General features: G+C 33.0%; 5 protein-coding genes across 15 annotated transcripts in view; 3 read left to right on the top strand and 2 right to left on the bottom strand.

The window, feature by feature from the left end:
* Nucleotides 1-5,892: 5,892 nt before the first annotated feature.
* Nucleotides 5,893-9,000, bottom strand: LOC140956804 (uncharacterized). The gene is made up of 6 exons (XM_073413675.1): nt 8,805-9,000; nt 8,399-8,663; nt 7,533-7,668; nt 6,814-6,905; nt 6,207-6,330; nt 5,893-6,129 (listed from the first exon to the last, which is right to left on the bottom strand). The coding sequence occupies exons 1-6, from the start codon at nt 8,875-8,877 to the stop codon at nt 6,052-6,054; spliced, it is 768 nt and encodes a 255-aa protein (XP_073269776.1). The 5' UTR covers nt 8,878-9,000; the 3' UTR covers nt 5,893-6,051.
* Nucleotides 9,001-26,318: 17,318 nt separating this feature from the next.
* Nucleotides 26,319-29,111, top strand: LOC140956889 (F-box/kelch-repeat protein At1g22040-like). 2 transcript variants are annotated; one of them, XM_073413800.1, is made up of 2 exons: nt 26,319-26,515; nt 27,254-29,111. In XM_073413800.1, the coding sequence occupies exon 2, from the start codon at nt 27,337-27,339 to the stop codon at nt 28,765-28,767; it is 1,431 nt and encodes a 476-aa protein (XP_073269901.1). In that variant the 5' UTR covers nt 26,319-26,515; nt 27,254-27,336; the 3' UTR covers nt 28,768-29,111. The 2 variants fall into 2 exon arrangements, with proteins under 2 accessions (XP_073269901.1, XP_073269903.1); XM_073413802.1 differs by having other exon boundaries at nt 26,339-26,488.
* A 119-nt stretch (nt 29,112-29,230) lies between these two features.
* Nucleotides 29,231-35,687, bottom strand: LOC140956890 (aminotransferase ALD1, chloroplastic-like). Of its 8 annotated transcripts, none has more exons than XM_073413807.1 (11): nt 35,507-35,687; nt 35,111-35,213; nt 33,373-33,398; nt 33,219-33,292; nt 32,719-32,835; nt 31,263-31,325; nt 30,976-31,080; nt 30,832-30,882; nt 30,223-30,543; nt 29,941-30,147; nt 29,231-29,529 (listed from the first exon to the last, which is right to left on the bottom strand). In XM_073413807.1, the coding sequence occupies exons 2-11, from the start codon at nt 35,140-35,142 to the stop codon at nt 29,236-29,238; spliced, it is 1,290 nt and encodes a 429-aa protein (XP_073269908.1). In that variant the 5' UTR covers nt 35,143-35,213; nt 35,507-35,687; the 3' UTR covers nt 29,231-29,235. The 8 variants fall into 8 exon arrangements, with proteins under 8 accessions (XP_073269908.1, XP_073269910.1, XP_073269911.1 ...); XM_073413809.1 differs by lacking the exon at nt 35,507-35,687 and adding an exon at nt 34,914-34,998 and having other exon boundaries at nt 35,111-35,499; XM_073413810.1 differs by lacking the exon at nt 35,111-35,213 and having other exon boundaries at nt 35,507-35,684.
* An 11,281-nt stretch (nt 35,688-46,968) lies between these two features.
* LOC140956905 (beta-xylosidase/alpha-L-arabinofuranosidase 2-like) lies at nt 46,969-51,271 on the top strand. The gene is made up of 7 exons (XM_073413839.1): nt 46,969-47,526; nt 48,466-48,753; nt 48,844-49,013; nt 49,097-49,194; nt 49,474-49,821; nt 49,910-50,323; nt 50,473-51,271. The coding sequence occupies exons 1-7, from the start codon at nt 47,110-47,112 to the stop codon at nt 51,042-51,044; spliced, it is 2,307 nt and encodes a 768-aa protein (XP_073269940.1). The 5' UTR covers nt 46,969-47,109; the 3' UTR covers nt 51,045-51,271.
* Nucleotides 51,272-54,204: 2,933 nt separating this feature from the next.
* Nucleotides 54,205-61,962, top strand: part of LOC140957428 (phosphatidylserine decarboxylase proenzyme 2-like) — a 15,483-nt gene continuing 7,725 nt past the window's right edge. The window contains exons 1-11 of one of the 3 annotated variants that reach the window (XM_073414665.1): nt 54,205-54,719; nt 55,936-55,960; nt 56,519-56,578; nt 56,738-56,806; nt 58,640-58,732; nt 58,817-58,867; nt 59,715-59,798; nt 60,453-60,544; nt 60,761-60,916; nt 61,321-61,405; nt 61,711-61,822. In XM_073414665.1, the coding sequence (XP_073270766.1) occupies nt 54,367-54,719; nt 55,936-55,960; nt 56,519-56,578; nt 56,738-56,806; nt 58,640-58,732; nt 58,817-58,867; nt 59,715-59,798; nt 60,453-60,544; nt 60,761-60,916; nt 61,321-61,405; nt 61,711-61,822 (1,180 nt within the window). In that variant the 5' untranslated portion in view covers nt 54,205-54,366. Of the gene's footprint in view, nt 54,720-55,727; nt 55,744-55,935; nt 55,992-56,518; nt 56,579-56,737; nt 56,807-58,639; nt 58,733-58,816; nt 58,868-59,714; nt 59,799-60,452; nt 60,545-60,760; nt 60,917-61,320; nt 61,406-61,710; nt 61,823-61,962 lie in introns of those variants that run through there. The other 2 variants (XM_073414667.1, XM_073414666.1) reach the window with 2 other exon arrangements.

The raw sequence follows: 61,962 nt of genomic DNA, 5'->3' as shown, positions 1-61,962 counted from the left end.
CCCCCTTGTGATGATGATCATAATGATTGTATTCATTACGTGTTTTTATAATGTCTCGTTAAAAATCTTACTAGGAAAAACCCATTGGGATAAAAACCATAGTAAGGGAAAAAGAGTGCAGTCACGTAAACTCTCCCTCATGTTGACACGAACAATTCTTCACAAATTTCGTAGATTGCGCATCCCAATATTATATATATGCTTTCTGAATATTGCCGTAGGAAGTGCCTTTGTGAAGAGATCTGATGAGTTTTCACTTGATTGAATGTGAAGAACATCAATATATTTATTCTTCTCAAGCTCCTTGGTGAATGCGAAGAACTTAGGAGGAATATGTTTAGTTCTGTTGCTTTTTATGTATCCTTCTTTCATTTGAGCAACACATGCAGCATTATCTTCATATAGTATCACATGTTTCTCGTCAAATGATAATCCGCATGAGATTTGGATATGTTGAGTCATTGATTTTAACCACACACATTCACGGCTTGCTTCATGTAGTGCAATAATCTCGGCATGATTTGATGAAGTTGTTACAAGTGTTTGTTTCTGTGAACGCCAAGAAATTGCAGTGCCTCCACGAGTAAATACATATCCAGTTTGAGAACGTGCTTTGTGTGGATCAGATAAGTATCCAGCATCGGCATAACCAATTATACTTGGATTAGCATCTTTTGAATACAAAAGTCCCAAGTCTGTCGTTCCTCGTAGATAACGGAATATATGTTTAATTCCGTTCCAATGTCTCTTTGTTGGATATGTGCTAAATCTTGCCAATAAATTTACGGCAAAAGATATATCAGGCCTTGTACAATTTGTAAGATACATAAGGGCACCGATAGCACTTAGATATGGTACTTCTGGACCAAGAATATCTTCATCATCTTCACATGGACGGAATGGATCCTTTTCTATGTTTAATGATCTAACAACCATTGGAGTACTTAAAGGATTTGATTTGTCCATATTAAAACGTTTAAGGATCTTTTCTGTATAATTTGTCTGGTGAACAAATATTCCACATTCTTTTTGTTCAATTTGTAAACCCAGACAATACTTGGTTTTTCCAAGATCCTTCATTTCAAATTCTTCTTTCAAGTATGACACAACTTCTTGAATTTCCTTATTTGTTCCAATGATGTTTAAATCATCAACATATACAGCAATAATTACGCATCCGGATGTTGTTTTCTTAATGAAAACACAAGGGCATATTGAATTATTTACATATCCCTTTTTCATCAAGTGATCACTTAGCCTATTATACCACATTCTGCCGGATTGCTTCAACCCATATAATGATCTTAGTAATTTCACAGAATAACATTCTCTGGGTTTTGAACTTTGTGCTTCAGGCATCTTAAATCCTTCAGGGATTTTCATATATATATTACTATCAAGTGATCCATATAAGTAGGCTGTAACAACATCCATAAGACGCATTTCTAAATTTTCAGATACTGCCAAGCTAATCAAATACCGAAACGTAATTGCATCCATCACAGGAGAATACGTTTCTTCATAATCAATTCCAGGCCTTTGAGAAAAACCTTGTGCAACAAGTCGAGCTTTATATCTTACTATTTCATTTTTCTCATTTCGCTTTCGAATAAAAACCCATTTGTATCCAACAGGTTTTACACCTTCAGGTGTAAGGACTATAGGTCCAAAAACATTACGTTTATTTAGCGAATCCAATTCAACCTGGATGGCATCTTTCCATTTTATCCAATCCTGCCGATTTTTACATTCACCAAAAGATTTTGGTTCATGATCTTCATTATCATTTATGATGTCGATTGCCACATTATAAGAAAATATATCATCAATTTCTTCTATATCTTTTCGGTTCCATATTTTTCCAGTATTAATATAATTGATAGAGATTTCATGATTCTCGTCAGTTTGTGGTTCTGACAAAACATTTTCATCATCATGTGTTTCTTCAGGAACATCATTCTCTATTTTGTGATCATTATGTGTTTCTTCAGGAACATCATTCTCTATTTTGTGATCATTGTGTTTCTCTATGAATTTTCTTTTTCGAGGATTTTTATCCTTGGAACCAACTGGCCTTCCACGCTTCAGGCGTTTAATGACATCATGACTATCTTCAATTTGTTTCTTCGGAATTTCAATTCGAGCAGGGGCATTTGCAGCATGTATATATGATTTAGTTACCCCTTTTGTGTCTGCAAATGCATCTGGTATTTGATTTGCTATTCTTTGCAAGTGCACAATTTGCTGTACATCTTTTTCACATTGTTTTGTTCTTGGATCCAGATGTAACAATGATGATACATACCATGTAATTTCTTTTTCGGTATGTTTCTGTTCTCCCCCTAACATTGGGAAGATTTCCTCATTAAAATGACAATCAGCAAAACGTGCTGTGAACACGTCGCCTGTCTGTGGTTCAAGATATCGAATGATCGATGGACTATCATAACCAATATAAATTCCAATCTTTCTTTGAGGTCCCATTTTCTTTCGTTGAGGTGGTGCAATAGGCACATACACCATACATCCAAAAATTCTCAGATGAGAAATGTCTGGTTCTTTACCAAATGCAAGCTGCAATGGGGAGTATTTATGATATGCACTTGGTCTGATGCGAATTAATGAAGCAGCATGTAAAATTGCATGTCCCCATATAGAAATAGGGAGCTTTGTTTTCATAATCATTGGTCTAGCAATCATTTGCAGACGTTTAATCAATGATTCAGCCAATCCATTTTGAGTATGTACATGAGCAACAGGATGCTCAACAATGATTCCCATAGACATACAATAATCATTGAAAGTCTGGGAAGTAAATTCACCAGCATTATCAAGTCTAATTTTCTTGATTGTATAATCGGGAAATTGATTCCTCAATTTTATTATTTGAGCAAGTAATCTTGCAAATGCAACATTTCGAGTTGACAATAAACATACATGTGACCATCTGCTGGAGGCATCAATCAATACCATAAAGTATCTGAATGGTCCACATGGTGGATGGATTGGTCCACAAATATCACCCTGAATACGTTCAAGAAACATTGGTGATTCAGTTTGGATTTTGGCTGGTGATGGTCTTATAATAAGTTTTCCAAGAGAACATGCTTTACATTGAAACTTATTATTCTGAAAGATCTTCTGGTCTTTCAATGGATGACCATGTGTATTTTCTATAATTCTTCGCATCATTGTTGAACCAGGATGTCCTAATCGATCATGCCAATTGGTTAATATTGAAGAATTATCAATTACCATGTTTGATTCAATGGGACGTATATGTGTATAATGCAATCCAGTAGGGAGCATTGGTAGTTTTTCAATCACATATTTCTTTCCTGATTTATATGTGGTAAGACACATATATTTCTCATTCCCTTCATTCATTGTTTGAGTATCATACCCATGGGAATATATATCATTAAAACTCAACAAATTTTTTTTCGATTGTGGTGAATACAAAGCATCATTGATAAAAAATTTTGTACCATTAGGTAACAAAAATTGTGCTTTACCACATCTTTTAATCAAGTCTACAGGACCTGATATTGTATTCACCATTGTTTTTGTTGGTTTTAGTTCCAAGAAATATCCTTTATCTCGGAGGATAGTGTGCGTTGTACCACTATCAGGTATGCAAACTTCAGCTTAGTTCATAGCATTTTCCATATTTGAACTTCAAAAAAAATATGCAATGAAATAAAATTACTGACAATACATTTATAAAAATAAAATACAATACAATACATATTTAAAAATATAACACACTATAAAACATTATCATACGAGTACATGAAAAAATAAAATATTTTACATATTTATTCCATCAGTAAATTGATCATTGTCTGATAAATCAATCAGAAAATCTCCAGCATCAAAATGAGTTGAATCACTCAAAGGTTCACTGTGTTCAGCGAAGTTGGTCTCTTCCCTTTTATTGATTCTTTATAAAGTTTGCAAAGGTGCTCAGGGGCTCGACAAATACGGGACCAATGTCCTGGAGTACCACATCTAAAACAAGAACTTTCAAATCTTTTTGAGTGATTCTCATTAACACTCATATTCTCATGATGTCTTTTCGGTGGATGGTTTGGGACGCTCTTTTGAGATGAGTTATAGAAATAACTATCTCGATTATTTTCAAAACCACGGCTGCGTCCACGACTACGACCACTTCCACGTCCACGTCCACGACCACGACCTCGATTTTGTCCTCGACCAAAATCTTGTCTATAACTTTGATTTTGGTTTTCAGGTTTAAATTCATTTTTGCTTACGACATTTACTTCAGGAAATGCCGTTGAACCAGTGGGTCGTGCCTGATGATTTCTCATTAACAGCTCATTATTCTTTTCTGCCACGAGAAGACAAGCGATTAGTTCAGAATATCTCGAAAATCCACGCACTCTATATTGTTGTTGTAGAGTTATATTCGATGCGTGAAAAGTGGAAAATGTTTTTTCAAGCATTTCCAATTCAGTAATCTCGTGCCCACAAAATTTCAGTTGCGAGATTATTCGATACATCATCGAGTTGTAATCACTGACTTTCTTAAAATCTTGGAATCTCAACGTATTCCATTCATCTCGGGCGGTCGGAAATATAACTTCCCTTATATGTTCGAATATTTCTTTTAATTCCTTCCACAAAGCCATGTGATCTTTTTCAATCAGATATTCACATTTTAATCCCTCGTCGAGATGTCGACGCAAAAATATCATGGCTCTTGCCTTTTCTTGTGATGTGCATATGCCATTTTCTTTTATGGTTTCATTTAAACCTAATGACTCAAGATGCATTTCTACATCGAGAGTCCATGGCATATAATTTTTTCCCGTAATATCAAGAGCAATGAATTCGAGCTTTGCCAAGTTTGACATGGTGGTACTAAAAAAATTACGATGCATTTTATTAGTTAATGAATATTGCAATACAAAGTAATGGATAAACAACAAGTACAAGCATTCGTAAAAATAAAGTAAACACACGAGGAGGATATTCTCCGATAAATACAAGACTCGTGAGTATGATAACCAAAATAATTAAAAATAACCTTGAGAAAGCCATCTTCTTTTTTTCCGAAAATTTGATGAAGAATAATTGTTTAGAGAAGAAGAGAAAGTTGGAGTGATTGAATGTTTTTGTGAGATCATATTTATATGGCAAAAGCTAGCCGTTTTGTTACCGTTTATGACCGTTGGTGTACAAAAAAATAAATGTATGTATTTATATAATTTTATGGTAATAATATGGTGTATATAATATTAGTCATGTTTTAAATAATTATGTATATCATATCACATTATTATAATGAAGTGTAATAAGATATTTTGTTTAAAAACCTTATAGACTTTTATACTTGTCGTATCCCTTACCGGGAGTGTGGGATGTCGTCTTAACATCCTCCCAGGATTTATAACAAGTTTTTGAAAAATTTATTTTATTATAACATTATATTATATATTAAGTATATACACAATAAATAAATAAACAGTAAAATAAATATTATTACTTTTGTCACCTTTTTCTTCTGTTTTGGAGCTTGGAAAAATATGTAGGACTTTTAGAGCTTCGTGCTGATAACGTGTTATGAAAACGTAAAAATTTATGGTAAAAAGTAAAAATCTCAAACTCTCAAAATTTACCAAACTACACACTTTATAAATTTTTCTTTCTCAACTCAATTGTGATTTTCTTCACAAATGAGATATCTATTTATAGAAAATCTTTACAAATAATCCAAAAATAAATTCATCATTACCTACATCATCACACACTAATTTTCAATATTTACAACTCTTATTTTCAACATTCAAATATTCAATACACGTGTTTTAAATATTAATTTTCAACAATGGAAATATTTTTATTAGGATTTTGCATACCATTTAACCAAACATATATCGCAGATGGAAATATTTTTATTAGGATTTTGTCCAAACAAAAGGACTATAACTAACTAGTTTACATACAAGCTTTGGCAAAATGTGTCTGCCCACAAAAAAATTGAAGAAACACAAGTTGAGAATTATATGAAACATATATGGAAGATCAGAGCAACAAGCCCGCGATGTCACCAAAATATATGGTTATCCCCTTCGATTTTCCCCGCACAAAATTTTCTTCAACCTGAAAGAAGATACAACAGATGCGACCATGATTCATCTGACATATACCTGAAATCAATTGCTTGTTAGTAAATGTACCTCTACGTCCAAAGGAGGAGAAGACAACCACGAAAGCTCAATTGCTTGGGGCATATCAACATTGCGAGGCAAGTACATTATGATGTTAGGCGTAATCGCCTGAGCAACTTGAAATAAGGAATGCCTGCAAATAAACGCAAGGTACCCCGCAACTTAAAATCACAATCTATCTTTTCCATTTAACGAACAGGAATATGAACAGAGAAGAAAGGATCAGATTCACAAGGAGAAAGCATAAACTCCACAAAATAACAATAGAATCGCCGTGGAGTGACGGGAACTTAATCTGTAAATAGATGGCATCTTCATTCACTCAGTGCAACATAGATATTTGAGTTAATATTGACTTCTTTGTTTGAGTCTTTTCAAATAATCCTTTAGACATTTAGTGAATATATCAAAACAAGGGGAAGAAATAGGAATTGCAAGGTGATTCGAAAAAATTGTGCATATCCCAATTCCAACAAATTTCTTCCATCATCTACGGCAGTCAATTCGAGAGCATTGAATGTCTGAATATTACTCACATATTTGGAAAAATTTAATGAAGCAGAAGCATTGTAAATTGGTGGACCATCAAAACTGGTATGAGAAACTTTTGACGTACCCGTCCCTTGGCTTCAATAAATCAAGAGTGAAATTTTCTTTAGCTTTGTACGATGGACCCCCCCAGGGAGGTGAAAGAAACACCACGTCCCCCTAACAAGTAACAAAAGATTTAAAATTAGAAAGCTAGTTAATCTGAACCACTAGCAAGTCAATCATTAGGAAAGTTTATGAAGACGACAGAATGTCAACAAGCCATGTTTTTGGTGTCAAAAAATCAATCGGTTTACTTTGTAGATTAGGCGATCAGACAAAGAATCGAGCTTTCAGCTTCTTTCATCAATCATTTTTACCATGCATGTTTCTTAAGTCCATGATCAAGGTTTTTCCGGCTAATATTCTGCCGCATACCAGTGTCATACAAAGAAGAGCAACATGAACACTAATTAACAATTTTGAAATTGAATGGGAACATGAAGAAAATTAAGGAGAGGAAAAGAATGTCCCAAATAACCCATTAAACTGAAGCAGTGACCATTTGGAGAAGAGCTCCCTAAACCTCACAGTAACAACCATTCTATGCATGTTAAATGTTGTAACAAAGTATTCAGTGCCATGAGTTCTCGACTTGTAAATTTGCCTAGAAACACAAACACTTAGGGGAGCAAAACGAAAAAAATATTGAACATTAAACAATGCAATTTAGCTGTAGCCTTACTTCATTTAAGCTTCAACACATATTTCAGTACAAAAAAGAATGGCCTAAAAGGGAATCTATACCTTCAAGAAAGGAGCAAGTTGGAAAAAGTCTGCTACAATGAAATCAATACGATCTTCTACACCATAGATCTTAGCATTATATAATGCCAACGCCACCTTGTTTGGATCAATTTCGATGGCAACAACATGATGGCACCTAACAGAATGAACACGTGGATTGATCAAAGCCCTCCAAGTCAGCAGCTACTCTTCTCGTAATCCAACAAATTTGTAACGCCTGATCTCTAAAACATAATTGTGAACTCTATCATATGTGAAACTCACTCCATTTGTCTCTCCCTACTCAAATTGCATTACGAACAAATAAAATGAATTCCATATCCTGTGCATGCTCCATCGAGGCTATGGCTTGATGGAACACTTATGAAACTGACCAATTTTGGGTTAGGAATGACTGCTTTCGTAATAATATTATAGTCGTTTAGCGCAGTAATATATAGAATAGCCATGACCATTCTGTGAAATTGTGATGGAACTTGGACGAAGGTAAATGCAACGAGCACCGCGGCCACTCTTGCAAGCTCGTTGCAAAGCATGATCACCATTTGTTGGTCAATCAAGCCAACACAATCTTACTGATGAACAATAACTACAATCACAAATGCATCTTTTTTTTTGTAAGGTACACAACCTAAACTTCAATTATTCACCACTTCTCGCTGGTTTCTGCTCAATATAGAAGCCAAACATGGATTGATAAATAAACTAACACCACACCAGAAGCATTCGTGAGTTGGGGAAAAAAAAAACAAATCAATCAAGTAAACTAAATGAGCGCATTACGTTTGTTCTACACATTATCAATGAATTATACACAGGGAATAGTATAATTGCACTAATTTTACAGAGTTCCCAGTAAAACTCACAGTCGAGCAAATTGAATAGCGTTGCCACCAACACCGGCGAAGGCATCAATAACAACTCCGGCACCGGCGCACCTCTGCGCGTGCCAGGCGGCGATCTCCTCCGGCGTCACGGAGAACCACCCTTCTTCATCCATTTTAATGCCCATATCATATTTGGAGAAAAGATCGTATCTTTGACGCCAGTACTTCCTCACCAGTGGAGTAACATTTTGTTTCTCTTTCAGCTCTTCTGCCTTCTGGGTTCTCCTCTTCACTTTGATTTTCACTGTTAAACACCAAGAAAATGTGAATTAGGCAATGAATCCTGATTAACCCACAAAATTGTGGACAAAACAAAAGAAATTTGTTTCGGGCTTTGTTTTTTTATCAATGTTTCGGAAGATTATAGAGTTGAAAACGATCGAACCTTTTCGTTTGAAATGCTTCCTTTTTCCTTCGGTTTGTCGGAAAATGCTTGAATAATCTTTGGGTGGAAGCATTTTTGTTCCATTTAGCAGATTTGTTTACATGTTCGGTTTTTGGGCTCAATGAGGCTAACCGGAGAAGAAAATCAGGGAACACAGCGGCGAATTCCGAATTTTTTGTCAATAAATTTGGGATTTTTTTTTTGTTAAAAGTAAATTTAGGTAAAAAAAAAAAAAAAATCTCAAACTCACCAAATATATTAAACTATATAGTATATAAAAATTTTCTACTCAATTGTGTGTTTCTTCACAAATTGAGAGATATATTTATAGAATTTTTTTGAAAATAATCTAAAAATAATGATTTATGTGTCATCAAAAATATTGACATTTATTGAAAAATGTTGTGACATCGAAAATTATTAACTCGTCAAATATGTTAGTAATTGGATCAAAATAACCAAAAACTTAATGTATCTAAATCAAACTTTGAAACCTAAATAAATTAACTCAAAATTAAATAAATAATAAACCAAAAACACCATTTTCTCATAAATTTCGAATATAGTATATTTTAAGTTCATTTTGTTTGGATCAAGAACAATTTTGATCTCTAAGATGGACCCAAAGATCAAATTGAAATTATCCCATAATAAATCTTGAGCTATTATGTGGAACCATAAAATTGGGTAAATCTATATTTTTTCCCATTAAATAATTTTACCTAATTTATTAGGATTTTTACTTTATCATACGTGATACATCACGATATATACATTATCAGTTGATGTGGTATGACAATTCAATCTTTTCCCGAACACAACTTGTTCTACTATTTTTGGAGAGCCAATTGATCAAGATAGGAGGGAGACACTGCTCCAGTTTCGCCGAGCGTTCGAGTCTCGACCCGAACCCCAACCCCAACCCCAACCCCAACCCTTCTACCAAAGCAAAGAGTTAGGAGCTTCAACTTTAAAGGAGATCAGCAATGATTTCTCAATCTGATATGAATTTTTAGTTGAGAGTTATAAATATAAAATTGTATTTTTTCAAAAATTACAAACAAAAAATACTAGAAAACTATCAAATCATAACATAGTAACAACTAACCAGTTGAGTAAAAAAATTTCTCGTGATCACTATATATAAATATTGTAGAAGACTGTCGTCTTCGTAGAATCATAGTATATCTCCTTACTTCTCATTACTCAAGTCTCCAAATAAATTCTTCTCTCGATAAAAAGAAGTCATAAAATGTTTATATCGCATGCTACAATCAATGACTCCCTCTTTCTCTAGTTGAATACGTCGTTTCAATATTAGCTACATGTTTGTTCCGAGATTACGCTAAGGAGAGCATGATAATCGGATTTGTAAAAACATGATGATGAGGGTTCGTTCATCTGCTTCTTTGGCGAACATGTTCAGGTTCGAGCCGATATGTGTTATTGAAAGTAACTTACTTTCAATACCATTTAGCATGTATGATTTCGAGTTGGTAATCAAGTTTCTGACTATCATGGAACAAGTGAGGGTTTTTTTTTTTTTTCTTTTTAAAGTACAGGAGGAGGGGTGTGGGGATGAGACTCGAGTCTCTACAAATTTTTTTAAGGGTAAGACCAATGGGCTAGAAGCCCAGTCTCAATGGCAAGGCCCAAATCCAATTCATTACATTTTATAAAATATAAGTTAAGGGCCTTAAAAAATACTAAATAGGTTCAACCGGTTTTCGAAATTAATAAACCAAAACCTAACAAGTTTTTTTCAAGGAAAATATAAAAACTTTTGAAACAACCGAATCGAACTTCCAAATTAATTCAATTCGAATGATTATTTCGATCAAACAAAAATTATGCTCCTCTCACTTGGAGTTACCCATGAGACGAGTATCAACTAGCCAAAAATAAAATGAAAAAGAAAATGAGTATGATTAATTTTGAATTAAAGCAGGGTTTTTGTGAAACAGTCTCACGGATTTTTATATGTTAGACGGATTGAGTCGATTCAAAATTATACAAAAAATAATAATTTTGGTGTAAAAAATTATATTGTTTCATAAGTTGGATTGAATCAGAGATTTGTATCACAAAATTGACATGTGAGTTTGATTTCACAAGATTTTTTATGTGTTGTGTTTGAAAAAGTAGATCTCTCAACAGAAAAACTTCACCACGACTTTTTTTATAAAAAAAAAAAAAGAAAGAAAAAGAAGATTTAGTAACACGAAAAAGCAAAGTTAGATAAATAAAATTTATTTTGAAAACGTGTATGTCAGCACTGTTAAAAGTCAATTTAATCGGATAAAATGAATGAATGATTCATGCTTGGTTGGATGTTCTCGAAGAATGCTTATTGTTCATTACGTGTTGCAATAAATTGTTGCCAAATTTCAATAAGTTGCATTATTTTTATTCATTATTGTTTCAATTCTGTGATATTGCCCTATAAATTAATTAATTAATAAAATCCAAATATTGCTATTTATAAATAAATCACGCCACATGTGGATCGTGGATTTAAGAAAAAAAAAATTTTAAAAAAAGGAACTGGATAATTTTAATTATATATAAATATGTGTAATTAAATCTAAAATACTAAAATAACTTTAAATAGAAAATTAAAAATATTAATTAAGATAATATATAATAAATATTAAGTTATTATTTGTTTCCTTTTTCTAAATAAATAAATAAAGCAACTGCAATCGACATTCACTTCAATTTTCAAATATTCTAAGTCAAAAATAATAATAATAATAATAATAATAATAATAATAATAATAATATTCCAAATTCACCAAATAAGAAATTTTAATTATTATTTTTTCTTATAGATGTGATACTTATTTTCTGGCTCTTGATGTCTGACTACCAAACGTTAATTTTATAAAATCATTTTCCTTTCTCGGATATAATAATCATCTATATTGGGTAGAATAATTGAAACGTAATACTGTGGTTGTTATACGATTTAAAATATTTGAGTTGCATTGTTACCATTAATTATAGCTTTTGTTAAAGTAGCAAACGTTCGTTCCTAATTGGTATCAGAGCCAATATCACGTGTTTGATTCTCATTGATGGTAAGAAGTGCAATTATTGAGAGATAGATTGTTGAGTGGAATAATTAGTCATGTTGGGTAGAGCAATTGAAACGTGGTGCTCGAGCTGTTATACGGTTTCAAATATTTGAGTTGCGATATTACCACCAGCTATAATTTTTGGTAAAACGACAAGTGTTCGGTCCTAAATCTTATATATGTGTGTGTGCGCGCGGGGGATACATTTGGATCAATTCATACGGAATACTAATTCAAAGACTTGAAAGCTGTCTAAATACATATCTTTTTCCATCAATTTATTTATTCTAACCAAAGTCATTTTTAAAATATATTATTTTAAACAAAAATTTAAAACGTCATTATCCAAATATAATTACGTTTTCTCTAAAATTCTCTCCCTTATCTTCTTGTCCTAATTCATGTGCTTGAAAATAGCACCACATTACAACACAACAAAATAATACTTTATCCTATTTCCACTTTCTAGAATGAATGTTTGATCAAAATTTGAACTTGCCTTGATTTGTTTACTATAATTTTAATATTATTTACATAATATAATTTCTAAATCGAAATATATTATATAGAATATTAGAATTACTTATAACCCAAATCATTATTTTATTTCACAAAATAATCAAGATGACTGATTGATCACAATAATATATAATCTCCTAGGGACGTAGAGGATACGGACTAGTTCTAAAATACATGAACTTGTTGTGAAAAAGTAAAAATTTACGGTAAAAAGTAAAAATCTCAAACTCTCAAAATTATCACACTACACACTTTATAATATTTTTCTTTCAACTCAATTGTGATTTTCTTCACAAATGAGAGATCTATTTATAGAAAATCTTTACAAATAATCCAAAAATAAATTACATCATTACCTTCATCATCACACACAAATTTCAATATTCAACACCTAATTTTACCTAATTTTCAACATTCAAATATTCAACATTCAATATTAAAATATTCAACATTAAAATATTAAATTTCAACACTCCTCCTTGTGATGATGATCATAATGATTGTCTTCATTACGTGTTTTTATATTGCCTCGTTAAAAACCTTACTAGGAAAAACCCATTGGGATAAAAACCATAGTAAGGGAAAAAGAGTGCAGTCACGTAAACTCCCCCTCATGTTGACACGAACAATTCTTCACAAATTTCGTAGATTGCGCATCCCAATATTATATATGTGCTTTCTGAATATTGTCGTAGGAAGTGCCTTTGTGAAGAGATCTGATGAGTTTTCACTTGATTGAATGTGACGAACATCAATACATTTATTCTTCTCAAGCTCCTTGGTGAATGCGAAGAACTTAGGAGGAATATGTTTAGTTCTGTCGCTTTTTATGTATCCTTCTTTCATTTGAGCAACACATGCAGCATTATCTTCATATAGTATCACAGGCTTCTCGTCGAATGATAATCCGCATGAGATTTGGATATGTTGAGTCATTGATTTTAACCACACACATTCACGGCTTGCTTCATGTAGTGCAATAATCTCGGCATGATTTGATGAAGTTGTTACAAGTGTTTGTTTCTGTGAACGCCAAGAAATTGCAGTGCCTCCACGAGTAAATACATATCCAGTTTGAGAACGTGCTTTGTGTGGATCAGATAAGTATCCAGCATCGGCATAACCAATTATACTTGGATTAGCATCTTTTGAATACAAAAGTCCCAAGTCTGTCGTTCCTCGTAGATAACGGAATATATGTTTAATTCCGTTCCAATGTCTCTTTGTTGGATATGTGCTAAATCTTGCCAATAAATTTACGGCAAAAGATATATCAGGCCTTGTACAATTTGTAAGATACATAAGGGCACCGATAGCACTTAGATATGGTACTTCTGGACCAAGAATATCTTCATCATCTTCACATGGACGGAATGGATCCTTTTCTATGTTTAATGATCTAACAACCATTGGAGTACTTAAAGGATTTGATTTGTCCATATTAAAACGTTTAAGGATCTTTTCTGTATAATTTTTCTGGTGAACAAATATTCCACATTCTTTTTGTTCAATTTGTAAACCCAGACAATACTTGGTTTTTCCAAGATCCTTCATTTCAAATTCTTCTTTCAAGTATGACACAACTTCTTGAATTTCCTTATTTGTTCCAATGATGTTTAAATCATCAACATATACAGCAATAATTACGCATCCGGATGTTGTTTTCTTAATGAAAACACAAGGGCATATTGAATTATTTACATATCCCTTTTTCATCAAGTGATCACTTAGCCTATTATACCACATTCTGCCGGATTGCTTCAACCCATATAATGATCTTAGTAATTTCACAGAATAACATTCTCTGGGTTTTGAACTTTGTGCTTCAGGCATCTTAAATCCTTCAGGGATTTTCATATATATATTACTATCAAGTGATCCATATAAGTAGGCTGTAACAACATCCATAAGACGCATTTCTAAATTTTCAGATACTGCCAAGCTAATCAAATACCGAAACGTAATTGCATCCATCACAGGAGAATACGTTTCTTCATAATCAATTCCAGGCCTTTGAGAAAAACCTTGTGCAACAAGTCGAGCTTTATATCTTACTATTTCATTTTTCTCATTTCGCTTTCGAATAAAAACCCATTTGTATCCAACAGGTTTTACACCTTCAGGTGTAAGGACTATAGGTCCAAAAACATTACGTTTATTTAGCGAATCCAATTCAACCTGGATGGCATCTTTCCATTTTATCCAATCCTGCCGATTTTTACATTCACCAAAAGATTTTGGTTCATGATCTTCATTATCATTTATGATGTCGATTGCCACATTATAAGAAAATATATCATCAATTTCTTCTATATCTTTTCGGTTCCATATTTTTCCAGTATTAATATAATTGATAGAGATTTCATGATTCTCGTCAGTTTGTGGTTCTGACAAAACATTTTCATCATCATGTGTTTCTTCAGGAACATCATTCTCTATTTTGTGATCATTATGTGTTTCTTCAGGAACATCATTCTCTATTTTGTGATCATTGTGTTTCTCTATGAATTTTCTTTTTCGAGGATTTTTATCCTTGGAACCAACTGGCCTTCCACGCTTCAGGCGTTTAATGACATCATGACTATCTTCAATTTGTTTCTTCGGAATTTCAATTCGAGCAGGGGCATTTGCAGCATGTATATATGATTTAGTTACCCCTTTTGTGTCTGCAAATGCATCTGGTATTTGATTTGCTATTCTTTGCAAGTGCACAATTTGCTGTACATCTTTTTCACATTGTTTTGTTCTTGGATCCAGATGTAACAATGATGATACATACCATGTAATTTCTTTTTCGGTATGTTTCTGTTCTCCCCCTAACATTGGGAAGATTTCCTCATTAAAATGACAATCAGCAAAACGTGCTGTGAACACGTCGCCTGTCTGTGGTTCAAGATATCGAATGATCGATGGACTATCATAACCAATATAAATTCCAATCTTTCTTTGAGGTCCCATTTTCTTTCGTTGAGGTGGTGCAATAGGCACATACACCATACATCCAAAAATTCTCAGATGAGAAATGTCTGGTTCTTTACCAAATGCAAGCTGCAATGGGGAGTATTTATGATATGCACTTGGTCTGATGCGAATTAATGAAGCAGCATGTAAAATTGCATGTCCCCATATAGAAATAGGGAGCTTTGTTTTCATAATCATTGGTCTAGCAATCATTTGCAGACGTTTAATCAATGATTCAGCCAATCCATTTTGAGTATGTACATGAGCAACAGGATGCTCAACAATGATTCCCATAGACATACAATAATCATTGAAAGTCTGGGAAGTAAATTCACCAGCATTATCAAGTCTAATTTTCTTGATTGTATAATCGGGAAATTGATTCCTCAATTTTATTATTTGAGCAAGTAATCTTGCAAATGCAACATTTCGAGTTGACAATAAACATACATGTGACCATCTGCTGGAGGCATCAATCAATACCATAAAGTATCTGAATGGTCCACATGGTGGATGGATTGGTCCACAAATATCACCCTGAATACGTTCAAGAAACATTGGTGATTCAGTTTGGATTTTGGCTGGTGATGGTCTTATAATAAGTTTTCCAAGAGAACATGCTTTACATTGAAACTTATTATTCTGAAAGATCTTCTGGTCTTTCAATGGATGACCATGTGTATTTTCTATAATTCTTCGCATCATTGTTGAACCAGGATGTCCTAATCGATCATGCCAATTGGTTAATATTGAAGAATTATCAATTACCATGTTTGATTCAATGGGACGTATATGTGTATAATGCAATCCAGTAGGGAGCATTGGTAGTTTTTCAATCACATATTTCTTTCCTGATTTATATGTGGTAAGACACATATATTTCTCATTCCCTTCATTCATTGTTTGAGTATCATACCCATGGGAATATATATCATTAAAACTCAACAAATTTCTTTTCGATTGTGGTGAATATAAAGCATCATTGATCAAAAATTTTGTACCATGAGGTAACAAAAATTGTGCTTTACCACATCCTTTAATCAAGTCTACAGGACCTGATATTGTATTCACCATTGTTTTTATTGGTTTTAGTTCCAAAAAATATCTTTTATCTCGGAGGATAGTGTGCGTTGTACCACTATCAGGTATGCAAACTTCAGCTTGGTTCGTAGCATTTTCCATATTTGAACTTCAAAAAAATATGCAATGAAATAAAATTATTGACAATAAAATACAATACAATATAACACACTATAAAACATTATCATACGAATACATGAAAAAATAAAATATTTTACATATTTATTCCACCAGCAAATTGATCATTATCTGAGAAATCAATCGGGAAATCTCCAGCATCAAAATGAGTTGAATTATTCAAAGGTTCATTGTGTTCAGTAAAATTGGTCTCCTTTTCTTTCCCCTTTAATGATTCTTTATAAAGTTTACAAAGGTGCTGAGGGGCTCGACAAATATGGGACCAATGTCCTCGAGTACCACATCTGAAACAAGAACTTTCAAATCTTTTTGAGTGATTCTCATTAACACTCATATTCTCATGATGCCTTTTCGGTGGATGGTTTGGGACGCTCTTTTGAGATGAGTTATAGAAATAACTATCTCGATTATTTTCAAAACCACGGCCGCGTCCACGACCACGACCACTTCCACGTCTATGTCCACGTCCACGACCACGACCTCGATTTTGTCCTCGACCAAAATCTTGTCTATAATTTTGATTTTGGTTTTCAGGTTTGAATTCATTTTTGCTTACAGCATTTACTTCTGGAAATGCTGTTGATCCAGTGGGTCGAGACTGATGATTTCTCATTAATAGCTCGTTGTTCTTTTCTGCCACAAGAAGACAGACGATAAGTTCAGAATATCTCGCAAATCCACGCACTCTATATTGTTGCTGTAGAGTTATATTTGATGCGTGAAATGTGAAAAATGTTTTTTCAAGCATTTCCGATTCCGTAACCTCATGTCCACAAAATTTTAATTGCGAGATTATTCGATACATCGCCGAATTGTAATTACTTACTTTCTTAAAATCTTGGAATCTCAACATATTCCATTCATCACGGGCGGTCGGAAGTATAACTTCCCTTATATGTTCAAATCTTTCTTTTAATCATTTCCACAGAGCCATTGGATCTTTTTCGATGAGATATTCATATTTCAAACCTTCATCAAGATATCGGCGCAAAAATATTATAGCTTTTGCTTTTTCTTGTGATGAAAATATACCATTTTCTTTAATAGTCTCGCTTAGACCCAATGACTCAAGATGCATTTCTACATCGAGAGTCCATGACATATAATTTTTTCCCGTAATGTCGAGTGCAACAAATTCGAGCTTTGTCAAGTTTGACATGGTGGTACTAAAAAAATTTATGATGCATTTTATTAGTTAATGAATATTGCAATACAAAGTAATGGATAAACAACAAATACAAGCATTCGTAAAAATAAAGAAAACACACGAGGATGATATTCTCCGATAAGTACAAGATTCATGAGTATTATAACCAAAATAATTAAAAATAACTTTGTGAAAGCCATCTTCTTTTTTCTTCAAAAATTTGATGAAGAATAATTTTAGAGAAGAAGAGAAAGTTGGAGTGATTGAATGTGTTTGTGAGATCATATTTATAGGGCAAAAACTAGCCGTTTTGTTACCGTTTATGACCGTTGGTGTACAAAAAAATAAATGTATGTATTTGTATAATTTTATGGTAATAATATGGTGTATATAATATTAGTAATGTTTTAAATAATTATGTATATCATATCACAATATTATAATGAGGTGTCATAAGATATTTTGTTTAAAAACCTTATAGACATTTATACTTGTCGTATCCCTTATCGGGAGTGTGGGATGTCGTCTTAACATCCTCCCAGGATTTATAACAAGTTTTTTGAAAAATTTATTTTTATTATTTATAATAACATTATATTATATATTAAATATATAAACAATAAATAAATAAACAATAAAATAAATATTATTACTTTTGTTATCTTTTTCTTCTGTTTTGGAGCTTGGAAAAATATGGAGGACTTTTAGAGCTTCGTGCTGATAACGTGTTGTGAAAAAGTAAAAATTTACGGTAAAAAAGTAAAAATCTCAAACTCTCAAAATTATCACACTACACACTTTATAATATTTTTCTCTCAACTCAATTTTGATTTTCTTCACAAATGAGAGATCTATTTATAGAAAATCTTTACAAATAATATAAAAATAAATTACATCATTACCTGCATCATCACACACAAATTTCAATATTGAACACTTAATTTTACCTAATTTTCAAAATTCAAATATTCAACATTCAATATTCAAATATTCAATATTGAAATATTAAATTTCAACAGAACTCAAATTTTATAATTAATTGCTTTTTTTAAGGGAAAAAAATACATTCGTGTGTAAAATTATTCAACATTGGGAAATGGAATTTTAAGTGAGAAGACTTCTAAGCAAACTTGCATTGCTCGATCCACTTGTGGATTTAGAATCATTTGTGTCAGATATCCTGTAGTCCTATAAAGAAAAAAAATATATTTTTGTGTAAATAATAGTTCATAGGATTATATTAAAAAGATCAATGATTTCATACAAGAGATTTGATATTCTTTTGGGTTTTCACGGGGTACTAAATGTTATTCGTCCATATCTTACAACTCTTGATAATTGAATTTTGTGATTTTAACCCTTAACACTAATTATAACATGCATCATGCGGTTGCTACTTAAACAAAAGAAATATTCAAAAATAATTATAAATTAAAATTACGATTAATTGATAACAATATTAATATAAATTAAATAAAAATATTCCCTGACTGCAGCATCAAAAACTTGTTGCACGATTGCTTACCGCAAGTGTACTGTGTTAAGTTTCAGTATGATTAAGTACGAATTTTGTTATCATATAGAGTGTTTATTTAAAGCTTGTATTAAATAATGAAATTAGAATATTCAAACTTTATTTAAAATATTTTATTAGGATTTCGATTCGATTACTGACCAACAAATAAAATAAATTCGAGCGTACAAACACAATGAAAAATCAATGAGAGAAAGAATATATATGTGCGATTTCACTTGGTTTACATTATATTTAATTATCGTTGACCATTTACTATGCAAGAATTCTTAATCCTTCCTAACTCATTTCCCAAATGATAAGTAAAAATTAATCATCTAATATCGATTCCAATATCTATATCAGGAATCAAATATCAGATAATACAAACAACATAATAATTCTTTCAATGGCCTCAATAGAGTTATAGGCCTCCGGAAACTCTATAAACACCAACAATGTATTTTCCTATAGTCCTATTCAAAATCATATCTCTCGAGTGATAAATCTCAAATAAATATATAAATTTAATTAGTGATCAGTTAATTTAACGCAATCAATCCAGGAAAAATATAAAAAAATCGAATATATAAATCAACGATTCAAAAATATAGTTTCGACCAAGTTACGTCGTCCTCTAGATAATTAAATTAGTTTGTGACGAAATAACGATGACAATAAATCATGTTTTTCAACATCGAACTAAACAATAAAGCAGAATAAGTGTCTTCGTCCTCGAAATATGCGTTCTTCATCTTCGTTCTCAAGTTCCTCGTCTCCATTCCGAAAACCTTCCCCTCGTCTCACTTTTCTCTCTTTTTTGTGTGTCTCACGTCTGATCTCCTGCATGGCAACTAGGGTTGCGATCTTTTTATAACCTTGAAATTCCTCAAAGTTCATATTCTGCACATCCTGGCGAGGGGGCGCCTGGATCGGGCGCCACCACTTGGTGCTCTGATCTGGGCTTTCATTCTTTCAGCTTGGACTATGTTTCATTTCCTCGGCTAATCTGTTTCATTCTATTTCACCCCTTCTTGGTCGCAAAATGCTTGCAAACACTTGATTCATGCAATCGAAACAAATAACAACAAAAAAACGTAAATGTGCTCAACAACTAGCATAATCCTTCTAAAATCATAGCATAATTTAGGTGCAAAATTTAACCTTATCAAAACTCCCAAACTTGAACTTTAGCTAGTCCCTAGCAAAATAAAATAAAGATAAAACAAAGATCAACTTAGAAACAAAGAAGAGAATGCGAATAACAAACTTAAGTCGTGGAATTTTTCAATCGACATTGGCCTCATAGATAAAACATTATATCGACTGACTACCACAACAACTCAAGAATTCATGTGTGTGTGGAGTGTCAATTTCATTTACCTAATCAGATGCTAAGATAGATTCACATAAGTTATTGACTTTACAAACTCATGAGTTCCTAAACTTAAGCTTCAAACCACACTTTGCCAAGATAAACATCCATTAAAAATTTGGTTCAAGAGATATTCAAGAAAAGTGCATCAAAGTTTCATTCAGTGTCATGAGATGTGTATGTGCAAATGATCATATTCTAGACATGCTAACAATGTTTCCCAAGCGTCCATAAGCTTGACTCTCACAACTTTTCTCCTCTAATGTATTGAATAAATGTTACTGGGTTAATATGTATTTTAAGTTTGTAACGTTAGGCTACAGCACATGACTACAATAACGGGTAAGAAGTCAAAAATGAAAAAAAAAATTAGCAATATCATCATGTAATGCATTTCTTCATCTTTCAATCATCTCTTTTTATTCAGTTGTCATCATCCTCTGCGCATACTTCCCTATTATTTCATCAACACCTCATTAAGTACACTTTTTCTCCTCTGTTCCTTCGCTAGTGAAAATAAACTATATTTTTTTCATTTCTTATCAACTTTCTCGACTTTTCCAATTTTCTTAGCCTTTATCATCATATAGGAGTTATCAAAATCTCAAGAGCACTAAATGGACTTATTTCTATCAAACTTTACGTAGGAGTTAATGTATGTTGATAACTGTGTATTGATTATGCTATGATTGCCTGAGATTTCGAGGACGAAATCATGTCTTAGAGGGGGAGAATTGTAATGCCTGAAATTTTATTACGGTAATATGAGATTAATTATCGATAAATTGATGTGATTATAGTCAGATCAAGTCGAGAGCTGATTTAAAAGGCATCGAATTGAAAATGGAATAGCAATGCATGTACAAGAATGATCGGGCAGTGTTTTACGCGCACATGCGCGCAAGGCTTATCGCGAGGACAGAGGACCTCGCGCATATGCGCGAGGAGATGTATTGGTGATTGCCAAGTCCAGAGATGTTGGCGCACATGCGCGAAGAGGTGTGCGCATATGCGTGAGGTGCCCAGTAGCTAAGATTTCATTCCAGAGAATGTCGCGCATATGCGCGGGATTATGGCGCGCATATGCGCGAGACGTGCAGGGCAAAGAACGAGCCACTTGCCCCTCACCATGCATGATATATATATATATATATATATTCAAACTTCATTCATTATTCCTCAGAAAGAAACGAGAAGAGCTTCAGAGAATATCGTGAAAGATCCGCCCGTCAGAATTTCAATCCGACTTCAGTATCGTGTTTCTATCGACGAGAGCTTCAACTAGGCGTAAGTTTTATTGAATTTTGATATGGTTTGAAATTATGATATTGTCAGAATCGGATAGGATTGATATATGATGTTCTTGAGATATTAGACATCGTAGAACCGAGAACAGATTGAAGAACAGATTGTTTATACATTTTTTATGATTTTTCAGAGATGGAATTAAGATTATTCAGATTTCTGAGATTATGGATTATATTGGATATTGGTTATGATTTGTAATTGATATATATTGTTGTCTGAGTTGACGGGGATATCAAGACTATACTGTTATGCCGTCAAAACAGAATTAGATTGAGTATTGATCAGAATGAGTACTGATATGAGTTGTATATTGATATCGTTCCTATTCAACACGTCATTTCAGATTGGTATTGACAACTTCGAATTCAGGACTTCGACTTCGTCAGAACTACGACAAGAAAGGTATAAATCAATGTTAACCGGGAGATCGACTTGGGTCAGATTAGACTTGAGTTTCCCTAAATCACATACTTGTATGTTATTGTTTTCATACCTTTATGTTATTTGAATGAATATGCATAGTCTATTGATTTATAGAAAAGCAGAGAATAGCAGATAGCTATTTAGTGAGAGTCACTGACAGAGGTGCCAGATTTTGACGGAGTGGTCACTGGCCCATTGCACATTGTCAGAATAGGTATTGGCGGATATGCGAAGTCTATGGCGGATATGCCAAGATAATGGATATTTGAATTATATCGATGTTGCTTAGGAATGGATCGATTCCTATCGCGGAGATTCGGTATATTGTAATATCCAAGAACCGGGATCCCGAGATTAGAGATGAGTCAAGTCTGAGATGACGAGTCAAAGAGTTTTATCTGTATTAACCAATGTGTCATGAATTATGATTTATGTTTTGTGATACATGGTTTATGCTTGTGTATATGATTTTATGCATTGCATTGATTCATTGGTTATACTGGGGTTATATTCTCACCGGAGTTATCCGGTTGTTGTCTTGTTTGTATGTGTACATGACAACAAGTAGGACAGGATCAGGGTCAAGAAGAGGATGGGAGAAAGGACAAGTTAGCGTGGTGATCCGGATCAGGAGTAGTTAGGTTTCAGCACTTGATATATAGTATTTGAACCCTAGTTTAGTTTGTTATATGATGTACAACACTTGTACTTTTATACTGATGTGTATAATAGACTGATTCCATTACGTTCCGAATTTTTAAAAAAAAATTTAGACCCTGTTTATCTTAATTGATTGAATTATTCCCAAAGAATGATTAAGAAATGAATTAACGTCCGGATCCCCACAATCACAAAAGTTTAAAACTCAATCATCTACTCAGAACCACATGTTTGTTAATGTTCTCTATGCATCAATAGTATCAACGATTATGGAAACCGTGAATAAACAATGTGAACTCTTAAGCAATTGTAACCATTCACGACGACTTTATAACATGGTTTAAGATCTCATTTTCACGACTATTCTCAACATTGGCCAATCATTCCTTTTTCCACAACTTGACACACTAGACTCTATTTTTTTTATAACAAATATGACTCAACAAACTAGAAGAAATCTTTAGAAATATGATAACAGACAAACCAATCAAAATCAATCAATCCCATCATCTCCAAATTTAGAAATATGCATTGTCCTCAATGTATAAGAAAATTAAATAAATAAGGGCAAACACATACCTTCTACGACGACCGTCAGTAATCGTCTTCCTTATCGTCCACATCTTCTTTAACATAATCGCAGAACTCTTAGCGTGGCAACACAAAGAATTTTGTACATCATCTTCTCCCTTTGCTTTCAAACCTAAAAATCGAGATGTAGTTGGTTTATTGACTTTGAAAACATGTACTCGACTAAATTAAATAAATTGAAATCAATAAAAAGATAAACCAAACAAGGAAACAAAAAAATAACATGTATGAGTTTCTTTCCACATAACACTTTATTTGAAGTTGTCAGCCTTACTATATTCCCTTCACATTTAAGATGGATAATTTGCTATCGTGGGGTCATGTTTTCCACGATTCGCTTCTTTGATATTTGCATCCATCGTCACTGTGAGTCTATGTCCTTTGATATTATCGATGTTCCATCCATAGCATGAATGTAGTCACATAACTCTCGTGCTAATCCAATTTCCTCCTTACCTATCGATGATAATACACGGTCAAAGGTGCACTAGAATTGTTCAACATAGTATATTCCACACATGAGTTCAATGCTATAGTTTCAATATCAAGATTTTCTTTCACCGAAAATTTGAATGTTGTGGCTTTGCCACTATCCTTTTATCTTTCACAACAGATTATTCATTGATAGTTTCCACAAGCATTCTTTTATTAATATAAGAATCATAAGCATCAACCTTGGGGCATGAATTGAGTTTAGGTGAAAGAGTATTATGATTAAACATTTTAAACACAAGTTGTTCTCCATTCGACCTAAGTATCAATTCTCCTTTTTCCACATCGATCAGTGCTCTACTAGATGCGAAGAATGGACGTCCAAATATTAGTGATGATTCACAATCATTGTCCATGTCAAGAATTACAAGATCAAGAGAAAAATAAATTTTTCCATCTTTAACATAACATTCTCTACTACTCTTTTAGGATATTTAATTGATTTATCGGAAAATTTAAAGGACGCCGTGGTAGGTTCAATTGTTTATCCGCCCTAGCCAATAGCTTCTAAAAAGTATTTTGGGGATTTTTTTTACCAAGAACTTGGGTAAAGGCACTTGTCAGTATATCTGAAATATTCGAGGGAACATCCATGACCATCTTGTTGAACCTTTTAATGAACTCTCGTAGATTTTCCTATTCTTGTTGTTTGATATTGAAGAAACTTAGTGATGTTAGTGGATGCTTCTTACTGCTTGCAAATTAACGTAGAAATGTTCTGTCGAAGTCTTGAAAAAATTCTTATATTCCCTGGCCTAAGCAAGATGGATTATTGTTCAAGCTGACCAAAGTGGTTAGGAAGAACCTACACTTGAGCGGATCAAAGTACTGGTGAAGTAATGCAGCATTCTCAAACTGAGCTAGATGTTCTTCTGGATCTCCCTTGCCATCGTACTCTCCAACGTTAGGAAATTTAAAATTCTAAGGCAATTCAGCAGCAAGTATCAAGTATCTCGGTGGAGATAAGAATCCCCTGGGCTGGAGGGGGCAAGGGTGTATTCCTCTCCTCTCTAAGAAGTTTCATATCCTCTTTTAATAATTGTATCTCCTGAGTTTGGGCTTCATGATTTCCTCTGGGAAGAGAATTGTTGTCAAGTCTTTAATCCAAGACTTGTTGTACGGTAGTAATGATCAGTCGCCAGTTGGGGGTCGATGGTTGTTCTCTCCCAATCTACTCCTAGTACTAACCATCTTATCTATGTCTCTTTTTTAATTTCCCTCATACAACACTAATTGATATCAAAAATATCTCTGGACCCGGTCTAGTGATATTGATGCCCCCGAAAATCAACCTTTCTCAAGCCCTAACCTTTCTCGAGCCCTGAGTCATACTCGGCCGATCCCCTACTCGGCCGAGGCCTTACCTGTTAGACTGAAACCTCTGCTCGGCTGAGGCCCTGCTTGCTAGGCCAAGCCCATGCATGGTCGAGCCATATTCACCCAGAGCCTAGCCACGTACTTGATCTGATTTCAATGCAACCCAATGTTTACATATGAAGCCTCATTACCTCGGGCTTTAGACTTGAGGGAGTATGTTATAAAATATGTTACAAGTCCCATTAAGATGTTCGGGTATGGGGCGATGCCCAAACCAATTATACAAACTGGGACTTGTAAATGTTCTGGAGCCATTCCATATATCGATTAAACCTGCTCATCGTTCCAATATCTCATGATCCAAAAATCAAATAACCGTAATTAATTTGCAGTAAGAAGATTTTCGAAAAATACGAGCGGCAAGTGCAAGCATTTTAGTAGCTTCAAACAATGGCAGCAACTTCGAAAAAAGCCACAAGTGAGCAGAGACAACACGGTAACCAGATTGGCGACCATAGCGGATTTTGCACACAGATTTACTGCCTTGAGCAAATGTCAGAAGCTCGGGTTAGATCGAATAGTTTGGACAGGTCGGGTTGTAAAAGATTCATCTCACAAATTTGATCCATAAAAAATCTTACGTGAGGTTTTGTCATGAAGTAATTTAAACAATCTAAATCATACAATAATCCAAAATCATATTTTTATCGTTTTTACGGCTGAACCAATTATTTCTCCTAACAAAAAATGTCAATTTAATAATTGATGGATTAAAAAATTTAGTCAAGAGGATGGTTTATCACATTTTGAAGATGGTTTTTTTTTTTCATTTGAACACTATTAAACTTCATTAGCCACCAAAAAATTCTGTCAATCAATATATTATTTTCTAATAAATAATTAGTTTTTTATATATAAAATAGAATGAAGATGAACTAGTTTAATCAGAAGTCACCAAAGGCTGTGGAAAAGGGGGCGAGCCCCTACGTAATAAAATTTTAAAAAAAAATTAGTACCACAAAAAAAAATCCGAAAATACGACCACTAAATAATGCCTACACCTCTGTGCGCAATCTGAGACTGGTACGTGATTTTGTCTGTGGATTTGAGGTAAATTGATTGATTATCTTTTGATATTGGTGGTGGTGTTCTTGTGGGTGTGTATCGGGCTGAATTCTTGTTTGTTTGGACGTAAAATTTGGTATGTGGTTCTTCGGGGATCTCGATTTCAGGATTTCTCATCCGGGCTCTCTTTAATTTCGCAGGATTTTGCGATTTTTTTTGTTTTGAATAAAGAATGCTAAATGCTCGCAACATTTTGTTGTTTTTTTTTGTGAGCTATTTGTATTTGAATTGTAATTTTAGTATTTTGAGTGGTTTGAACTTTCAAATTCTTTGTCACTGAAATGGCTCAGCAAAAACAATTTAATCGCTGGATTGATTTCCAGTTTATGGTAAATAATGAAATTACATCTGCTTTTTATACTAAGCTGTTGCCTGATTTTTGGTTCCATGGTTAGTTTGAGACTTCGGGAGTTTCAGTCTTCCTTCTCTTTTTCCAGAGGAGACCTTGAGATTTTTTGAGACTGATATGTGGTTGACTTGTGACTGAAATAGTTGGTCATTAACAGCTAATGGGATCAATCCATAATTCTAGATTTTCCCTCGGATTTACGATCTAGACTATATGATGGGTTGCAGTTTCTGCCATTAATGTTGTTTCGATGTGGAATTTAATAGTTTACTAGTTTTCTATTGGAAGTGAAGGATGTTGATGTGGTTACACTTCTTAATTAAGTAATTTCATTTGTTCTGATCAGTGACTTGTTGGTCTTTGAAATTATCTAGGAAATTTCGCTTACACATGTTATATAGAAGTTGGCGGTGAGTTCTCTTTGTTTTTACTGATTAAAGAATCAAGAAAGGAGTCGATGGGAGCTAGATTGAGTCTTAATAATCATAAGGTGAGCGCCAGTGACCTCTTTGAGGTGTCGCAAAGTGAAGCATGTAAGAGATTACGGACATCTGACGGGTTTTGGGACGAAAATCCAAGATTAATTCCTAGTCTTCCTGATGAGTTGTCGATTCAGATTCTTGCCTGGCTTCCAAGAGTTTGGCATCTCAATGCAAAGTTGGTTTCAAGAAGCTGGAAAGCTGCTTTAACGAGCAGAGAACTTTTTAAACTAAGAAAAGAACTTGGTGCAACGGAAGAATGGCTATACATATTGACTAAGATTGATGGTGCTAGACTCGTATGGTATGCGCTGGACCCAGTCTCCAATATATGGCAACGGTTGCCTCTAATGCCAAATGTTGCTGCTGAAGATGGAACGAGATGGGGCCTATCTGGTCTTCGATTGTGGAACATGGTCAATTCAAGTGTTGTTGCAGATGCCATAAAGGCATTGTTTGGGAGGAAGGATGCATTGGACCAAATCTCTTTTTGTGGTTGTGCAATCGGAGCTGTTAATGGATGCCTATATGTCCTTGGTGGATTTTGTAGGGCTTCAGCCACGAAATCTGCCTGGCGTTACGATCCTGTTGTAAATTCTTGGACTGAAGTGGCTCCCATGTCTACTGGCAGAGCTTATTGCAAGACCGGTGTCTTAAACAACCAACTTTATGTTGTTGGCGGTGTTACTCGGGGACGAGGTGGGCTTATTCCTCTTCAATCAGCAGAAGTTTTCGATCCGTGCTCTGGTATATGGTCTGAGGTACCCAGCATGCCATTTTCAAAAGCTCAGGTTCTGCCAACTGCTTTTCTTGCTGACCTACTGAGACCCATTGCAACCGGGATGACCTCATATCGAGGGAAACTATACGTTCCTCAAAGTTTGTATTGTTGGCCGTTTTTTGTTGATGTTGGAGGAGAGGTCTATGATCCAGAGACAAATTCTTGGGTAGAAATGCCATCTGGCATGGGGGAGGGTTGGCCTGCAAGGCAAGCCGGAACTAAACTAAGTGTCCTTGTTGAAGAGGAGTTATATGCGTTGGAGCCATCTAACTCTCTAGATAGTGCCAGGATCAAATTGTATGATCATCAAGATGATTCTTGGAAAATAATCGAAGGGGATGTACTCATTCGCGACCTTGCTGACTCAGAATCTCCATATCTACTTGCAGGTTTTCTTGGAAGATTGCACGTGATTTGTAAAGATGCAAATCATAACATATCAGTTATGCAGGCCACTAGGCAAAATCGGCTTGATCCCACTCCATCTACCTCAACGGCTAATCTAGGCGAATCTTTGCAAGAGTTTTCAGAATCTGTTTCAGGATCATGGGAAAATATCTGGAAGGTTATTGCCACTACAAATGCTGGATCTGCAGAGCTAGTTAGTTGCCAAATCCTTGATATCTAGCTCCAGCACTCGACCAAGTAAAATATGTGTCCTAATCTTGCATTTCCTACTTCTGATCGGTCAGTCTACGAGTTTTACATGATACTATGATCATTGTGGATAATATTTTTCAGGCACCTTAGAATAGTAAATATATATCTTTGATGTCCAAATATATCTTTTCTTGAAATTCATTTTCTGCCCGATTTGCGTGCCTGGGAGAGCGGATGACTATATTTTTGTACATTTTAGCTCGGGCTATCTGGATTTTGAATGGCATTATGAAGGAACTTGTATAGAGAGATGCATTTGAATAGTTTTTTCTAAAGATATTAAGTCAAATATACGCATATTGATACAGTCCAGTGATGACTATTTACATCTATGACATTAAATGGTCGCTAATCATTAAGTGAATGACAACAATGTATAATTCTTAACAAGCTTATATAATTTTTTTCTTTTGATTTTCTGACTCTTTCCATTTGTCTATGAGAGATGACTTCTCAGCCTCTTCGAAGCTTCGAGGATGTTTTCTCTCTGACCAAATGCAGTAACCCTTATAAACTCTTTGCCTGCTGGTCCGAATCCAGCTCCTGGAACTGTTATTATGTGTGCTTTCTCAAGTATTTCATTAAACACATCCCAAGAATTCGAACCTGGAAAATGAACCCAAAGATAAGGGGCGTTTTCACCTCCGTATGCCTTCAATCCCAATGATTTAAAAGTCTCCAACAGTATCTCAGCATTCTCCTTGTAGTAATCAACAAGAGAGAGTACACTCTGCAAACAATTTTGCAAGAAGCATTCATCAACTCTATAAACTTCTCTCCAATAGGGGGAGAGGACTAACATATCTACGCAACTTTATGAATTCTAGGGCAACATATATGATTGGGACAAACATAATCATTAAGATAATATTTATGGGGGTAGAGAACAAGTGCCACTTCTTATCCGACATTAGATTGAGAAGACAGATCTAAACATTCGGGAAACGGGGGACGAGGAGGGTCAGGTAGAGGCATTGAATAGATTTTGGGAGGTCGAAACTTGTAACTTTTGAAAAAGCATATTAAATTTGAAAACAAAAATCCGCTTGACGGGTGGTGATGACATCTCTTTCCCTCCGCTAGATCGTCCACTGGCTACAATCACTATTTGCAAACATTAAATTTAGTTTTCATATTTTACCTTGAAACCTTCTGAGGACAAACTAGCAAGGCCACCAGCCTGAGCTATCCTGGAAGCACCGTTGAAGCAAGTAGTAACAATGCGGTTAAAGTCATTTATGACACGTAACCCATTCAAATACAAGAGATCCTCAGGCACCACAGTCCAACCAAGACGAACCCCAGTGAATCCAGCTATCTTGGAGAAGGATGAGATTTCAATAGCAACCTGCAGCTTTATCCTCCAAATCAGAGAGTCGATGCCTTAATTCAGAAAACACAAAATTTTGAGCCAGAGTTTTACCTTTCTGGCACCAGGGATCTCATATATTGATCGAGGTCTTCCATCTGTAATATAAACAGCATAGGCCGAGTCATACACAATAATGGATCCATTGTCCTGAGCAAATTGCACGAGTTGTTCCAATTGTTCCCGGGTCGCAGCATGGCCGGTTGGATTGTTTGGAGAGCAAAAGAAAATTATATCGGTTCGTGGAGTTTTTGAGAGGTCGGGGAAGAATCCATTACGAGCCTCGCATTTCATGTACTTGATATTCTCATATCTCCCTGATTCTTTGTCAGCATCACCGGTCTGACCAATTATCACACTTGAGTCTACATAAGCCTGTCTTTGAGAATGCCTAGTTAGAATTAGAAAACATAAAAGACTAAAAGATGTATAATATAAGATCTTGCGAGACTCGGTACAATGGACTCCGATAGTTACTCTGTAGATGCCCTTATTTTGCAAATATGTCAACCGAAAGTCTAAGAAGAGTCGGTCAGATCAGATGGTCTGATAAGCTCATTCACACTTTTGCCACAATGCGATATGCAACAATCAATCATATTACACAAAAGCGATTTCCTTACGTAAGGAGATTAAAATATCAAAATAAAGCTCAACGATTACCGGAAAAATAGGATCTTGGACAGCTACTGACATATTCGACCCAAATAACAGCTGCAAGAAAATAGAAACGTGAAGATCAACCAACTCTCGCAACCAACAGAGAAAACCAAGCACCTTCAAGTCCTCGTTATATCTTATATATACCTGAAGGCGAGAGATATCACATTGTGCACCATCGGATACAAATACTTCTGTGTCCTTTATACCCATTTTTCCATAAAATGTTTTTGCTATTGCGTTTCTTAGTTCCTGCAACATTGAAATTTGAGTCATCTACGGAAAAAAAACTAACTTTACACGATCATACAATCATAAAGGATTTCAAGAATTTAACTTTCAGTTGACTAATGATATAAAAATAAGAGCTTCAACTAGTTTGCAAATGTTACTACTTTTAACTACCAAAACAGATGTCAGTTAGTTCTTTTTACCTTGCATCCTTGTTCAGCTCCATAGCCTCTATAACCTGTAGGTGTTGAAAGGCCCACTGCATACTGCAATATAGAATGTCAAAATCAAATTATTTAAACCTGTTTAATGAAATTAATGGCAACATATATGTCTCAACATAATGGAAATCTCAAAACCATGGGATTTGGCTTGTTTTCTCCCCTAAGTTTATCTCCAGATCTCCATTTCTATGCATTCATATGAGAGAGCAATCATAATTTTCAATTATTCCAATAAATCACCAAGATGAGAAAATCCAAGAAATCAACACTCCCAACATAATAGCACAAAATCGAAATAGTTTGTTTTCTATAGCCAATATGGATGGTGATACTAGCAAGCAAGTTTCTGCCAAACTACAGGACAAAAAAGATTATGGATCCTACGAAGCAGCGCAAATTATCTCTAAAAGAAGAAAATTAGAAATCTTAAGAAAACTCAACCATGATTATTCATGATTAAATCTGAGACATTAACGAAGCTGTAACTTTTTAAATGGGAATTATTTTGGAGGTTAATAAAAAGCCTTTGGAATGATGTGTTGATCTAGTCGCCACCGGAGCCACAAAAGACTTATCTAAATTGATTCATTTCTATCGATAAACTCCAATTGCATCATAGGAATTAGAAAAGAGGGGTTCTTTCGTATAATTATAGTTATTATCGTCATCTCTTTCTGCGATTCCATCGATTATACCTATTTACACAAATCCCTCGACGATTCCCGCTCGTTAATACATAAAGTCCGATAAGCATATCTTGAGTTGGAAATTCTTCTTTTAAGGATATACCAGGGAGGAAATTTTGAGCATATTCTAAATTTAGATGTAGAGGTGAATTACTAAGAAATTTTCGTTACTGAAAATCTCCTACATTTAGCCTATTGAAGCAAGCGGATTGTCTTCTCATTTTTCCTTAAGAAGTTGCTATGACCTTCCCAGTTTGAGGCCAAATTGCTAAAGCAATAATTGTTTCAGTCCCAGCAACCAAAAATACATGATTTAGAAACTGGAAGCTAGATGTAAACAACGAGATATGAGTCATATTGGACAAATATGACTTAGATGGTTTTTTTAGACTACTTATGAGTCAACTCCAATTAATTAGATTGAAGAATATATAAGTTAGCTGGGAAATTAGTATAGAGAAACAGCAGAAATTGAATTATTCCAATATGAACTGTCAACTTGGATGATATAAATTGGCGCATGATTGAATGAGAACAGAAGAATGATTAAGGTGCAAAGAACTATATTTAACGTTCATTATTTTCTACTGAAAATAAACATAAATTCACTTGGAACTAATGAGTGCAGCACAATATGAAACTACTCGACCATTTCAAATCATAAGAAGGTATTAATATATTGCTGATTAATGAATGGAGAGTAGGCCATAAAGAAATCCTTCAACAAAAAGGATTACAAAGAAGCTTACATTAGCCATGCTCGAAGCTATGACATCTGGCAACGGCTGTGTGGTGTCACCGATGCCAAGGCTTATGACTTTTGCATCGGGATACTTTCTGATGTGTTGAAGTTCACGTGCAGAAATCTGTGAAGTAAGACTTTAGATTCATGATATCTAATCACTCGTTGAATATTTTCTGGTGATCTTTTATTGATTTGATTACTGTTTTAAATGCAATTCATGAAAACCTCATAAGATAAAGGGATGATTGTAAGGCATTACAGCAAGAAATTCACCGGATAATTGGATCAATCAATCTCGATCATAGTATGTTTATGTTTGGAAAATTAATTTCAAGCTCTATTACCAAAAGAAGAATTTTGAGTATGCAATAAAAAAATAGAGCAACAATTGTTTTGCGATTATGTTTGGAAAACTAATTTCAAGCGCCATTACAAGATAAGATTTCATAGTCAAAAATGGTTTCCAACAAAAAACGCAAGGAAAAGGACTAAAACACCACCAACCTCAGGAAACAAATAGTTATTTTCCAGCCTCTCCAACTTTGGATTACGAGCAACTTTTGTTCGATAATTGTTATCTGTATGAATCATCTAAATAGCTTAATAACTAGCTGATGAAAAAATTGAAGTTACCCCACGAAAAATTGCAAGCATGTACCTTTTTCATTGTCCAGTGCTGTGATCCTGCATAAAAATCAGTTGAAAACAGGATATTATTAGAGACTGTTATGTAGAAATCATCTGCTTGGGAAAAGTTAAACTCAGTCGAAGACATTACTTAGATTTTGCGTGCGAAGAGGTTTTGCATGGCATGAAACTGAAAGATATAGCCCTAAGCATGTTTTTCTATAGGTTATGCTAACATACAGTAACCCTCTAAAATAATGTGTGGATATATTGTGTATGAGTATTAATGTTGCACAAGAATGTTGAATTTATACTCGTTATAATTCGTTAATGAATGTTTTGTGTCACTTTGGCCATGCATCCACACATCATGTCAAAGTAAGCATGCTCTTGCATGGTCTCCTTTGAATTTTTTGTCTGTTAAATTCATCAAATTATTAAAACAGAATTGTCCATGTATTGTATCATAGTCCATGGTTTTGTTTCTTTACAGTATCTAGATTACAGTATCCATGTAATTTACCAAATGCAGACCAGAACAAAGATACCTTTTCAAACTCTTCCACCTTAAAGGACATTATTTGGTAAACCATGTTGATGTGGCGAACTGATAGACATCTGAATATCTGATTTAGTAGCAAATCTTTGATACTATTTCTGGAATTTTTATTTTTATCTTATACTTCAGCTATATCATGTACAATAGCTGACTAGATAAATCGTCGATAATCTTTTAAATACTCTGATAAGCTACCTGATGACTAGACCGTCTGATTGAGCATGCATTATATCAAACCATTTCCTGTTTGAGTTATATGGAAAAAATTAAAAGCAAGAAACAGCATGATGCTGCATTGTAATTTACTTTCGCCCAAAGAGGTGCCAACATGGATCCAAATAGTTGGTCTATTAGATTACTTGCAGTTGAATTGAATATGTATCACTTAGCATTTATGGATTTTATTAGACATTCTTTGACACTCAACGAGCTAAGGGATAATGTTAAAGGCATGAAGGCCATTAAATAATTATCGCCCTTTCTAGTCCTCTTCCACTGAAATCCAAACACAACTAAGGCCAATGCTATTTTTGCCACCTTCTACGCATAAAGATAATTCGAGTTCTAAATCCAATTGATAATCATGTACAAATCCAAAATCGTTTTGCCTTTTAGTTACAGGAACCGAGCATGCCGCCTCCTTTTTTACCTGGTAGTTTCTAGTGAAACTTCCATACAATTTCAGATGAATTTACAGATGTTCAACATGGCTTCATAATGAACAACCGGTGTGATCAAATCATACAAGGGAAAAGTATATACCCTTGCCCCCATTTCATTACAACGAAAAAACATGGCTTTCGAGTACTTTGGAATTTGCATTGTTCTTTTATGTGTTCCAGATGCCAATTCTTGACCAAAGACAAGTAAAATCTTCCATACATCGATTGAAAGAGACATCACTTGATGATAAAGTAATATAGAAACTTTCAAACAAAATCTGAGAAAGCAAGCTGGAGAAATGAAAACATGTACAAAATTAAACAGTAAAATATTCCAGAAGAGGACTTGACCTTTTAAATATACGGAAAGCCAAGAATAAGGCAACCTTCCCTACACGAGGGACAGATCAGCGAGAAATTCAATTATCACATTCATCTATTCAAATAACAATAAATTTGAAAATTGAGACCAACCTATTCACATAAGGTCTTGGCGTGGACCACGAGCCACTGCCCTTTAAAAGGACCTAAAGTAATTTTATACGTACCGTGGTATCTTTAACGAACTGTTTCCCTTCATCCAGTGTCATCCCAATCCATGAAAATCCTAGGTCCGCACTGGGCCTGAACTGAGGGGCATCAGACCAAAACCTACGACGCAACATATGCACCTTATGTATCGACTACTGTGCCTAGTTGGTCACCCCCACGAAGTCAAAATATTGATCCTATAATCTTAGTACAATCATTTTTTCCACAGAAGTGCCTGGATTTTACTTGTAAAAAGAAAGGTTCACACTTCACATAAGTTCCAAAATTTTGTTGACCCAGAACGAAATTTAACAAGCCCAGCATGTTATTTTACCACCATGTTAAAGGCCAAATTTTGAAACAGGAAACAACATTATCCATTCAAAGTCGCACAAGAATTCTACCACGCATACCATAGAAATTTGACTGCGAAGAAAAATCTCTCATTCCTGGTCAATACCGACAAGGTTTATTTGAAAATTTTGGAGTCAAAGCAACCCCAAATACCTGCTATGTGAATCGGTACGAGTGCATGAATATTAGAGGGCAATCAACGCCTGTTCTCATGAAAATGCAGTGCAATTCACCATTTTGATCGATTTTGTGTGTGGATAAATGGGATTTGGAACTTTCACGGGCTCTCAACAAAGGAAGAAAATGTCTCATATCATATGGTCTCACGAATTTTTATCTATGAACGGATCAATCCTATCGATATTCACGATAAAATGTAATACTCTTAGCATAAAAAATAATATTTTTTTTATGGATGACACAAATAAGATATATGTCTTACAAAATACGATCCGTGAGAACGTCTCACACAAGTTTTTGTTATAATACAAATGTGAAATAATTTTAATAATTGATAATATTAAGATTGGGATGACAATGAATCTGTCGAATATATGAAGTAAACTGGTTAGATCCACAAACAATTACATTTTTTTATTTTTAACTAGTATGTATATTACAGAAATTAAACAAAATAATTCAACAAAAGAATTTTACAAAATCAATTTAATCAAATAACTGATACATTTTCTATACAAATAAGCAATGATATGGTGTAATGGGTTTTGTATTATAAGACTTGTTATACATTGATGTTACTTGATAGGATTGATCTGAATTAAACCAGTTTCGAGTATGAGGTAACGGAACCGAGCCAATCATATAGGATGTCGGATTGAATTTACTTGATTAATAAGTATAAGTAACCTGAAACCGAAATCAAATTAAACCCAAATAAAACACAATTGGAATAGATGGTTTATGTTTTTTTACAAAAAGATGTACATAACAAATGTTATTTATGAAGCAAAGTAATCAAAAATTAAATATATAAAATATATCTTTATAGGGGTTGATAAATTATTATATTAAGAACATAGGCTCGTCCTATCAAGAGTATTTGGATTACTCCCGATAGACTTGGTATTTTGGCGATAAAAAGTAGCATGTATTTTCTTTGACTCATGGATTTAATGAATAACACAAGATATTCATTCACTAAACAGATGTCCTATAATTCAAGATTATACTGAGAGATTCTCCTACTAGGACTGATTCTTTGATTTCTGCCAAAGTCATGTCTCACACAATTTTGATTTATCTCATCATGCTCATTTCTAAAAATTTAATGAATCTTTCTTTGTTGAGATCAAGTTTTCCTGTTACGATTCTCATATGTAATGTCCAATCATCTATAAGATCTTATCTGTTTTTTAAATCTAGTACATCAAGGTTAAGTATAACCACATAAGGATGTATTGGTTTTAAAACGGTTTTCTCATATGGTGCTTGGTGCAAGTGAATTTGATTTCTCCTTGATCGTATTTCTGCTGGATGTGATTCTCCACCGGTTTGGAATTATGTTTGGGTTCCTCCCATGTTTGTATCATAGGATCTCACACTTTCTTCCCTTTGTGGTTCATGAGGAGGTACCCTGCTAATTAGAAGTTGAAGTTGTTCACTTCCTCCAGATATATTAATTTTTAGATCTACGACCTTGAGATTTGCAAAAAACTCTGCAAAGTCTTGAAATTCTTCTAGACCAATAATTTCTATAGTCGTTATCAGATTATTTTTTTCTGAGACAATTTTAATAAGATTAATCATTTTCCTCTTCATCAGTTAAAGGTTTTGCCACTACTTTGGCCTTCCATCTTTGATGTAATAAGGGTTTGATACCAAGTGATGGTGATTAACCTTGATCCTGAAACTCTATTACTAGAAACATCATTTAAAGTTCTAATAATCTTCTTGTTTTTCAAGGATGCTTCAGTTTTTCGTGGTGCACAGTATAGCTGATTGTCATAATTTTATAAAGTCTTTTGGATTTTCTACGATCTCATGATAGTTTAGAGGAATTCGAGACTATTTTTAGAAATTTATTATTTTGAATCATAATTTTATCTCAGCAAATTGATTCATTCCTTGTTGTTTCTGGTATCTAACTTCGGTTAAATTTTCTTGTTTCAAATATTCCAAAATATTGAAAAAAACCGAAAATGATAAATCTCGAAGATAGGTTCGGATCCATAATTTTTGAAAACATCTCCTCCTCAAACATTTAATTAGACAATAATAATAATATTTTATATTTGAACTAATTTACCTTAGCTCTGATATTATCTTTGACCCATAATAAAATCAAAAATATTTTTTTATCATTTTTCTCGCTCGAGGAGTGCAAACTAAATTAATGCCTTAAAGACTAATCTCTAACTTGAAATTATTCATGATTTTTTTCCGATTTACCTTTTTTATATATATGAAATTATGTTTTTAGTTCGAAAATAGATGTCAAATAACTTTAATAATTGATAATATTAGGATAGGGAATTAGGGATGACAATGGATAGTTCGAATAAAACTCAATATGCGATATTTGAAAGACTCGTATCTGCTCCGACCCATATATAAAGTATAAGGTTAGATCCACTAACAAGTACATTTTAATTTTTAACTAGTATATTTATTACAGAAATTAAACAAATACGTCAATAAAAGAATTTTCACAAAATCAATTTAATCAAATCAGTTAATGAAATATAGTAGGACATTATGATACATTTTCTATACAAATAAGTAGGGGTGTTCATCGGTCGGTTCGGTTTTCGGTTTTTTCGGTTTTCGGTTTTAGAAATATATAATCTGATATCCGAACTATTTTTCTTCGGTTCGATTTTCTACCAAAACGGTTCGGTTAATTCGGTTTTGGTATAATTATTTAAATTAATAATATAAATATATTGTAAAATATAATATGTTAATTTTCTACCTGTTTTCTTATTAAAATATTTAAATATAATGTCTAAATTAATTAAACAAACAACAATCAACTAAAAATTGTTCAAAATAGTTTTTCATTCACTAAATATCTTATCAAAATATATAATATAAATAAAAATATAAAAAAATTATTACTTTAATGAAATTTCGATTTTTTCGGTTTTGACATATATAATCCGAAATCGAACCAAATAAACTTCGGTTTTAACATTTATATGCGAATTACAAAATTCGGATTTCGGTTCGGTTTGGTGTTCGGTTTTTTTCGATTTTTTCGGTTTTATCCGAAGTTTGAACACCCCTGCAAATAAGCAATGATATGAAAAAATTTCAAATGATAGTAGTTTTTACGTTAATCTAAATGAGCTCGATACAGATGATTTAGTGGGATAAGTCTTATAAGACTTGTTACATAGTCCTATGTTACTGAATAGGATTGTCCTGTATTAAACTGATTTCAGATTATGGGATAAGAGAACCGAACCAATCCTATAAGATGTTGGATTGGATTTACTGGATTATGAATATAACTCAATCCGAAACCAAAATCAAATCGAACCGAAATAAAACATAATTGGAATCAATGTTTTATACACAACTATGTTCATAAAAATGTTATTTATGAAGAAAAGTAATAAAAAAAATTTAAATATATTATTTGATCGAACTCGACCTGACCGGTGTAAAATGGTTATGTACTTGTTTTCATGCAATCCAGATAGATCCAATAGTCGTGCCGGATTTAGTTCAATATAAAATCGATAAATCTAAACAATTTAATGGAATGCATTTTTTATGTCTCTCAGAAAACCTAATCTTTCTAAGTCTAGTAAATCTTTGATGAGTTAATTATCAACCAAAAACCATACAAATGTATTTTTAAAATAAATGTCACCTTTTAACAAAATTCATTAGTTGAAAATGAAAGGACTAATTCCTCTACAGAAATAAATAAGTTGGGACATATTGATTCTTCATAGTGAAGGTAAAATTTTCTGATAGTTCATATACAAAATAGAAAGAAATTGAATTAAAATTCAGTACATCAAAAACTTAATCAGATCAAATTCTGTAAGTTTAGGATCATTTGGGTACGTGATAAATATGAGGTATTAAATCCGAATAATCACTAAATTATAGAGATGCAAAGGGGAATTATCCCAACAAATCATATTAAAATTAGGACTTCTTGGCTAACTTAAGTGTAAGATAAAATAATCGTCACAAAAGTTCTCATAAAATCATCTCACGGGTGAATTATGTGAGACAGAACTCTTACCCAATTGATCTATGAAAATGTATTATTTTTTATGCAAGAAATATGATTTTTCGCTTTATAAATGAACCGATTCGATCCGTCTCATGAAACCGTGTCTCCCGAGACCTACTCAATATTCACGACCCAAGAATTAAAAGATAGACCCGATACAGCTAAATGCAATATTTTGCTTAGTCAAATCTATATGTATATATTTTTTTCAAAAAAAAAAAAATCTATATGTATATATATAGAATACAAGAATATCATATGCTAATTGCATGATGTCATGGAGTAACTTTTGGTTTATCTAAAACATCATTCTATCGACAATTTTTTTTAATCTATGCTTTTAAAATTTTAAATTATTATATCACCTCTAATATTGAAAAGTTATTATAAAAAAATTTGTGAATTTTATATTTTAATATAAGATCTAAATATTTATACAAATATTATTTAACATAAAAAAAATTAATGTGTATGCAGATGCCCCGTGTCCCGGAACACTAGTGTTAATTATATGTACATATTGTTTAAAACATTGTTTCACTAAAAATGTAGCAATTGCTTGATAATATTTGATATGGAAAGATTTATACTACCTCAAAGTATATATTATTCGATAGTCAAAAACTTGTGTGAAACGGTTTCACGGATCGTATTTCTTGAGACAGATCTCTTATTTGGGTCATCCATGAAAAATTATTACTTTTTATTGTGAATATCGGTAGGGTTGATCCGTCTCATTATAAAATTCAAAAGAAACTCCTATTGATTGCTCGTAATATTTCTTCTTTGGTGCAGTTCCTCTTTAAGGGTGTCAATTCTGGTCGATTGGGACGAGTTGAACAATAATATTACTCAAAAATTGCTCAATCCGAACCTGAATCAACCCGATTTTGAATCTTTTTTAAAAGAAAATTAAATAAAATTCAAAAAAATAATATTTTAATTTAAACACATAATAACAAAATCTCTCTCATATATATGATTTAAATTTAAAAGCCTAATTATAGAAAAATAAAATATATTTATTAAATCAAATAAAAAATTGTTTAAAAAATAAAAAAAATTTCAAAATAAATATTAAATTATGAAAATTTAACCCAAAAACCTGAAACCCAAACCTAATTTTTTTGGGTTGAACTATATGGAGTTGATAGATAGTGTATATTCGAATCAAAACTCATTCAACATAACTTTAACATCATCACGTCAAAAACTCTAAGCGATTATTTAGTGGTCCTATGTATAAAAATGTCAAAACCAATCTATTTTATTAATTAAATCTAAAAACATCTTTATATATATATATTACTTTATATATATATATATATATATATTACTTTTTTTATGCCGACGAATCTAAAAATATCAATGAAAAATCTTCGTCATTTTCGGTCGTGAAACTAAATAAAAAAAAATGTACAAATTTGTGACTTTGTTGGTATCTTCTCACAAAAAATAAGGATTTATGGGGAAAGAAAGATGTATAGAATTTTGAAAATTGAAATGGCTTTTCCACTTTTTTTTATCTTATAATAAGAAATAAATGCCCAAATTTTTGTAATTTAAGCTAATATCATATTAATATATCTATGTAACCCTATATCCACAAATTATTGATAATGTAGGGTTTACCCCTAATAATTTCTGAGCAATAATATCTTGAGTGGGGTGTTCGATCGCCACCTTGGACCACCGCCACGGCCCATCGTACGCCGTCGGCTCCTCCGCCATTAATGATTACTCGGCATGTCACGTTGCCCAAGGTTATCATTCAACCGCACAATATAATAAATTAGATTCATCAATATGTTTTACCTACCAAACGAAGCTCAACTCCACTAGTTATATTTTAATTTATAGAAATATAAATAGCTATATTTTTTTTATCAGTGAAAAATTCCTAGTCTTTGTGTCGGTTTTCAGATGTATCAGAACTTCCTTGGGAGTGTTAATTAGCACGTAATTTGCATTCATATCCTCTACATATTATATATTTGAGACTCGTCGGTCTCGACACATTATAATTCCTTACACTCGATAAATGATGTAAATTTTAAATGCATGAAATATAAGAGATGTTAATACAAACACAAAACATCTTGTGAGACGGTCTCACGTATCAATTTTGTGGGTCGAATCTCTTATTTGGATCATCCATGAAAGAATATTAATTTTTATGCTAAAAGTATTACTTTTTAATATGAATATCGGTAGGGTTGATCCGTCTCACAAATAAAGATTAGTGAGACCGTCACACAAGAGACCTACTCGAATACAAATAACTCGTCAATTAACTCGGGATTGATCCATAAGGATGGATACCAAATTGTTCTAGCACGACTCCGAACTATCAGCAATATCTATATTCACGTACCCACATTCATTTGTCTACATACCAAAAGTCAAATATATACCAAATCACATGACTATTACAAAAAAAAATTCATTATTTAAATGAACAATTTTCTATTTTGATGTATAATTTTTCTTTTTTTAACAAAATTAAATTTTCATTATCTATGCAAATTTTTTTCCATCACATAGCAAAATGGAAAATTGATTGTCATGAGATATTCTAAATAAAATCAATTTTTTGTTCTTCTAAAAACCAATTTATCGAGACCGGGCTTTGGCCTAAGTGGCTTCAGCCACTTTCTCCCTGTAAGTGGCTTAAGTTCAAAGACAAAAACTTGTGTGAGACGATCTCATGAGTCGTATTTTGTGATACGGATATCTTATTTGGGTCATCCATGAAAAAGTATTACTTTTTATGCTAAGAGTATTACTTTTTATTGTGAATGTCGGTAAAACCGTCTCACATATATAGATCCGTAAAACCGTCTCACAAGAGACATACGTCAGTTCAAACATTTCTCATCCTATAGTTTATGAAATTAAAAAAACAAAACCCAATTTATCATTATTTTTCCCTGTTTTTTTTTTTTTAAAAAAAAGTGAGGGAGCATTCAGAATGCAGGAAATGGGATAACTGATGATGATGACCCGTGAGAAGTGCAAGTTGCATAATTGTCAGTTTCTTATTTTATTTTAAATATAATGATTTGAGTAATTTAGATAAAATATGTGGAAACAAATTAAACGAAAACTACTTATTATTAATAATTATATTACACCAAAATTGTTGAAATTATAAATCAATAAAAATTTCAAAAGAAATCATATATATCCTCGAATTCGTATACTCGACAAAAAAAAATATATGCATTATTTCCTTTTAAATTAAATTTTTTTGGAATTATTTTGAAAAAAAAAATATTTGAAGCGAATAAAATTGGTATTTATATTATATTATGAAATACAATTAATGTGAAATTAATAATGACAAATCGAATATGTAAATTTAAGACAAGGACCCGAAGTTTGGTGAAACGGGTAGCTTTTATAAAAAAGAAAAGAAGACAGAATGATTACGGTCAGCTCATCGACCAATCACAGCCTGCCCGAATCCTTTCACTTAAATAATACAATTCCATTATTTTGGATAAAATTCAAAACTTTCTTGGAAAAATGATAATTGGGTAAAGTTGGCAGACAGAAAAAAGAAAGAGAGAATTAAAAAATTTTAGAAATATTATATATTTTTTCACCAGAAAATATTCATATTTTTGCCTACCTGATTCTAAAATCTGGATTACCATAGAATGGTAGATTGAATTTTATTTTCCTTACTTATTATTATTATTATTATAAAGATATATTATTAAATCAAATATGGAGAACTTACATTGGAAACTAGGGGTGAGTCTCGACCTACTAAATCCGACATAAAAACAACCTACTGAGTAATACCATAAGGTGTCTGATACACTGATCTATACATAAAAACAAAAAACTAAAAAATTCCTGTGAAACGGTATCATGGGTCAATTTTGTTAAACGGATATTTTATATAGGTCACCCACAAAAAATTATTACTTTCTATGTCAAATATATTGATTTTTATTGTAAATATGGACATGATTGGACCGTCTCACGAATAAAGATCCGTGAAACCGTCTTATAAAAGACTTACTAAACGAAAAAGTACAAGATGATAGTTTTACAATCTTCAACTATTAAATTTAAAGACGACGAATCTGACTCGGAGGAATTCAATGAATTAGTTAATAACTGGGCATCAGATTCAACGATCACATTTTCCATTTTGAAGTCCTTTAGACAACTTAGTGCCTCTCTCATGCTCAAAGTTTCAGCAACCATTGGGGTAAAAATTCACCCAATTATAATGACTTTATTTTCTCAAAAATTCATTTCTCCAAAAATTCAAACCATAAAATATTAATTTATGCAACAAATCAAAAATTTTCCCCCAATAGTTCAATCTCTCTGATATTCTAATTTTCATGAAAAAATAAAACATAACGAAAACAAATTTGGAATATAAACTCTGATAGAAAAAAATTACTCTTAGCGTAATTTTGTAAATTAATGTGTGTACATATATTGTGTAATAATCGTTCTGGTGCGTAAAAATTGTTCTTTCTGTTGATAATTTAATGAGATCAAAAGTAAAAGAATAGGTATCTCGTGAGACGGTCTCACGAATATTTAACTGTGAGACGGGTCAACCTTACCGATATTAACAATAAAAAGTAATACTCTTAGCATAAAAAATAATATTTTTTTCATGGATGACTCAAATAAGAGATCCATCTCACAAAATATGACTCATGAGACCCTCTCACATAAGTTTTTGCCAAAGTAAAAAAGTTAAGAGTATAGTTTTTGTTTTTTAGCAGAAACATATCTTTCAATAATTTAGTAAATCTTGATATACATTGGTATTAAACCAGCTAGGACAAACGCCATCTAACCACTCCAAAACCAAAGGAAGTAACAAGGCTTTGCGAGTTAGTTGATGAGATGTAGCATTAGCTAACCTTCTAATATAATTAACAGATAAAAAAAAGACTAGACTCGAGTAAATATCGAATTTTTAATGCCAAAATACCATCTGGATTTAATTCATCATCGGGTTTTTTCACAGTTCTGATTGCTTCCACGGAATCCGAAAATACACACACATTAACAAATCCATTCCACAACGAATGGCAACAAGCTCAACACTTTTAGCTGATCTTGGATTTTTGATATAGCACGCCTTCGCACCTCGGACAAGTCCATTTGCATCGTGCAAATGTGAGACCGTGAGAGAAGTTGCAGCAGGTTTGAAATTTACCAAAAATACTACAAAATCAAAGTAATAAAAAAGTTAGACGGACTATTAGTTGTCTCACATTGGTTGGATAAAAATCCTGGGACTTGCATATATAGGCTTAGACTATCCTCCCCTTGAGTTAGCTTTTGGGATTGAGTTAAGTCCAAATCCTAATCTTAACATTGTATCAGAGCTCAGGTTCCACCGTTATGTGTTGGGTCGCCTCTAGTTGGCCATTTGTTCTGCCTATAATTGGGTCATCTGTAAACTCACGCTCCAAATGTTCATTTCTAGGCGTGAGAGGGTGTGTTGTCCCACATCGATTAGATAATATCCCTAAGGGTTACATACATGAACTTGGACATTCCTCTCCTCTTGAGCTAGATTTTGGGGTTGAGTTAGATCCAAACTCTAATCTTAATATGTGCAAAAAAATGTTAGAGATAAAAATAGAATAAAATTTTTGATGTCATATAACTTATCGAAATAGTTTTTCTAAAGTTCTAAGTCTTCACAAAATAAGAAAAACAGTAAAGATTTCAAGAATATAAGTTCGTGTAAAATTGTTAATCACAGTTGCGTAGTTTGATATAAATTACATATTTAATATAATTGCATCATTGTGATCCAAATAATAATTAAAATATAACAAAATAATCACAAGGGGAAGTTGGTGAAAAATCCCCAATCAAAATATTTCTTTGGGTTCACTCCCTACCCACAAAATTGGGGTACTATGTTATACAAAATGTGATACACTTCATGTAGAAATGTGGTACACTTCATGTGGAAATGTGGTACTAAAAAAGTACCCAGGGACAAAACATAAAAAAAATCGACGGCTGGGGACTGAAGGTCAATTTCCCGTAATCACAAATCCTATTTATAACAAAGTCACTAATCTAAATTAATTATTAGAATGGTCTAACTAATTATGATAAATCTTACCAAAAAAATCACCCCTAATTAAAATAACTATAAACTACCCAAACTGTTGAAACAGAAATAAAGTAATCCTACTTAAGTCCAGAAAATATTTGTCAATAGAAAACGATATTGAAAATATGTGACCAATACAATAACTATTTTTGCTTTTCAGAGTAGAACAATTTTTTTTTACCAAAATATTCTTGCATCGTATTGTTATAGAAATAAAATATAAAAATTAAAAACATAAAAAAATCTGGAAAAAAATTACTATAACATAATTATATTTTTTCTGTATTTTAAAATGCGATAAACGATACCATCTACCGTTTAGTTTCTAGAGACTTAGACAACCGCTTAGACGATTTTTCCTTTTAAATATCTATTTTTTTTGTTGATCTCCATATTTATATAATAATTATTGTATATCGAATTTAAACTAAAATTAATAACATATCTTCATCTTTATTCAAAACAAATTGATTGAAAAATACGTTGAACAATATATTAAAAAAAATTATATATCTATTCTATTTTATTAAAGTCGAGGACATGATAGTAACTACCTAGAAAGGACACCAACTTTTTCTTTCAATTTTACCCTTATATGATATTAATAATCTAATACTACATTTTTGTTTTTTGTTTTTTTTTAAATTTCAACACACACTTTTATTTTAATTTTTTTTATTTCAACAATTCAAATATCAATTTAGTCTTTCCATAGTTTGTCAAATTTCATTTTAGTCCATCGATAATGATAAAAAAGACTGTATACACACGCATCGTTTGTGCAGAGTAACTAGTATTACATTAAGGAGCCGAGAAAGATATAAAAATCGAGGCAGTAGGTGACCGTCTAACGCTAAATAGTCTTTTATAACACTTTTTTTTATTTTAAAAAAGTAGTATATAAAAATCATATTTTATATTATTGTGTAAAAATGTTACTAATTTTAATTTAAAAAATGGAGCAGCATGTTCCCGGAGAGAACCAACCTCACTTTAAGGTGGATAATGGCCAGTACAAGTAAAACACGCACACACCGCAACTGTATGCATCACCATTCCATTTTCACCATTGCAATAAAAAAAACACTCACTTCAGAATTATTTTTACTGCAATCTTTCAAGTTTTAACATCTCTTTTTCTACAAAATCTTGGAATTTCATTGGCGGGACTTGAGATTCTATGTAAAACAACGTGCCAGCAAATGGGGCCTGAAATTACCCTGCAGTTATCCATCACGGGTTGGAAGAGTACAACGTGTTTACTGTGCACATTATCTTGCATTTAATCTCTATAAATCTCACTTCTCAAGAATTTCTGTCACAGCAAATCAATGGCCACTGCAAAGCTTGCCGCTTTCGTCTGTTTCTTCATACTATGCGTCATCCTGTCGAATTTCAGGCCCGTTTTTGCTCAGAGAAAGCCCGCATTCGCCTGCGACATTGCTGGAAATCCAGGGCTGGAGAAATTCAGGTTCTGTGATACGTCGTTGGATGTGAAAACCCGAGTTGATGATTTGGTGAAAAGGCTCACGCTGCAGGAGAAGATAGGGTGGATAGTGAATACTGCAAAAGGAGTGAGTAGGCTTGGGATCCCGAATTACGAATGGTGGTCTGAGATTTTACATGGGATTTCGTTCATCGGGCCGGGAAGCAAGTTTATGAGCCCGGTTCCGGGGGCCACTAGCTTCCCTCAGGTCATTCTCACTGCAGCAACTTTTAATGTATCCCTCTATGAAGCCATTGGAAAGGTAATGTGTATCATTCACTGTATCAGATTCCATCTTTCTCTAAGTATCTTCATGTTTTTTAGGCTATCTTGGTTGTATTTTTGGTGTTCTGCTGAATAGGAACGTCCCTCCAGTGTATTAGTTTGTTTTGAGTTCGATTTCAAAGAACTTTTGGATATTTGAGTTCTTTCTCTGTGGATTCTTGGTTCCAGAAAGATTGTTTTAGGAGAAGGCGCAGACGAATTTCTCTTCTGCATCAATGGTTTCTTATTCACTGCAAGATTTTGTACAATTATGAAACTAACGGGTTTAGTTTGTTCTGGTTGGGGTGGTTGGACTAAATTTATGCATCTGTGATTCGTCATTTGCCAAGTTTTCATTTGCATTGTTTCCTGTAGCCCTAAATCAATTTAGATATATCTTTCGCTTTTACTCTTACCCCTTGAATACAAGAATATCCGAGTTCTAATATTTGTATTTACACTTGAATTTTGGATATTTTCAAATTTTGTAGTACACTACTCAGTCTAAATATGATGATATGTTACTGATGTTGTTATGTAGATAATCAGATCCTGACAATAAAGTATTAGAGTTTAAAGCACCAATTATTTTTAGTTACTTTTGCAAAGTAGGTAGATTCCACATTAATGAAATTTTAATTATCATATCACTTTACCTTACCTTCTTGCTTTAATCTTTGACTAGTGAAAAGATAAGCTTGACCTTGAAAATGAATTTGATCCGTTCGAGACTGGTTAACAGAAGATGGTGTAATTTGTGACTCTTCATTTATATAATACACTAGAAGGTGCTACTTGTATGATCTTTTACGTAAACGTGGTGAAGATGGCCTGTAAAAACATCGAGTAAAACATATTAAAAAAAAACTGATACCAGAAATGATGTGGGATTGATGAAAAGTTCCTGCTACGTCTTGAAAATTTTTGATATTTGTAGGCCGTTTCGACCGAGGCCAGAGCAATGTACAACGAGGGATTGGCCGGGTTGACATTTTGGTCCCCAAATATCAACATATATCGTGACCCTAGGTGGGGGAGAGGCCAAGAAACTCCAGGAGAGGACCCTCTTCTGTCCAGCAGATACGGAGCGGCGTATGTGAGAGGCTTGCAACAACGAGATGATGGCAATAAAGAGAAGCTCAAAATCGCAGCTTGCTGTAAGCATTACACTGCTTATGATCTCGATGATTGGAAAGGATTCCGGAGATACAATTTCAATGCTATGGTAGGATCGACTAAAATATTTGTTACTTTGATTTGATGTTTTCCGGGCTTTTGAGATGTAAGATATTACTTTTCCTGATTGATAAATCAGGTGTCACAGCAAGATCTTGATGATACGTACAATCCCCCGTTCAAGAGCTGTGTTCTAGATGGAAATGTTGCTAGTGTGATGTGTTCTTACAACCAAATCAACGGCAGGCCAACATGCGGTGATCGGGATTTGTTGTATGGTGTGATTCGAGGCCAATGGAAGCTTAACGGGTGCGTATGTATCTGTTGAAAACTGTCTTGAAATCGCAAAATTTAAACCTTGAATATGTTGCTGATGTTTTTGGTTGCTGCAGGTATATTGTCACAGATTGTGATTCTATACATGAGATGTTCAATGCACAAAGGTTTCGGAAAACACCAGAGGAGACTGCTGCTTTGGCTTTGAATGCAGGTATGATTATTTGTATGAGCAACATCTATGAAAATCCCATTTGTTGGCTTCAGGAAGAAGTGTTGAGTAGGCAACTAACTGTGTCCTCACTCGTCCACATCCATGGCTGCCGGCTCGATTGTCTATATTTTAAATTATATAGCTGCCACTGTACCAATTGGATCTGCCTTTTGCATTTGTTCTTGCTGGCTGCCTGTACTCAACCCAACCCTGTGTTTCATCTGGTGAACACCTTAGCTATGTAACGAGGGGGATATGACAACCACTTTCTTGATGCAGGATTGGATCTCAACTGTGGAAGTTCCTTGACAAATTTTACTCAAGGTGCAGTAGACCGTGGACTGGTAAATGAAACGGTGATTAGTAGAGCTGTCTCAAACAATTTCGCTACAATGATGAGATTGGGATTCTTTGATGGCAATCCTAAGAACCATCTTTACGGAAATCTTGGAGCAAAAGATATCTGCACCACAGCAACACAAGAATTTGCACGGGAAGTTGCACGACAAGGGTTTGTTTTGCTCAAGAACACCGAAGGGTCACTGCCCTTATCTTCCACTGTCAAGAACTTGGTCGTAATTGGCCCCAATGCTGCTGCAACCGAAGCCATGCTAGGCAGCTATTTTGGTACTGTCAACTTTTCAGTACGATTTCTAGGACATTTTGATATATTAAAAATGCAGCGTGTTTCATCTAGTTTACTTGCAATTTTCAGGCGTACCATGCAAATACACGAGTCCATTGGAGGCCATAAAAGCCTTGGTTTCCACAGTACTGTATCAACCTGGCTGCGCAGACGTGTGGTGTGCCACTCCTAAAGTAGAGGATGCCAAGAAAATAGCATCAGAGGCAAACGCTGTAGTTTTAATCATGGGTTTGGATCAAAATATCGAGAGAGAAGCATTGGACAGAATGAATGTTACTCTACCAGGGCAGCAGGAGCTTTTGATTACAGAAGTTGCAAAAGTATCTAAAGGACCTGTGATTCTTGTAATTATGAGTGGAGGTAGCTTGGATATACAGTTTGCAAAAGATAATCCCAAAGTTAGTAGCATTCTTTGGGTTGGTTACCCAGGCGAAGCAGGTGGAGCCGCAATAGCAGATGTAATTTTCGGGCTATGCAATCCAGGTATCATTTCTTCGAGGTTCGATAGTATTGAACAATATAATAGAGAAGCCCAGAAGAGGCCTTGTATCAAAGTATCGCATTTTTCAGAAAAGAAGCTTACAATGAAATTTGCTGAAAAACTGTACTATGGTTCATTTATGATGTTGCAGGTGGAAGACTACCCATGACTTGGTATCCACAATCATATGTCGACAAGGTGAACATGACTAACATGAACTTTAGACCGAACCCTGCCACAGGATTCCCTGGTCGAACATATCGATTCTACAAGGGCAAAACTGTCTATCCATTCGGATATGGACTAAGCTACTCGGCATTCAGTCACCACTTAGTTGAAGCCCCAGAGTTCGTGACCATGCCATTAGAAGAAGCACACGTTTGTCGCACATCAATGTGCAAATCCATTGATGCTGTTGACCATAACTGCAACAATCTAGCATTTGACATTCATTTAGGAGTCAAGAACACAGGAAAATTCAGTGGAAGCCACACTGTTCTCTTGTTTTCTAGCCCACCAGAACTGCACAATGCACCTCAGAAACAGTTGATCGGCTTCGAAAAATTGCATCTTATGCCACAAGAAGACAGGGTGGTTCGGTTCAATATCGACGTTTGCAAGCATCTGAGTGTTGTGGATGAAACGGGCAAATGGAAAGTTGCCTTAGGCCAGCATGTGCTGCGTGTTGGAAGCTTGAAGCATCCCTTGAATGTGAGGATTTAAAGAAATGGTCCTCTCATGAGTCATGATTATTTGCTTTTGTATTTGTTTTCTTCACCTCTCTATTTTCATCTTTCTTTTTCTTGAGGAAAGAGAGAAAAATATTACAAGTTTAAAACAGGTGAAGAAATTGAGTCAATTATTAATTGCAATTGTAACGACTATATGTCACACTTGTTTTTCTCTGGAACCGAACAAAGCAGATTATATTTTACTATATATTTAGTTAAGTTGGTTTGAACAAAAACATTTGACATATTTAGATTTTTCTACCGGCCGATTCGACGAGTATGTTTTAAAAAGGTCCTTCGCAATCACCGGCACAACTTTCCTATTTGGTATGTCGAATTTGTCCTTAAACTTTCTTAAATGCCCCCGCTTTCTTAAACTACCGATCTCCTGTTTTGTCTTGAATGATCAGTCTATTAATTTTTCTAATAAAGTATGTGAGATCCTTGTAAAATGTGTAGTAGTTCATGTGCCACAGACTGATGCACAAGAGCGGTCGAGTAGATCAATTACACTGCTAATGATGAAGCGGTGGAATAGCTTAGCATTGCATGATCAGTTGAATGAGTTATTCTGAAACGGCCGAGTATCTGTAATACAGATCAAACGATAACTAGATTTAATACAATAAGTTATTGTTTGTGATAACTAAAACTAAAAGATCTAACACACGCAAGAATATTAAATTGAACTAATATGATAATATAATTATGGAGTTATTATATATTTTATTAGATAATTTTTATTGCCCTTGTTTCTAATTTCTTGCATTTGTTTTTATATTTAAATTTATACGATTTTTATTTAATTTATATTATTACTATAATTTTTATAGAATTTTAATTTTTTTTATTTTGATTAGTGTATATTTATAAGGATTGATTTTAGAAAAATAAGTTATATAACCTTTCCAATTTTTCAAAATTTGATTCTACCTCATTTATCCAACTAAAATTTGCGGAAATATTTTTGATATTTCAATAATTTTAATATAAAAAAGAAAATAATTAATAACAAATAAAAATAAGAATAATCATAAAATATAATATATAAATTAATACAAACAATAAATTAAAGATAATCTCAATGTTGATAATAATATAACAACACTACATTATATTTACTACTATTTGCATTAATATCATATTATTATCATTATCATTATTAAGAAAATAAATAATGCTTAATGAAATATTTTTATTTCAATTATTTTGGAAAGTTATTATAGTTTATCTAAGTTGTGATATTTTATTGAGATTGAAGAAAATATAAAGAAATGGTATTTTAGTATTATTAATTAATTAAATTATAAAAAGTTATATTATATAATCTTTAATAAAAAAAAGTTATTATGGGCTAGAATAAGTAAATTCTCATTATTAAATTGTGTTTAACAATTATAATTGTTAAATATCAAATTTACTGACGGTATAAAATATCATTAGAATTGAAATAGCATACGTGCATTGAAAATATACATGATCAAGTCATGTGTGCATTGCTTTATGAGTGGCTCTCATGTGAGACCGTCTCACGAATCTTAATCTGTGAGACGGGTCAACCCTACCCATATTCACAATAAAAAGTAATACTCTTAGTATAAAAGGTAATATTTTTTCATGGATAACCCAAATACGAGATCCGTCTCACAAATACGACCCGTGAGACCGTCTCACACAAGTTTTTGCCTTACTTTATATATGTAAAAGTTCCACACATACACATGGTAAAAATAGAACAAACCAACCCCTAACCCCAACAACCTCATTCCCGTCACCCTAGTCTTCCAATTTTCGACGGATTTCCGTCGGAAAAAGACGTCTGATGGTGATTTTAAAAGTCTATAAGTATTCAATCAAGACTTTTGCTTATTCTATAAAAGTATAATGATATTCAAAATAAAATTTCATAGAGTTTTAAAAAGTCAAGTGATATTCAACTTTAACTTTTAAAAACTCTATAAAAATCTAGATGTATTCAAATTTTCAATATATTTTTTAATAAATCAATGAAATTAATTAATATATAAACATTAAAGTCTAATTTACAATTATAAATTGTCAAAAATTGTCTTTGGTTCAACCCAAATATTTGGATGGATTTTTAAAGTTTTTAACTCATACACGAGCTCTTCTTCTCATTTATCTATTTCTATCACTATCTAATTTTCAAAATTTATATATATATATATATATATATCTTTTTTTGCATTTCCAGATTTTTTATGTTTTTGTTGATTGATAATTTTATATTTTAATATTATAAAAAATTTTGAATTCTATAATTGATTTTGTGATTTTTAATTTATGATTTATACAAATTAACGTAATATTCAATAATAATAAAAGATGATCCAAAAAAAATAACGCCGCTTAATTCTTAATAATTGAATAGTCTCGCAACAATAATGATAAAAAATAAAAATAAAATTAATATTTTAAGCAATAGTTTATAAAGAAATTATATGATATAATTGATAAAATATTTTGTTTTCTTTGTATTTAAAATATTGTAGAATTTTACGATTAGAATTCATAAAATTAAAAAATAAAATGTTATATATATATATAATCAATTTAAACATAATGTTAGCTATTTTTTTTTAAAGAAAATGACATCCTCTATTTTTTTTTAAAGAAAATGACATCCCCAAGTATATGATGTCATTTCTTAAAAAATAGTTAACNTTAACTAATTAAATTTGTTTTACTAATATGAATTTTCCAAACTATTTCTAATTGAATATATTATCTGTGTCAATTAATTATTATTTTAGATAAATTAATAAAAAAATAATATATTATAATTATGAACAATATTATAGAATTTTATGTAAAATATTTATAAAAGTCTATAAAACTCTAAAAAAAAAATTAAAGAAAGCCAAATAAATCTGATTATAAATATATGTGATCCAATCAACAAAATGAGTGATGCTACGTGTACATCCATATTTGTACATCAATTTGTATAACACAAAAAATTCAATTTGTCAAAATTTCACTATATATGAAATACTAAATCTCACGATATAACAGTAAAATTTCGCGATATAATGATCGTAAATATCACATTAACGATATATTAATTGTATTTTACCATTATTCCAACAAAATATATCGTTTGAAAAAGTCAACTCTGCCACTGCTTTCTAAAAAATTCGAGGTTGGACCTTTTTTCCCACACTACCGAAGCGAAGAAACTTTCTTTGATCCTTTCTTTTCAACCGTTTTTGATTCCTGAACGATCCAAGTCAACTTTCTTTATCCCTTTGAATACCGTTGCCTTTTCTCTCTGTGTTTGAGCAAGGAAAGAAATGGGGCATAGAAATTCAAAGCACGAATCAACTGATGAATCGACTGATGGGTCTAGTTCAGAACCATCACGTGTCCAGAGGCTCCGGCAGCGCCTCCGCCGGCACCACAGGCACTTACGACGCCACCGTCGTGGCACACACTCCGATTCCCCCGCTGGTAAACTACTCGAAGAGGGAGATTTCGCAGGCATTGCACTCCTCCGCATCATTAGTGTACGACCATCTATTGATTTTTCTTTGACTTTGCTCTTTGTTTTGTTTCTTCTTCACAAATTTTTTAAACGTTTAATGATGTTAATTGCTGNATGTGTTACTCTTGGAGAACAGACCTTCCGGACCGCCATTTCTGATCAGTTGCGTCTTGTTTTAGTTTTATTTGTAGTTGTTACTATTTTGGACACATGTTTTGTATATGTTACACCAAGTTTTGTATGATGAGACTCCAAGTTTTCTTAAGTGGCATATTATCCATGCACAGTAAAAATAGTTGAACAGTACCATAAGTTGCAAAGCATCGGCTTTTAAACTACTTTGTTCGACTTCTATTTCCTGGTATAGAACCTGCATTTGAACAGATGCATTGCTTCTTTTAGTTATACGAACAATTGAAGTTAGGATTATGACTCCAGGGAATCATTTCTAAGGCAGATACGATGTGAAATTCTTGAAAACAGGGGAAACAAGGCTGCAAGAGTGGCCAACTAATAATGACCACCCAAAAGGGTAGGAATTAAACATGCAATTGTAGTGGGATCATCATGCTGTGATGAATGCAGGTGCACATAAAGAAAATGTAACCAATGAACAAAATATATGATACTTCAACCTTTCTGTGGTTTGTATTTCAGTAATTGGTTAGGAAATTAGAAAATTAAAATAGGAAACAATGTATGAATACCATGAAAGTGATATTTCATTCACGCCGTGGACTTTTATCTCGTTGCATAATCTTACTGTGGTACAATAGACAGTTATCTTTTTTTGTGGATGTGTCATAAAGTAAAATTTTAGAGAGCTCAACTGGGTAATTTCACTGAGTCCAGCATTTTTCTTCAGGTTTAATTTTAGTAGCAATTTATACTGCATCAAATTTCCTTCTTTTATGGTCCAAATTTGTGTAATATTCTGTTTCTCTCTCTGAAGAAATATAGAGTCGACGAGGAACGGTTATCCTTATCTAGGTCACTGGGCCATTTAACAAATTTTTAACAGTAACTAAGTTCAGGTGAATGGAACTTTTTGAAATGAGTTGTTTGGAATAAGGTTTTAAGAAATACGTGCTTGTATGTATAAGTAATACTGGGATATCATGCAGCATATGCGACTCAAATAGTCTGTCCTTGGCATTATAATTTATCTTGTTTACCTTCATTTTCAGTAAGTTTTATTATTTTGATTCTGGGATCATGTTTTCATAATTAAGTTGCTGTTTGCAGTTTGCTAATTTTGAATTCCCCTGCTAATTCACCACAGCTATATGCTCGTGTTTTATTAAAAAAGAAAATCTTAATTGTTCCCAGACTTTTCTCTATCTCAGAAATTGATTGTATTTTTTGTTTTTTGGTGCAGCACTGACCGACCCATCTGGAATTCAGTGAGTAGTGCTAACCATATTCTCGTTTGGTGTACGAGTCTGGTTCAATTGCATGACACTTCATTATTTCTTTAAATCAAATTACGTATGTCATACACTTTTGAATTCAAGGAGTGCTTTATTTTTGAAAATTGCAAGACTGTAAAATTTTTGACAAGCACAGTTGTGATACCTGTTGTCAGTGCATTATGTACGCTGCTTTGTACTTGAAGTTGGACCATGATACTGTTATAATTTTAACTGGCCTCTCTATGATATTTGGATCCATTATATTGCTTTTATTTTTATTTGTCCTCATTCTCACCCTTTGTGACTCGAACCTTTGTTTAATTCTTTGGAAACCAAGATATCCATAATATAGTTAATATATGCATGTCTGCTTGGACTGTCACTGTAAACTAATACAGATATTAAACATAATTCTGGTGGCATTGACTTGAACAAGCAATTCATTTTTATGCATAGCCTGTCTAATTAGAGATAATACATAATCTTGAATCCTGCTTTCCTTTCACTTTAATAATTTTATTAGGTAATCAATGACTTACTTATTTTCAGGAGAAGAAGCTTTTACTGGAAAAAAATGGGGCACATTCTGTCAGAATATCAGTATTTGAGGTGTTCCATATTTCACCCTTTCTCTTCTTGGTTTTCATTTCCTGAAATGGATCCAAGATCTATTCTAATAATGTTGTATGGCATGAATAATATTATGATGATTTTACCTTCATATTCTGATGACCAACTTATTATATCCTGTTATTTATTTATATGCAGACTAATAGAATGTCAAAGAGCAATCTTGTTGGTTTTTGTGAGATCGATTTATATGATTTCCTTACTCAGGTGAGACGCATTTATAGAGGTTCTGTGTTATTCTATTTTGTCATGGACATGATGGTGGAATGTAGAAATTCTTGTGCTCCATAAATTTGTTATTATATGTGTTTTTATGAAAACTTCAAGGGAGAAATGAATGGAAACAAACTTTTTTTGATGAACAAGGAATAAGAATCTTATCCTTTAGGCTTCTATGAAACTTTTCAAATTTAAAATTTGGCCATTAGACACCATACCTCATTTTCTATAGGAGGCTATCCAAACAATGCATTTACTGGAAACATGACCATGCCATTTCGTGCTTCTTGGTTACATAATGAGTTTCATGGACAACTGTTTAGTTTTTAGGATAATTTGTAATCAGAATTGTTCCTACCTTTACATGATGTAGCATAAATAATCACATTGCATTACTACTCGTTTTCTGTGAATTCTTGTATGATTTTGAAGTAAGGCTTTTGAAACGATGGAGGACAAAGAGAATGAGCATGAGGTGGTATAAAAGTCATCTTGGTCCCTAACATTAATTTGAAGTCATATACATTGAATCACTAATGTGTTATTCTTCCCTATTTTTGTAGCCAGATTTTGTCCTTGTCATTAATCATTGATGATCACACTCTGCTGTTGAAACATTAATAAAAATATCTTAAAGTTTCAAAATGTAACTTATTTTCATTGATTTGACTTACAGAAGTGGGAATTCTTATCACTTCATTAAATAATATTGCAAGTATTGACCAATAAATTGATGTGAAGCATGCTTCAAACGTGAAAGATAATTATTTACGGGTTGAAATAGCATATCTTTATTTTCTTATGAAGATATGATGTTTCTTTATAAGAACCGGTACCACTATGCTTGCGTTGCGTGTTCGTACGATTGGTCTTTTGTGGGTTATATCTTTGGAATTTAGTTAATGTTTATTTTTTATATAAAAATATGAACAAATATATTGAAAATATTTTTGATTATTTTGTTATAGTTGTAATTATTTTTTGAATAATGTTTTTTCAAGAAAAACAATGATGCAACTATGTTAAATGATTTTGTAATTTGTATTGATAATGCATGATTTTTTTTTAATTTTGAAAAGTGAAACGAGATGTGTAGTTATCAGCAAAATTATATATGTACTAAAATTGTTTTTTATGGTATTTTTTTTAAATAAAAAGATTACTCTCTTTAAATTTACTGAGGCATTTTTGTAAAATTCAATTGGTGTCGACTTTGGGGCTCAAGTTTTATATATAGTATAGATAATCTATATCTTCCTATATTTGTCTTGTTGCGCTATTCGAGAGTTGGTTCGAAAAGCTATAATCCGGCTCAGTTCCTTTGTTCCTCGATGACAAATCTTTTATTTCATATGACATTAATATGAATTTTTAGCATTTATTTGTTATGATCAACAGAAATCTGTTAGTGTTTTTATGAATTGTCTGTACAACACAACTATCTACGATCTTTGTGTTTTTTAGAAAATATCTTGTAATTTAACACCTGAAATTTCAAAATGCTCTGTTGACTATTGTATTGAAAAATAATTGGAAAAGAACAGAGATGGCGAGCAAAATTCAAATATGCCATTTATGGCTGAAAATTTCTTTGAATTCAATGAGCATTATCCTGTAGGATTGTTTGTTTTTAATGTCACAAAATGAATTTCTATAAAAAAAACCTCTTTGCAACTATTTTGATTAACTATGTTTTATATCTATAATGTTCAAGGTGATTATGTCTGAATAATCAGTCTAAGAAAAAAAAGTTTCAACTATGTTACTACCATTTGTGTGATTGTTGTTCTTTGATGCCTTATTTTTCCCTTAATCTTGCAGGATGCAGATTCTGACGTAGAGGTATTTGACTTATTACATATATCTTCTCCTGCAGAAGTTGTTGGCAAGATAACTTTATCATGTTTCATCGAGGTGCAAATTTATATTTTATCTTTTGTTTCTGCAGAATACATAACATCGGAAAAAGTATTTTACCCATTATTTTAACGTTTGTAGGATCCATTGGAAACAGAAAAGTCTTTTGCAAGGCGCATTTTGTCCATTGTGGTATGTGTTTATTTTGTATTTATTATATTGATGTATATTTATCTTTCCTCACTAGATCCCAGAAATATGTTGGAATTGTTGGTAATGTTATATTCTTATGTTAATTTTCATTTCTTGTTTTGTTGTTATAGCTTCGACCCATTTATTTAAAAAATAAATGTCATGTGATTTACTCATTTGCTATCCATGGGGTTCCGAGCTTTTGGATGTATAATCTTACAAAATCTAGTCCAAGGACAATGTTGACAGAACTTTTAAGCATTTCTCAGGTAGTGGACAGGTTGAGTTTTGATGGCAAATTAAATATTTGTGGACAACTGAAAAATGAAAATATAAATGTTTTGCGAGTAGAAGGGTTCTTGATGTGGGGATAGATGAGTTACAATCTTCAATGAGACTAGATTCATATTTCAGACGGCAAAGGCAAAGGTAAAATTTAAAACACCCTTGACTCAGTGGTGACAAATGGGATTACAATATCTCCGAGAAAACTTTACAAGTACCTTGATAAAGCTTTTGTTTTGGATTAGAAATTCGTGGTTCTAGTTGATTTTAGAGGAAAACAGTTTTTTCCTTTTTACAAAGTAAAAGTGTCTATGTTTAATCTACAGCTTGTGCTAAGAAATTGAAAATGATAATTTTTTAAGATTCTTTTGTGTTCCAAGTTATGCAATAAAGATTAAATGATTAATGATTTAAAATGCCTCTTCTTTTCTGTTTTCCTGCTTGTTTTCTCTTGAAGTAATTTATCCTTTCACTGAATTTATGGGGTTTGAGCTGGGTGAACTCTAGCTACAATACGCTTTGTAAATTCAGTTGCATCTTTCAATTTATTTTCCTCGTACAGGATTATAATGAAGATGGACATCTTTCATATCCAGAATTCTCCGATTTAATGGATGCATTTGGTAATCTATTGGCTGCTAATAAGGTTTGCATCTGAAATCCAAGCATGTGCTTTATTTCTGTTGGCTCTTATACTACTATCATAGTTGATTGTGTGTATTGTGGCAATTCTAGATTTAGATGTACATTGCTGATATATCGTAAGTTTTTTTTCCTCTTATCGGAAGGGTTTGGTCTTGCTTTCATCCTGTGAACACTATTTTTAAAAGCAACGGAGAATCTTAAAATCTTGGAGTATGTTCCCTAAGCTGAAAAAGGAGCATCTTTTCTTGTGCTTCATTCCAAATGATATATTGATCTATAAATGCGCTTAATGTTGAAGACACCTCAAGTTAAACATCACTGCTTCCTTGCCAATGTAGATAATGCAGTTAACACCATGCCATTCCTTTGAGCAATCTCCAATTTTCAATCCAGAACAGAAATGTACGTGTACGAAGACTTCAAATCAAGAAATAATTTCTCTTTTGCATTCCTCTTCCCTTCTAATGTTTTAAATTAAGTTTATCCCATAGGCCCATACTATTTAACTTGAAGATGTTTAATTATTTTATGTATTTGGAAAATACGTGATTGCTACCTCAAATTGACTCGAGTCATGAACTGATGCAAAAACTGAATGTACTTTTTAATTGTTCTTCTGAAATTTTTTCTTATCAGTGATTGCCTTGTTTTTTAGAAAAAGGACGTCTTTAAAGCCGCTGATGAGAATGGGGATGGTGTTGTTAGCGTGGATGAGTTGGCTATGCTTTTAGCTGTTGAGCAAGAAAAGTGGGCCCTAAAACTTTGTTACTTGGCTTTAGTTTTGAACTGTTCCTTTTTATTTATTCTTAAGTAAACCACAATTTTTCCCAAGCATTTTATTTTTGTTTACGACTCCCAATTCTGTTACAGTTTGGTGATGGTTCTTAGTAATTTGGCACTTTCTGATTGTTAAAAGATTTCCAAGCATTCTCTTACTTTTGTGTTTTCCTTTTTTGAGTGCAGGGATCCACTTCTTACTTGCTGTCCCGTCTGTGGTGAAACTCTTCCAGTCTCCGATAGGTTGAATTCCATGATTCATTTGACCCTATGTTTTGATGAAGGGACTGGAAACCAGGTTATGACTGGAGGATTCTTGACTGATAAGCAGGCTTCTAATGGGTGAGAGCTTGTCTATCTTGAATTTTTGCATGTAAAACCTTGTAGCACCAAAATAAGATAGGAAGGTTAAAATTTTTTTTTTTAAAAGAAGGAGAACTGGAGAAGGGAGAACACCACTGTAAAGAAAAAGAAATGCAAAGGATGTGACTATGTGAGGATACCCGATTCTACTATGTTTCACCCTGTTTTGTCTAACCTTCAGAATTATGATAGATGTGCTCAGTATTCTTTTTATTTTATTGAACTCAAATAAATATGAGATAAGGGTTTCTAAAGTCGAGTTTAGCCGGTGGAATCCTGTGACAAAAGGAGTTTCCGTTCGCCTGAACTTCTGTTTTGGATTCTCACGAGGGAGAATTTTGCATATCATGTGCTATTAGTTTTGTTTTCATTTGGTTCTGCAGTTGGATGTTCAAACTAAGCGAATGGGCTCATTTTTCATCATATGAAGTTGGATTGAGGTCTGGATCTGGTGCTTCACACATTCTGGTAATTTTTTCCGCTCATCTTTTTACTAATTCATATCTGTTGCTTCAGAAGGAAACCCTATGGATGTATGGAGTTCCTTCTAAGCCTTACTAACTTTTGATTTTTAGAATTGCATTTGACCTTCTTGCCATAGTTTTACTTTTTTTTAAGTTCTTTAACTCTCAGGTATGTTACCCGATTTTCTAAAACTGCGAGCGTTTTTTTATATCAGAGTTTGAACTAGCAATACATTCTGCAATTTTTATTCGATCTAAGCAATAGAAACATTCTAAATAATCTCCCTGGGAGGTTCATTTTGTTATCAGGTGTTTGATCGCAAAACAAGGAGGCTAGTGGAAGAAATTATAGATTCCAAGATTATTTTATCAATGAGAACCATTTATCAATCTAAAGTAGGGTTTGGCCTCATGGATACAGGTTTGTCTTTAACTTATCGACTATAATTAGCTATTGAGTAAGAACATTTTGCTAGGTTGTTGAAAACATTTGATTGTTTATCCATCTTCCATGCATCATCATTTTTTGGCTCCTTTTACACCTTGATGATTGGATAATGT

Source organism: Primulina huaijiensis, chromosome 14, assembly GCF_012295235.1.
Source record: "Primulina huaijiensis isolate GDHJ02 chromosome 14, ASM1229523v2, whole genome shotgun sequence".
Taxonomy (NCBI): Eukaryota; Viridiplantae; Streptophyta; class Magnoliopsida; order Lamiales; family Gesneriaceae; genus Primulina; species Primulina huaijiensis.
The sequence above is the reverse complement of the archived record's forward strand: the minus strand, read 5'-3'. Positions and strand labels throughout refer to the sequence as shown.

What these genes read in the sequence shown, in the direction of transcription:
- LOC140956804 (XM_073413675.1), bottom strand. Translation starts at nt 8,877, where the DNA reads ATGCTTCCACCCAAAGATTATTCAAGCATTTTCCGACAAACCGAAGGA. An exon ending in GCTATTCAATTTGCTCGACT is followed by an intron (nt 7,669 to 8,398) that starts GTGAGTTTTACT and finishes TCATTCTGTTAG; the next exon opens with GTGCCATCATGTTGTTGCCA. An exon ending in TTATTGAAGCCAAGGGACGG is followed by an intron (nt 6,331 to 6,813) that starts GTACGTCAAAAG and finishes GTTTATTTGCAG; the next exon opens with GCATTCCTTATTTCAAGTTG.
- LOC140956889 (XM_073413800.1), top strand. Translation starts at nt 27,337, where the DNA reads ATGGGAGCTAGATTGAGTCTTAATAATCATAAGGTGAGCGCCAGTGAC.
- LOC140956890 (XM_073413803.1), bottom strand. Translation starts at nt 34,784, where the DNA reads ATGTATGGAAGATTTTACTTGTCTTTGGTCAAGAATTGGCATCTGGAA. An exon ending in GTAATGAAATGGGGGCAAGG is followed by an intron (nt 33,399 to 34,662) that starts GTATATACTTTT and finishes ATTTTTATGCAG; the next exon opens with GATCACAGCACTGGACAATG. An exon ending in GAGCTGAACAAGGATGCAAG is followed by an intron (nt 31,081 to 31,262) that starts GTAAAAAGAACT and finishes TCAATGTTGCAG; the next exon opens with GAACTAAGAAACGCAATAGC.
- LOC140956905 (XM_073413839.1), top strand. Translation starts at nt 47,110, where the DNA reads ATGGCCACTGCAAAGCTTGCCGCTTTCGTCTGTTTCTTCATACTATGC. An exon ending in GATACAATTTCAATGCTATG is followed by an intron (nt 48,754 to 48,843) that starts GTAGGATCGACT and finishes TTGATAAATCAG; the next exon opens with GTGTCACAGCAAGATCTTGA. An exon ending in CATGCTAGGCAGCTATTTTG is followed by an intron (nt 49,822 to 49,909) that starts GTACTGTCAACT and finishes TGCAATTTTCAG; the next exon opens with GCGTACCATGCAAATACACG.